The 72,089-nt window shown below is 43.1% G+C and overlaps 1 long non-coding RNA gene across 1 annotated transcript; it reads left to right on the forward strand.

Annotated features, from left to right (window-relative positions):
• Window positions 1-33,605: 33,605 nt before the first annotated feature.
• On the forward strand, window positions 33,606-48,100 carry LOC125429680. The gene is made up of 3 exons (XR_007244026.1): window positions 33,606-33,703; window positions 36,243-36,298; window positions 47,289-48,100. It is a non-coding gene; the product is annotated as an uncharacterized LOC125429680 (long non-coding RNA).
• Window positions 48,101-72,089: the final 23,989 nt, after the last annotated feature.

The following is a 72,089-nucleotide window of genomic DNA, read 5'->3' on the forward strand; positions in this document are numbered from 1 at the left end:
GAAGATGGATGGAAATATTTAGAATTTAGTTTATTTGCAGTGAGAACAGTAAGCAAACCCAGTGTTTTAGCAAGACTAGCAAAAGCATAATAACAAAGAGCTGTATTTTGCATGATGTGTTTAGAGTTACTTCTAAACTTGGCATTTGAGAAGTTATTTCTTAATTCTTCCTTCACTAGTTGTTTCAGTATCTTTCCACACTCAAGCAGAAGAAGCATGAGCTTGCTAAATAAACACGTGTAAAGATCTAGATATGTAGTATTCCCTTTAATTTGTAGTTCTGGATTAGCATACCCAGTTTCTGCTCTGAAGTTTATAAATCAGAAACCAGTGGCCTCAAAACAGCAACTATGTATTAACAAGGGCTCATTCCGCACACGCAGAATAATGCACTTTCAAGCTGCTTTCAGGGCTCTTTGAAGCTGTGCGGAATGGCAAAAACAGTTGTGAAAGCAGCTTGAAAGTGCATTATTTTGCGTGTGCGGAATGAGCCAAGGAGATACGGAGGTGCAAGCTGCTGGTTTCAGAACAAAATGCCTCTTGCAGGTTATAATTCTAGCTACCAAGCAGAACCAACCAAGCAGGACTCCACCCTATGAGACTAAATTAGCTCACAGAACTATCAAAGAGGAAGCAGATGCTTCATTGCAATGTAAATATACCACCCCTACTGATGAGGTTCACAACTGATAACCCAGAAGAATGGCTATTGTTGTGGTGGATTCTGCACAGCATATGTATAACAGGTTACAATCATTATAAAGCAACCCATTTTCCTTTTTCCCATTCGCATGTGTGCCCTCCACTCATTCAGGCAGCGATTGGAACCCATGGAAACAATCAAGGTTGCTTACGCTCCTTCGCATGGATATGCTTCTCTTTTTTAAAAAAACAAAACCTTCAACACATGCATAGCTGTGAAGACATGCAGAAATGAACCCCCACAGCCATGCCAAGTGTCTTGCAATCCGATCAGCTGCACCTGTGTAACTGCTCATGTGCAACACATAAAAGAAAAAGGGACCTCCCTGCAATGGCTGGGCAATAATGAACATGTTGCTGCAGATCGGTCATGCTCCATGCCATGGGGAAAAATGTGCTTGCGAGATTTTGTATCCTGTCGGGTGCTCAGAGAATCTGCCCACAACCTGCTGGGCAACCTGAATAGAATTGTGGGCAGGCAGATTCTCCCTGACAGTGGACAGGGTGGAACTTAAAGTGAATGGGTGGAAGGGAGGGAAATAACACATCTCCTGCCTGTGTTTTCACGCGCAAATGCCTCCAACTTGGGACTGTGTAAAAGGATCTCTGATTTAGCGATTTCCGAAAATCCTGGGTTGAGGGGAATATAGTGGGTCAAACTCATTTTGGGAATGGGACCTGTGCAAAGTCCCTCCAAAAAAAACTTCAACAGTTTATATCATGTCCTACGCCCATTATATTTAGAATCCACCTATGAGATACATCTTAAACAATCACTGCCTTGACTCCATTACTTAGATCCTCGCTGTATTATGGTGCCTTTTCCCCCTTGCCCTTTAATTTTTATTTATCATATTTTTATCATACCCTTTCTATAAGGAGCTCAGGAAGGCATACAGCTTTTTCCTCTCCTTAATTTAATTTTCATGACAACTCCATGAGACAGAGCAGGCTGAGAGAGAGAAAAAAATGACTGGCTCATCCAGGGAGCCTCATGGATCAGTAAGGATTATTGTTTCCTTCAGAGCCTTCCTTGCCTTCACTCTGGACAAACCAGTTCCTGCTCCAATAATTAGAACCTATTCCCCTTTTAATCTTCACCTTGGGACAGCCCAGCCCTATCCCTGTTGCTAAAACAGATTCACCTTGTAGAATGAATAAACAAACTATGCCTGAATCATCAGATGCAAAAACAGTGCCTCAGTATCTGCACTTAGCCATATAGTGCGGCTCAAAAGATGAAAAGTGCAGCATTTGAAAATAATGCTGCAACTGAAACAAATATAAGATGTAACAAAAGGTGTCAGTGACTGCTTGAATCAGCTGACCCTTGAAAAATGAACTGACTTGTAGTAATGCACTGCTGACCCAGCAGCACCGTGGTAGAACGTTGGGACGCCAACGGACCTACGGCCTTCTGGTCGCACCGCACCCCCACTCCTCATCCCCCTATGAGTCACGGGTCATGAACTGTCTGGCTCAGTCACCGGGCGCAGGGACAATGGTCTTGCCCCCAGGTGAGGATTAGGCTCAGACGCTTACGCTCCTCTCCGCACGTAGCCAGGTGAGATCATGCATCACATGATGATCTCCCGACCTCCCGAACTCCCCGGTCCTCCTTCCTACATGCCCCGATAGAATAACAATAAAGAGTGCCAGGAACCAGCACGCTGGAGACTCGCTAGGAACGGACCCCGGGCTCCCGCTGCTGGCGATCTCCACCAGATGTTATCTCCGCGTCTCGTCTCGTTCTTACGCTGACCACGTGGGTCGACTACAAGCTGGTGCCGAAACCCGGGAATCCTCGAACCTCCACCCTGCTCGTCGCCTGGGAGAAGGGCAGCGATACCGAAGTCCGCTGATCGGCATCCAGGGACCACCCGCGTTTAAGGTATCGCTTGTCCTCTGGTCGGCGCATCCAGTTTCGCAGCGCCCTAGGACACTCTCGTCAGTGAACACGGTGAGTATGGGAGCTTGCAAAAAAGCAGGGCTTATGACAAGCACGCTGGACGAACTGAAAGCTGCATTAGCGAAATGCGGGGTCCCGTAAAGAGAGGAAGAGCTGCGCAAATTGGTTGAGAAGATTGAGCTCAGTGTCCATGGTACCCAGAGGGGGGGGACATTGAATCTTAAGGACTGGGGAAAACATCGGGCGCACTCTTACGCTGCAGAGCGCTGGCTACCGATGTCACTGCTACTGACGTGGAGACAATGTTATGTCGCCATCAGCCTGCAGACCTATGGCTCCCGCTTAGGCAGCCCTCCTTTCGATCTTTCACCTTCAATTTCAACCCAGGAATTTTCTCTATCCACTAAATTGGACGCTGTCCTCCTTCACCCCCCCTTGCTCCTTCGCCCATTTCGAAACTCAGCGGCTCAGCCGCCTCTCTACTGTTCTTCATTTTCGAAGCCACTGCACCTCCGTCGCCGTAATGGCGCTGGTTTCAAACTTTCGCGAGAACGTATTAGCCCGCGATCTGCAGAAGAAAGAAACCCTGACGGAAGACGATACCGATATTCTTGCATTATGCCCGCCCATTTCACAGATACCGAGGGGAGGGTGGTGTCATTAAGCGGTTAATGCGGTACCGCCCTTTAAACTATAACATCCTCACTGAGCTCCATAAGCGATGCGAGGCGGTATTAGGAATCACTAGCCCTCACGTGAGGCATGCTGGAGGCAATCGCGAGGGAATCACCTAATGGTTCCGGACGACTGGAAAACCACCTTTCGCATGCTCCTGAGCCCTGCACAATTTGTGATCTGGGAAAGCGAAGTTCCGCCAGCAATGTATCAGTAGGGCAGCCTCGGCCTACAACAGCCGCCAGGAACTGAGGCCGCTACCGCCAACCCCAACGATCAGATTGTCCTGCCGCAGTACTTTTCCGGTTGCTCTGAGTGCTCCCTATAAGGCATTTATCAAAGTCCCCAATGCCGGCCAGCCAACCCAGAGTTTCTCCACCATCCGGCAAAACCCCAAGAGCCCTATGCCGAAGTTTGTGAACAGGCTCCAGGAAGCCAAGAGGCAGGTAGATAGCTTAAGAGGCTCCAAAACGAGGCTCCTCATCGCTACCATAAAGAGAGCGCTACTCCACGGAGTGCCGCAGGGCAATCACGGGCCTGGGCAAAATCCTGAACTGGCCGACATGCTTAAGGCTTGCCAGGACATCGGATCCTCCGCCCCCCAAGCTAGCCTCGCCGCAGCACTCTCCACCGTGGGAGGCAGCCTCAGGATGACTGCTTTAACTTCTGCGAGACCTGGACACTTCGAAGAGTGTAGGCAACCCGGTGGGGCCTACAACCCGGATGTGGAGGAGGGTCCTCCTCAGGGAGGAGAAGGCCACCTAAAACCCGTGCCCACGTTGCCAGAAAGAGCTTCCACTGGAGAAACGACTGCCGTCGGGAAACTCCCGCCCGGAAATCTCCCCAGCCCAGGACCAAGGAGGAGAATACTAGAGCAGACCCAAAACACCAAGGCCCCTGCCAAAACCACCCTCTCGTGGCATCTCGCCGCATGCAGCCCGCCTCCTTTAAGTTCCCCACGAGGTTCTTGTCGCCCCAACCCAGTATGACGGGCCCAACCCTACCGGGGACTATTGGGCTAGCAGGTGTTGCCAAAACCTCTGCCGCTGAACAGGGACTGTTCATCGCCCCCGAGTGATCAGCTCCAGCACCAGGACCCATCCATCTCCAAGTCTGGACAAACATCCCACAGGAGTTGCCTGCGGGCCAGCTGCGCTCAGTTGTTCTCTTGCCCCATCGCTGCCCGCCGCCGACCAATAGGCTACAAGCCCCAGCAGCCAACATGGCGCAGCCTACGCCACCGTCGCAGCGGTGGAGACGCCTATCGGGAGCTCCCGCCCATACCTGGAGCTTTCGCCATAGAAGGATGTATGTTCAGGGGCCTGGTGGACACCGGGCGCTGATGTTACCGTCATCAGAGCAGCCGAAAGTGGCCCGACCAGTGGCTTGACGAGGCTTGCCAGCACATCTGGGGGGGTGGAGACAGAAGCAGCGAGCCGGGCATCCGCCAGCTCACGATCAACAGCCCAGGACTGCGGCGGCAGCTCACAGTCCGCCCATCGCTTTTAGACATCCATGTCAATCTCTGGGGACCTCATGAGTCAGGTCAAAGCGACTTTGGTCTGGGATGGGTAAAGCCGTCCACGATCATTGATCTGTCGTGCCTTCCAAAATTACTTTCCATTTCCGGTAAAGAAAACTGTTTCCCTCTCCTTCCTCTTCTCCTTCGTTTGACCAGAGGCGGAGGGCCAATTGGCTGACTGGCCTCCTGGATTAATCTGGGCCCGTCCTGGTACCGCAGCACTGCCAGGACAGGCCCCAGGTTAAAAGGGCTGCCACCATTATGCCCTAATACCCAAACCTGTTTGGGTTATGGCTGCCCAGCCTGGCAACTTTATCAATTACCCGTTCAAAGCCGAAACGCTGGCTTCGCCCTTAAGGAGGCGGTCTGCGCAGGCGGCAATTCCCCAAGATAATTGACACAAAACTTTAGCACCATCCAGCTTCCTGCTAGCGCATCAAGGTCACGGTAAGTGCAAACTCACTTGCCAAAGAAACCCCCCCCCTTTTTTGTTTGTGTGCGAGGAATCTGCCTCTAATCGCCTGATTGCATCATTCTCCGATGCACCCATCCCCAAAAGGCTGCCTAAAGCCCCCTTTGTGTTGCTGATTAAGCATGCATACCCACAATCCCCCAGGACCCGCTTCGCCCTCCCCTCGAGGCTCGGACTCCTGCGCCCACCCTGGATGACGCTTCTGAAGCCATTCCCACCAGGGTAAGCCTACCTCCTGCCCTCCCTGTCAAACAATTAAAGAAGAGGCGGCCCTTGGGAGGATTGCATTAACAACCTTCACAGGCTGCAAAACAAGCCTTCTTATATTAAACTCTAAACTCTAAAGCCCCAACTCAAACAAAACCGATCCCGACTTCCCGCCATCCGCTCTAGAACTGAGCCTGGCGGGTTGACCCATAACCTGGGGAAAGGGGTGTGTTTCAGTCCCTCTTCCTACAGGTCCCTGTGGACTCCGATTCGCCATGACAGGCCAACCCATGGAATGGCCAGGCGGAAACCAACCCCATCCCGGAGATGGAACATCTCTCTAAAAGGATCCCGCCCAGCGATCTCCCAACAGGAACGGCCGTCGTAGCCAAGACCGAATGACCTGGGGAGACGCCAAGGCGACCACCAGCCCACCAGAGCTGCTGTAGCAAGCACCACCCCGAGACACCCGAGAACCTCTGTGCGCTCTCTTTGCGATCATCACCGCCGGCGGCCACCATCCTTTGCCTGCTCTGTTGCCTCCTGCCGATGGCGATCGGCCACCCCTGACGAGCTTTCGCAGACCAACATCTGGGAGCAGTTTTGCCGCACGCTGCCAACGCGTAATCTTTCTGCCTGGGCCAGTACCTAGGAGTCGGGGCTGGCTCCTGCCTGCTCCCGCCTGCAAAGCCGAGACTTCCTAGCGGGTCTGGGCTAAGCCCCTTCATGAATGCCTCATCCATCAGGTACTCTATGAGCGCCGACTGGGGACCCGCCGCCCAAACTCCTCGGCGGCGCTCTCCTTGTCACTTAAGACTGTCGCTAAACGCGATCTAACATAAGCCCGCGCATCACCGGGCGCAGCTAAACGAGGAACCGACCGGACCCATTCGTCGGCTCGGCCAATTGAACTGCACGCACATGGAGGACATTCCGTGTTCGGAAACATCCTGCTCCCCAGGGCTGGTTCTGGACCTCTTGGGGAAGAAACGTTTAACTACATTCCCGCATGCGACTCTCTGCGGAACTCTTTGTTGCCTCAGTAGCCTCACCAATACGTCCTACCCGGAAACCACCCGGAGCCCGACGCTGTACGGCAGCCAGCTTCTGCCTTTCAACCCCTCCTGTCGGACGGCGTTACGCCCTCTCGAAGCGAGTTCGCCTCCTGCATGGCTTCTGGTGGAGTCCCCGGTTCGCCTCTTACAATGCTAAGACTATTGGCGGCGGCGCAATTGCCCTTCGCGAAGTCCATCTTTCTACCTCCATTGCTCGGATGCTCTGGCCTCCGAGCAGCAGGAACTTTCGTCAGCGACCCTGAGACAATCAGCGCGCTATTGACTACTTATTGTTATTACATCACCAAGGTTGTGAGAATGTACATAATATGTGTTACGTTTTTAATCTTTCTGATAATTCCCAATTGATTCATATGAAAGTACGTGAGCTGCAAGAAGTTGTATCTAATCAAAATATGATGTTTGCTTTATTTGGTGGTCAGCCCTCTGGAGCTGGCTGCGGGAGGATGGTTGAGTGCTATTGTGCAGCTCTGCATTGGTTTAATTGTGTGCCTCGTTAACCGGATCTTGTTTCGCTCAATGTGTGTCTAATGACCCTGTAACGTGTAAGAAGCCCTCGAATTTCCCTTACGCAACCAAGTTTCTAATGTTACACAAAACGCTTCGGTCAACGGCAGGCGGTGAGACAAGCGCCCTTTTCAAATCACCCTTAGCATTTCGTCCCCTTCTAAAATGTAAAAAAGGATGGGATGTAGTAATGCACTGCTGACCCAGCAGCACCGTGATGGTAGAACGTTAAGGACGCTAAGCGGATTTCTGACCTTCTGAATGCGCATCGCACCCCTCATCCCCTATGAGTCACGGGTCATGAACTGTCTGGCTCAGTCACCGGGCGCAGGGACAATGGTCTTGCCCCCAGGTGAGGATTAGGCTCAGACGCTTACGCTCCTCTCCGCGACGTGGTGAGATCATGCATCACATGATGATCTCCAGAGCCTCCGCCTTCACGCTCTCCCGGAACTCCCCCCGGTCCTCCTTCCTACACGCCCCCGATAGAATAACAATAAAAGGTGCCAGGAACCAGCACGCGGGAGACTCGCTAGGAACACGGACCTCCGGGCTCCCGCTGCTGGCGATCTCCACCAGATGTTATCTCCGCGTCTCGTCTCGTTCTTACGCTGACCACGTGGGTCGACTACACTGACTCTTAGAAAGGAATTACAATATGCCAGATGTAGTGATGCAAAATTAACTTTTTGTGACCCTAAGGAACTGGCACCCCCTTCCTTCCTGGCTTACATTTTGGTATTTTTTCTACAGCTCAGATAGACTGGTAACTGCTAACAATCATGCTTTTATGATCAACATATTTAAAATAGGGGGCTCTGGAGCAATGTCGTTGGAAATGAGAACTGCCACAGTGTTGTGGCCCAACTTTGATACCAGATAATGATGGAGGACCACAAGACTGTTGTAACTGTACCGTCTGCCCTAGCCAGGTGTGTGCAGACTGCATGCCATCTAAGTAACTTTCACCATTTTGTGTGACAAATAAGCAGATCCATTTTCTAAATCTCTTTGTGATGGAAGGAAGTAATTTTTGCCCTCTGAAGCCTGTGGGGCTTTAATAATTTTACAACAGCTAGAAGATTACTTGAAGATCAATCTTTCCCAGAGTTGGTGATATTGCTCACGCAATGCATCAGCTGTAACACTTGAACATTCCGTTTCTGATTTAAACTACTGGGAGAAATGGTACCAGGTGTTTCAGCAAGACTATTCCTTATGAGTTTGTGATGGCAGGGATTATAGATCAGTCAGGAAGGCTCATTATGATGATTAGATTATCACGCCAAAGGACTGTGGAGCCCGAATTTCACATGTTCACGTATCTGTTACACTTTTTTGTGTGTGTGAGGAGTCTTTTTTTCATTTAGAATCAAGAGAATTTCTACTAAATTACACTAAAGGTCAGCTTCAAAATTAAAGCCATAATTTCATTGGACTGATCCTCTCCGGTGGACATAACCATGGTTTTTTTACTGCATCTGTATTATTGGATTTCTTAAATTACACTTCAGTGGTTTCCAAAAGCACACATAAGAAATTGTCAAATGCCAGCAACGACTCAAACAATAACCTAGAGATATTGAAGACGTGTTGATGCAATAGAAATTGAAAGCTGTAGCTGGCAAGATGCTTTTAGTGACATTCTACAGAGGAATTCAGTAGGGATTCAAGCACGAACACTGTTATTCATGCACATGATTTAACAGTGTTATTCTTAAGTAAGAACCAGAATCCTGTCACAGTCCTCAAACCAATTCAGGTAAGCAGCATTACTAAGTAAGCATAGGTCAACTAAGGAAGTATCCTGGACGGCCAGGCAGAGGCATTGAGTTACACCAGAGAGTTGAGTCTAGTCAGTGAGTCCATCAAGCCATTTCAGCATCTGGTTTAAGGGTCAGAATACACAAGTCAACAAGTCAAAGGAAGTGTTGCTTTGTTGCGTCCAGGCTGGTACACTCCGTGAACCTGCTTGATATAGGGTCTTCCATCACTTTAGAGTTTGAAGAAGAAGAGTTTGGATTTATATCCCCCCTTTCTCTCCTTCAAGGAGACTCAAAGTGGCTTACAATCTCCTTTCCCTTCCCCACCTCACAACAAACACCCTGTGAGGTGGGTGGGGCTGAGAAAGCTCCAAAGAACTGTGACTAGCCCAAGGTCACCCAGCTGGCATGTGTTGGACTGCACAATCTGATTTCCCAGATAAGCTCCCACAGTTCAAGTGGCAAGGTGGGGAATCAAATCTGGTTCTTCAAATTAGAGTGCACCTGCTCTTAACCACTACACCATGCTGGCTCTCACCTTGTGAAGCCTCATCCTGTGAAGACATTGCTTCCCACTGCTGCAAAAGGTGTTTTCTTTGAGCTAGTAGGCATTCACTCCTTTGTTTAACTTGCAAAAGCTCTTCGTATCGCTGCCTCTGTTGACATGTGGGCTTTGGTAAGCTAGGTGCAGGAGTCTCTTCAGACAGAGCATGGCTGGATGCACAGCCTGCTCCTGGAGGCACTTCTGGTTCTGAGTCCTGACTTGCCTGTTGTTCACCCTGTAGAGCCTGCAAAGGCCCTCTCTGTTCCAAGCCCAGCCCTTGTTTGTTCCCAACCTGATCTGGGCTTACTGGGCTCTGCTCATCCCCTAAGGACTCATCGGTCTCCAACTGGCTGTGAAGTAATTTGCTTCTTAATTGTTCAAACATGGAAACATCAGAAATACTGATGCCGCTTTTTATCATATATGGTGAATGTGTCCAAAGGCAAGAAAATATTAGATAGTGATGCATGGGGAAGTGCAAAAGATATTGAACGTAACGTTCATAATTAGATCATTGAAACAAATGGGCTTAGACCGGAGTAACTCTCCTGAGGATTGAACTGAGAATGCCCCCTCTCTGCCAAAAAACTGTTCTTCCAAATTTTCCTTTTTTCCCCACTGGAATAACTGGAAACAAAGGCTTTGGGAGACAGGGGTGTTCCAAATATTTCTGTTTTCTCCCAGCTTTCACATCTCTGGTTGCATTCAATGTTAGTTTCATAAAAGAACATTAACAGTTGATTCCTTAGTGGATGGTAGGGATCGTACCAATTTTTATGATACCTCTAATTCTAGTTGAAAGTTCTATTTCCTTTTTATTGTTTTTCCACATTTAAATAATAAAACAACATCCTTCGACCAAACTGTATTAAAATTTGATAGAAACACTGACGTGCACTTCTCCAGACTTAGGGCACAGGATGCAATTCTGGAAATTACCTCATAACAATGAATAGCCATTTAGGGATGTGTGTTTGTCAAAGCCAAACTGGAAAAAGAAAATGCTGGGGAAAAGAACTATCCAGCAATATGACAGTTTACAAATCGTGACCTACCCTGCTTCATAATACTTTTGTTTTTGTAGTTCCAGGAGAGCAGCAGATGCTTTTCCACCCAAACAAGGGGGCAAGCATCGAAATATTTCAACATTAAAACAAAAGACTATACTACAGAAGGCAAAAGCCTATACTACAGGGAAACTGACAAGTCTACTCAGGGATGAAGTTCCAAAGTTTTGGCACAACAAAGGAGACCCTTTCTTGGGTTGCCACTCATCTAGCCTCAGATGTTGAGGGCACCCAGAGCCAGGCCTCCACAGATTATAAGAGAAGACCAAAGTAGATTTGTGCGCTAGTCTCAAGATGAACAGGGCTTTCAAGATCAATTCTATGGCCTTGGATTGGAAAGAAAATCAGGAGCCACTGTAAATGAAATGAGAGTGAAGCTATATGATCCCTAGAACATAGTCAAAATTCTGCCTGCTGCATTCTGTTAAAAGAAGTTTCTGGACAATCGTCAAGAGCAGTCCCACATAAAGCACAATGTAGCAATCCAATCTAGATGTTATCAGGGAATGCACCACAGCAGCAAGAGCTTTCCTGCCCAGGAAGCACTGTAATTGCTGAAAGACACCACTGGCCAGAGCTGCCACCTATTTATCCAACAGGAGGCTCAGGTCCAGCAGGACTCTCAAGATATGAAACTGCTCCTTTGGGTGGGAGAAGTACAATCCCAAACAGATCACAAGTTATCCTATTTACTGGGTCAAACCTTCCATCCACCATTAGCACCCCTGTCTTGTAAGGAATAACTTTTAACATGCCTCCAGGTATCTGTTTATAATTTCTGCACCCTCCTTGGGATCTGCTAGAAATGTGAGATAGAGCTGAGTGACATCCATATACATCCATATACTAGTGGCAACTCAGTCCAAATCTCTGGATGACTTCTTCCAACAACTTTATGTAGATGTTAAAGAGCACTTGGGGGGGGGGGGTGTGACAAGATAGAAACTTATGGGATTCCATAGGCCACAGGTAAAGGGATGGAGTAGCTGTCCCCCAGTACCATGCTCTGAAACCTACCCTTGAGGTAGGACTGAAGCTCCTCTGAACACTGCCTCCCAGTGCCAACTCTGAAAGGCAGTCCAGAATGACAAAAATGGTATCAAAAAGTGTCAAGTCATCCAGGAGAGTTCTCTAATGCTATCTGGCTGCAGGGATCCCAAATCCCTGTCAAGTCTTGGTATTCCTGTAAGTATCCTGACTCTGGAATTTATTTATACATTTATTGTTACAGTGGAATTAATGAGTAGCAATATACAATACAGAGACAAGTTCAAATAATACATGAACCAAATGGAGAGAATCCACTCATCCCTAACTCATGCATTCTCTGAATCTCTGCAAATCGTGACAGAGAAAACTTTGATTAATTAGTGGTACAGTAGTCAATAAGCTACTGCCAGTCAGCTACAACTCCTTCTCTATTGAGTCTCACTCATCTGTCCTCCTACTTCCTGACTCATTTTCTCATAGCCTCAGGAAACTCCAGCTGATTAGGTAATGGTAGTCTTGTAACCTTCAGGCAACAATCAATCTTGTATTTAAATCTATTTAAATCTATGCACACTGGTATAAAACTTTTAGAATCTCTCTTCCCTCTGCAAAAAAACCCCCCACAATGCAATAGCATCCTTTCCCACGAAACTAATGATTTATTCACCTGCTAGAGAACTGAATCTCTAAAACTAGTATGTGAAAATCAGCTACAGCACTTCCCATCAGGAAAATAGATATCTGCTTTGTGAGCACTCTTAAAAATAAAGGTAGTCCCCCCATGCAAGCACCAAGTTGGTACTGACCCATTGGGTGACGTCACATCACAAGGTTTACTAGGCAAACTATGTTTGTCGGGTAGTTTGCTGTTGCTTTCTCCAGATGTTGATACTTGGATGAGATATAGACTAGGGGCACTCTTACTGTTACCAAAATATGGCCAGGCAAAGGATCAGCAGTTTGTCATTCCAGAGGCAATACCTGACACCCAGTTAAGTTTGCAGAGTATACAGCTTTAATTGTTATCCAAGAGAAATCAGACTTTTTTTTCAATTAAAGGGTTGCTGCATTCCTTAAATAAAAGCGACTGATTTCCATAGGTGGAAGAATTAGTTCACATGTCCAGTTAATGGAAAAAAAAATGTCTACTAGAAAAAATGCACTTTTGTGCAAAAGAGGCGGTCTTCTCAAGAGGATAAGTCAAGCCGCAATCCCACACCACTGATAGCTGAACTGGAAATAATTGCAGACAAGCTGGACATGATGCAATGTCTCTGCCAACTGAATGGGACTCTCCCCCATGTTGACATTCAATGTTTCTTATCTATCTATCTATCTATCTATCTATCTATCTATCTATCTATCTATCTATCTATCTATCTATCTATCTATCTATCTATCTATCTATCTATCTATATATATATATATATATATATATATATATATATATATATATATATATATATATATATATATATATATAAAGAGAGAGAGAGAGAGAGAGATGAGAGAGGGGGGGGAGCTCAGTTGGGCAGCAGAGATGGCTTGATCTAAAGCACATGCACCCATTCCCCTGATTAAACTGCTGCTATGTGGCTGGGGGAGCGACAAGGAGAACCAAGGCCTCCAAGGGGACTCACATCCCATGATAAGGCAGAAGCTGCAACTGTTAATCAGGCAAGACTATGACAAGTGAAGAGGAAGGGAAGCAAACGTTTTCTGAGGAGATTTTAAAGATGTCAAACTCTATGCAGTAGGAGATACAGACCCCCAGTTACTTTCCTTAGCCTCACCAATCTCCTCCTTTCCCCTGGCCAAGGCACCCTCCACTCTTCCACCTGCAGGACCTTTGAATGTCTTTCTTCCTACCTCCCCTCTCAAGGATTGTGCTTTGATGATGGCTGTGGTAGACTTTGAGTATGCAAGACTTCATGGGAGGGCTTAGGATGCATTCTGAACACTCTAAAGGGGAGGAGAGTTTGGGGATTGGTGAATGTGTTCTTCTTTCCCATCCTTTGCCATGTGCTTTGCTGAGGTGCTGCAAGCCATGAGCAACCTGGAGTCAAATGAGGTGAACAGAGAAAGGACAGGCTCTTTTCTTGCCACTGCCCCCCAACTGCCACTTTAAAACTGGGAACTGTGCAGATCTGCCACCTCATCTGATAGGTGTGGTCTTCCCCAAAGAGCCTGATTTTGTACCTTGGAGGAAAGGGGGGGGGGCAAGAACAGAAGACCTGTTCACATGTGTTATATGGCAAAAAGTCATTTTTGACATATGAATCAATTACCTCCCCAAAGTCTTCTCATTAACAGCTTTCTCAGCTCATGCAAACTGAGGGCCATAGCTTCTTTTATTGGGTTAATCCATCTCATGGTGGTTCTTCCTCTTTTCCTACTTTCTTCAATGTTTCCACACATTACTATTTATTCCATTGACTAAAGTAGATTAACTTCAGTGTAGTCATTTTAGCTTCTAGCAGCATAATTACCAGATAAATCTTTTCTTGGGCTGTATTTTATCAGGCTGTGAAGGCCCATGAGGTGTGTCTGGTGTTTCCCATATCAAAACTGTGTATGCAGCATTTTAAAAAATGTCCAGGAAAAGATGAGGATCAAAAACTTTCTGTTTGGGTTGGGTTTTTACGGGCACAGAGGGGTTGAGGAAATATTCAATAGATAAAATAATGTAAAGGTATAATTATTAATTAACAGTTCATAGAGGTCAGCATGAAAGAAAGAAAGAAAGAAAGAAAGAAAGAAAGAAAGAAAGAAAGAAAGAAAGAAAGAAAGAAAGAAAGAAAGAAAGAAAGAAAGAAAGAAAGAAAGAAAGAAAGAAAGAAAGAAAGAAAGAAAGAAAGAAAGAAAGAAAGAAAGACTGTTTCTGTACGGCCAAATAACAGTGCCCTAGGGGTGGAAAAAATGGCGTCCTTAGGGTGCTGTTCGCACAGAAGCCGCTTTTAAACCTCGCTCGTCAAGCAAGGTTTTTGAAAAGCAGCGTCTTCCCGCCGGCGCGGTGCAAACCGCACCGGTGTGAGGGCACCGCTTTTGGCCCCTCCAGTGTCTGCAAGGGTCGAAGGGCAGCATGGGCGCATCTTCCCAGCCACCTGGAGCTGCAGAGGAACACAAGGTAAGTCCCTTGCAGACACCCTGGGCAGCTCCATGTGGAGCCGCCCCTGCAAGCAGTGGCAGCATCGGGACTGCCCGCATGGGACCATGCGAACAGTCCCAATGCTCCACCGGCTTCATCAAAGCTGGTGGGAAGCTGCTGCCTCTGGCCATGTGGAAACAGCCCAAGAAAGAAAGAAAAGAGCATGTGTATAATATGTGAGGTTGCCTGAGGCTGGTGGGGCTGGTAAAAATATGGAAATAAGTCAAACTATCCACTCATGCCACTGCCATTCAGTTTCAAGGTGGTCGTGTACCACACTCCTGCTTATTTGGTGGCAAAATGAATGGAGCCAGAACTCTTGTTTTAATTTTACTCACTGTCTAACTGTGGGTCTCTTGTGCCTCTCACTCAGTGCTGAAGAGACAGCTTTACTTGACATTCACTAAGAAAAAGACTAGACTATGAACATTTTTGCTCATAAGTTGCTTGCTGAATGTTTTCACTCAGTCTTTTATTCTGCCTTCATGCAAGAACACACCAGTAGCCAGCACGTGGTAAAAATAATTAACTTCAAAAGAAATAGAAAGGCGGGGGGGGGGATCCCACTTTCCTTCATGTATACTTTTTCTTATTTTGCCTTTCTGCTCCAGAGCTCCAGCAAAGGTGTATAAAAGTTAAGCATTTTAAGAAGAAAGAATGAAGGAAGGGGAGGGGAGGGGGGCACACACTCTGTTTACCTGAAAGAAATGAATAATCTTTCTGTATTTTACCTTTCTGCACCAACTGGTCAATGCTGTATGAGTGAGGGGGATTTTTGAAAAAAAATATTGCTTTTCCAAAAAAACATATTTTCTTCCAGTTTTTTAAAAAATATATTCTGTACCAATGAACTGTCATAGAGGAGGAAGGAATTTTAAAATGACAAATACAACCGTGGCAGATCACTTCTGTGAAGCACAGAGGCAGAGAACAGCTCTGTATCAAACAGGAGATCGATATCAGTGTTGGGTCTGTCAGCTCTTTACAATTAGCAATTTGGACGAAACCATAGCAAGTACATTTCTCAGATCTGTAGAAGCTCTAAAACTTGCTGAATTAGTGATGGAAAGGACTGATTACTTTTATAATATCACCTTCCAGGAGAGCCCATTGAGTTGATGCATTACTCTTACAGTGCAGAAGTATTAAGAACAGAGCAGCCGACTGGATTCTGTCAATAGAAAAGCTAAGCTCCAGCATCTCTCCCTTGGGAGAAAAACAGAGGTTTTTTTGTGTGCAGATCTGGCCTCTTGCATTGTTTTTTGGCTACGCTCAGTGTGAATCCTTGAGATGCCAAGGAGTTCTCTGGAAACCAGCAAGGCTCAAAGCATTATGTTCCAGGCATTATGACTGGAGAACTGCAGGCAGCTGCTGAATTTTATTCATCCATATGGTTTCACCCTGCATGGGGGTGAAGACAAAACAACCTGCCTCTCAAGCTCTTGTCTCACTGGACCCTTTTTTTCTGAGATATTTATACAATGCTTTTCTCTCCAAAGTGACTTGCAAAATTGTTCTCTTCCATTTGATCTCACAACAGGTAAAGTAAGCTTGGTAAGAGAGTGTGTGGCTTAAGGTCACTCAGCAAACTTTTAGGGTGAAGAGGGGATTTGAACATGTCTCCCAAATCCTAATCCAACAATCTGAGCACGACACCACTGGTTGCAGTCAGTGAGCCAGGTAAACAAGTGAAATAGTTGTCCCTATCTTCTTTTCATTCCTAGCATTGTTGAAAGTGTTGAAAAGCAATCAGTCCACAATATTTCATTTTTCCAGTTTGGTAGAATTAATGAACTATGGAAGTCTTGACTGTAGGATAATGTCAAACTAGGATTTGGGAAACTGAGGGACAAATCCTTACTCTGCCATGGAAATTCACAGGGTGCCCTTGGCCCAGTCAGATACTTTGAGCCAAATCTACCTCACAGGGTTTTGGGGATAAAATGAAGGAGAGGAGAATGATGTAAACTTCTTTAGGCACTGGCTGGGGAGAAGGGCAGGAAATGAATGAATTAAATAAACAAACAAACCATGAATCAGCTATGACTGAAATAACAGACACATATGCAAGATTTGACATACCGACTCATCAAGAGGGGAAGACGTTAATTTCTTTCATATGGTGGAATAGCAAAGCACAGCAAAATAAAGGAAATTTGAAATGAGAAAATAATAGGACATAACGGATGCTGCAATCTAATGAGTATTCAAAACGGATCTTTGTGTACCAGTTATGTGTAGACAGTATGTCATAACTTCAAGAACTCTCTTTTACAGGCTAATGAAAATATGGGCGGATGCAAAACAAGGATATGCTGTGGTAACATTTGTCAAACAAATGACTGCATATATTTATGGCAGTTAATAGAAAGAATAGATTTAACTCGGTGCGAGAACTACTGTGAGCCCTGAACACTGGAATGTGTGAGGCCTTTTAGAAAAGAACACTGAAGAAAGAACTAGAGAATGACTGAACTGTTAGTCTGACTTTGCTGCATGGAAGATAACAGAGCAAAATAAAGCAATTAACTTGTGAGGATTTAGGAAAAATAGAGGGATTCCTATGAGCACATAAGCCTTTAGTAAGAATAATTATTCCAGACAAAACTAATTGCTTTAAAAAATAAACTAACTCATTTTGTAGAGAAGGGAAAACAGCCTAATGTACTTGGACTTCAGAAAGGTTGTCATCCTAATTTTAATTGATATCCCTGGAAACAATTTCAAAAATACAGCATGGAAGAAATTACCAAGGAGTACATAATTATCTAATTTACTAATTTGATACGAAATTCAAATGGACAGTTGCTTGTGAAAGAAACACATATGGAAGTAGCCCATGTGCCAAGTCCTGTAAATACACATGCATCTATTTGCATGTGTTTGCATATCTACATAGGCATGGAATGAGTGGAGGCCACAGTTGCCTTCTTGATTGTCTGAAGAGGATTCTTACTTAGTTGCTTCAAGTTTAACACTAGGGATGGGCGCCATTTTTCTCCAATATTTTTCAGGTTCAGCTTTAAAAAGCCCAATTTTTAAAAAAAAAAACTGAAAAAGTTGAATCCCCATTCCAGTTTTTTCAGATCTTTTAAAGCCAAACCTGAAAAATGAGTGCCAACCCGTGCACACAGCTCTCTTGGCTGACCCATCACCTGCTTGAGCTTGGGAGGCAGTGGGAGAGAATTGAGTGCAGAGATCAGCTGAGCCAACCCCTGCGCTCAGTTTGGCTGGTTGCTTCTGTTTATGGCCTGTGGGAGCTGTGCTGTGGGAAAAAAGCCAAAAACGCTGAAACACTTTTTGGCTTTTTTGGGCTTTGGCTATTTGGCTTCATCGATTTTCATTTCTAGCTATTTTTATTTCTAGCCCAAAATAAACCCCATAAAAGCCCAAATGGCCTTTTTTTTTCCTTTTTGGAATGGGAGTCTGTTGAGCTCATTTATATCTGGATTCACGGCCCATTTTAACATGCTGTACCCGCGTCATTCATATTGCTGACAAATAGATGTACCAATATTGAAGATAAATAGTATAAAATGATTAATAGTGTTTATAATATTCTAGTTATAATGAATTTCTGTGGTATATGGAATATGGCTGGATGTCACAACTCCAGAAATGGAAGACCTATGTGCTGTTAAAATCTTTGAGGACAGACTGTGATCAGAAGTATAAGAAAACACTCTGTGTTTTTTGCTGATATTTGGAGGCTCGTTCTCTGCACTGAAAACAAAGTCTGGTTCATTTCATGCATACTCCTTATCACAAGAAAGCCAGAGGGTTCATGTATTTATAAGAACTTTTTTTCAGCATACATTACACAGCACAGTTGGATCATTTGTCTTCTTTGATACCTGGCAACTGATCAGCTATAAATGGCATATTTATTTGAAATTCAGAAGTGGGGAAATTGTAAAAAAAAAGAAAAGAAAGAATTTGGCATATAAATGATTCTCAGAAAGCCAGTGAATCATCTTAAGGTAGGGGTCCCCAATCTTTTTGAGCCTGTGGGCACCTTTGCAATTTTCATACATGTGGTGGGTGCAGTGACAAAATGGGAGAAACTATGGGAGTTAAAACCATAAAATAACTGCCTCAGCTTTCCTCACAGTGAAGATCTTTTCTCTGAGGTGGCAACTTCTGGACAAAACCCCACCTGACCTAATCCACTTTCTAAAAGCACTTGGCAAGCACCAGAAGAGATTCTGGTGGGCACCATTATGAGAACTTTTGCTCCTAATATATGTCTGCTTCTCATTTTCTAATATACTGTGGGTTACAAGAGACTAAACTAAGGGTGATTCCCCACAGTACATTATGTAGGGTTCGACTTGCATCTGCCGGAATTTTTCTTCATGAAGTCGACTTGCTGTCGTTCTGCACAGTGGCCAAGCTTGTTCTTCCTTAGCCAAGCTCAGAGGGCGGGGTCAACTCTGCGTCATCCACCCCTCTGCCCCAATTGGTTCCCTTTCCCATGGCAGGAAATGTGAAATTCAAAAAACGCACCGTGATTGGTTAAAGGGAAACTAAGCCCTGATTAGGCAGAGACAGGAATGATGCGATTGCTGGAGGGGTGAGTCGAGTATAACAGACAGTCCGCACAAGCATGAGCTCGACATGAGTTCACCAAAAAGTACTCCCTCTGAGCAGGGATCAAGAAGATCCAGCTCAGGCAGGTCAAAGGAGAGTCGGACTTGTGTCGAAATCTGTGGCTGTGCAGACTACTCGGGCCAAACACAAGTCGAGCCCTGCTGGTAATGTACTGTGCGGAATCACTCTAATTGATGCTTCTTGAATTACTTATTCTCCCACTCCAAAGATACATCCAGGAAAGAAGGCAAAAACCCACTGAATATTCCTTGAGATGGCTATGAATCAAGATTGTTTGACTTGATGGGAGTAAGGTCTAAAAAGTAGAAATCAAACACAGGAGAATTATTTTGACCCAGGTGAAAGGCATTCTGAGTCCTTGACAGAGGCCCACTCTGCATAGCAAACGTATAATAGGTTGCAGTTGGGATAAAGCAACCCGTTTTCCTGTTTCCGTGATCACATACACCTGTGCAGGCTGCAATTGGAGCCCATGGAAACAATGCGGGTTGCTGTTGTGCCTTCGCACGGAGGCGCATCTATTTTTAAAAAAATTACCTCCCAGTGATGTGCAGCTACGCAGGCATGTACAAATGAACCACCACAGCCATGCTGATGTCTCTTTACAACAACAACATAGCCTTTATTGACATCATAAGGCTGATGTCTCATGATATCATGATATGACCATTTGCGTGGCTATGCAGATGTAAGCCGTGAAATTTTAAAAAGGAAAACGGAGCAAAATAAAGTGCCTTCTGCCTGGCCATTCACTTGCAAGCAGCTGCAACCCAGGATTTTTCAAAACTCGTGAATAACATGACTCTAAAAAAAACCTGGTTTGGGGAAAATAACATGGGGCAGATTCGCTTTAGGGGCAGGATCTGTTCTAAGTGCCCCCCAAGTGCCCCCATTCTAAACCCATGTTTATTGGCCCATGCAGAGTGGGTCAGAAAGAAACATTAAAATTATTACTTCATATTTAATGTTAATAATTTTTCATTTCCTTGAAAAGTGAATATGCCTTTCTGGTTTCAAAAGTGAAGCAGATCATAAGACAGATGTCATCCACATTTATGGTTTGATTCACTAGCAATTCACATCTTTTCACTCTCTTCCAGGCTTCCTACCCTGTGTAGGAAAGTTTCTTCCCCCCCCCCCCCCCCACAACATCCTCTTCCTTGAGTTACCTTCCTGAATGTAGGGATCATTGTTCAGGGAACAGCTGAGCACAGGAAATTGATGTTAGAGTTGCCAGGCTCGAGCTGGCAACCAGCAGCAAATCAGTTGTTGGTACATTGTGGGGTTGACCATTAACAATGGCATGACGTCACTTCTGGAAACTTTCTAGAAAAACTTTCTAGAAAATTTTCTAGGGGAATTTTCAAGGGGAATTTGCAGCAATTCACAGATAAGATTGATGTAGCTGACTGTATTTTTTCACTCACTATCTGCAAGAGTGCTGATGGGCAATGCATTCTGTGAAAGGAAACACTAATAAAAGGAAACACTTCTTCACGCAACGTGTGATTGGTGTTTGGAATATGCTGCCACAGGAGGTGGTGATGGCCACTAACCTGGATAGCTTTAAAAGGGGCTTGGACAGATTTATGGAGGAGAAGTCGATTTATGGCTACCAATCTTGATCCTCTTTGATCTGAGATTGCAAATGCCTTAACAGACTGTAGGTGCTCTCGGGATAAAGCCGCAGAAGGCCATTGCTTTCGCATCCTGCATGTGAGCTCCCAATGGCACCTGGTGGGCCACTGCGAGTAGCAGAGAGCTGGACTAGATGGACCCTGGTCTGATCCAGCTGGCTTGTTCTTATATTCTTATGTTCTTATGAAAGATCTTTCACCCACAGTGGGCATTTGGCAACCCTGCCAATGATGATCAAGCCTTGTTTTGGGGGAAAAAACCATACTCTTTATTGCAATATTAGAATAGGTTTGTATTTCTTTAAATAAAACAAGCAGTGGCTAATAATAGTTCTGGGGAAAAGATTACATTGACAAAATGGCTGTTTTGCTTTTGTAATTTCATAAAACGCCTGGAGCAAAGAGTGTTGTTCGGTGGGCCCTTAAGGGAAAAAAAGGATACAAAGTGAATAGACACCCAATATCTATAGTACTATTGATTTTTGTTGCAACTTCTAAATTATGTACAGGATTCTATTGAATTACACCACTGGGAGGATCTATGGTTTGCCACAAGAATGTTGCTATGATTTTTCATGTTGGATTAATGCATAAGAAGGTGGGGAAAAAAGCCTTTGGGGCTATCTTCAAATAGAGGAACTGACAACAGTGAAGAACTATCTTCTCTTTCTTGATCAATATAAAGCATTTATAGTCAATGCATATATCAACAAATTGGGTAATACTAGCTAGTGGATGTAAGGCTGGCTGCCTCTATCAAATTTAATGCTGAACAGACATTTCTTAATGGTTGTCCCAGCAGCTTTGAGCAACTTGAAAAGTGCCATCTACACTATATCAGTGTAATCTACAGAAATCCTGTTTTCCATTATAAGTCTAAAAATGCAGATTTTGGAAATGACATAATTCCTTGAAACATCTTATTTTTGTTCCCTTCTTGAAAGGGTTTTCTTCTTCTTCTCTTCCTCCTCCTCCTCCTCCAACATCTAGCCTTATACAAAAGTCCAGAAAACTCAAAAGCTTGCATATAGTATTGTGATATTTTGGTTGTTCCTCTAAAAGGTAGCATGACTATAATTTTGTTTTGTGCTGACCTGCTACACACAACCTTTATTAGTATATTAATTACTCTAAATCTTCAGAAGACCTATCCAACATGTTTCAGATAGATGTTAAGCAATACTGGAGACATGATAAAGCTCATAGAATACCCTAGGCCAAATGCAGTCCAGAAAGTTCCCAGTATCACATTAAAGATTCTGTCCAGAAAGTTCCCAGTATCACATTAAAGATTGATCTCAGATTGCAAATGCCTTAGCAGACCAGGTGCTCAGGAGCAGCAGCAGCAGAAGGCCATTGCTTTCACCTCCTGCATGTGAGCTCCCAAAGGCACCTGGTGGGCCACTGCGAGTAGCAGAATGCTGCACTAGATGGACTCTGGTCTGATCCAGCAGGCTAGTTCTTATGTTCTTATGTCTGCAAGAAATTATCAAAAGCATTGGAGCTCAATGAATCCCATCCCAGCAAAATATGAAGTTTTCCATGAAACTATGAGTGATGGTATCAAAAGCCATTAAAAACTCCCAAAAACCTACAGGGATACTTCCCTTTTAGTGAAAAATCATCCCACAGGGCAAGCAGGATAGTTTCTATCCCATAACGCAAATGAAAAGCCAGGTTGAAAATAAGGCATGTAATTTATCCCATAACTTTCCCCAACTCCATTATTGCATTTAAACACTCTTGCTATTATACTAGGGCCATTTCCGCATGGCCACAATGCAGAGCTTGCAGGTTTGTACATGACGCCGAGCCAATCCCAGGGACCGTCCGCATCGAGAGCGGTCCTGGATTCTTGGCGGGAAGACGGCGCCGCGGAGCGCCATCACCCGGTCGGCCTACCGTCTCTGCGGCCGTCCAGCACATCGCCGAGGCCAGGGGACACGCCCCCCTGCCCTGCACGACCGCTCCAGCATCGCAGGACAGGGGGGCATGTCCCCAGGCCTCGGCGACGCACCGGATGGCCACAGAAACGGTAGGTCGACCGGTCACAGGGGGAGGGATGGCGCCTTCCAGCTCGGAAAGCGAGGTCGGATAACGACGGCTTCGTGCTGCTCGGGAGGCGTGAGGGCTGTGCGGCTGCGCAGCAGCTGCGCCCACCCCTTGCGAACAGCTCCCTGGGGACGGCGTTTTTGCCATCCCCAGGGTGCTGTTTATGGCCCGTGCAGAAAGGGCCTAGGTTCCCTGGGGAAAATCCCTCTGAATTTGGAGTTGTGAGGATTCTTGGCTGTTAGGTACCAGATTTCTTTTGGAGGTACACTTGTATGAGGTGTCACAGTACACATATACAGAGAGAGAGAGAGAGAGAGAGAGAGAGAGAGAGAGAGAGAGAGAGAGAGCTATATCCATCCATGAAAGAGAAAATAAAACATTTTTCTTAGTAATTGTACTAAATTGCTGCAAAGGGAGATGGGCCTGCTCATAAGAAAGAATGATAAAAAAGACATGTGCATGCATTTGAAAAACAAATCTAGCAAAACATCTATTAATATTTTTCCCAAGGAAAAATGGCATTACTGAAGAGGCCCCGAAGACAGATGACATATATCTTTCTCTCTTTTCATGAAATATACTCTTACATAAAAAACTGATGTGATTTCTTGCTATATCTAATAAGTTTTTCTTTTCTTTTCTTTTGATGTCTCTTTGCTCCTTAATGTGCCTTAAATGTGCAATACAGATATAATGAAAAACATACATTTATTCAATGTGGCAGCTACTGCATATTCCACAAAGGCATAATCCTATAAAGTTTAATTTCACACTGTTTTGTAACCCTGTTTCTTTGTATTTGCTGCATGTTTAGCTGGTCTCAGAAACAGGATTTAATATTTTAACAGAACATCTTTCTTTACCTGCATTACCCACCCAATTTCTTTTCCCCCTAGACCTTATCTCTTTCTAACTGTAAACTTACAAACAAGACCTTGTTACAATGGAAGGCCAAAACGTTTGTCTCTTAGTTATTACTTTAGGGATATCCCCTTTTCCTTTAAGTTGTTCAGCTTTCAGTATTATTTTAATGCATCTCTCCCAATTAATAACAACTGTTGCTATATGGTTCTAACTTGCCATCAAGAAGTATTCTTTAAATTGAGAACATGTCCCAACCAAGTCCTACGTTCCATGAAAACTACTCATCCCAACCTTTCCCTGCTTGGTGGGCTTGATGGGAGCTGGCCCCCCCAAAATAGACTGGAAAGCCAAAAACACTTCCCATCAGCTACAGTGATCTGGTAAATACTGAGCATGCTGTGACAGACTATGTAGGTAAATAAGATTTTAATGTGTAGCTAAGAACAAAGTGCAGCCCAGAAACGAAAAGAAAAGAAAAATCTTTATAAGATCAGGAAAGCACTTTGAGTGGGTAAGCTGACCTGTGTGCTGATTGGTGGAGCAATCAACTAATAGTGAAAGGGAGGAGCTATCTCTCTGAAAAGAGAAGAGATGAGAGATATTTTTTGATTTGGATTCCTGTGTGTGAACATCAAATCCCTTAGCTGTGTATGGGGAAAATCTATTCTGAGGGCGTTTCAGTCAGAGGGTGAATCTGATCTGAAATATATTGTGTGTCACAGCATATGCTGTGAGCAGAGATAAACAGAAAATACAACTGAAAGTTTATTTTTGTCAAGGTTGAGGTGAAATAGTAGACTGAGACTTTCCACAATGACCATAGGGTGAAGGAAATATATCTTCTGGGAGATGTATCTTATGAGAGAAGAATAATTCCTAAGCCAATTATACCCAAAAGATTCCCCGTCTGACGTATTAGTGTTCTGCTTAAGTTACCTCACGAGGGAGATTTCTGTAAAGTGGGTGTCTAACAGCGGATATGCTGTGTGTACTGAAAGAAAGGATACCAGCCTGCAAAAACACCTCAGTAATTCAATACAAGTTTGTACCATCGTTGGAAAAGAACCTCTCTTACAACATCTAAGAAACTTAGAGATCAAAAAGATTTTCAAAACCTCTAAGCCTCTAACAGTAACAGTATAGTTTACTCCTGCCTGATTTCCATCATTGAAATATCTCCTAATTTCATCTTTGTGTTCAATAAATCTTTGCTTTTATATGTTAAACCTGCCTTAGTTCACCAATGTCTTAAAAATGGGATTGTGTTTCAAATAGGGTCGCTTCACCTTTCAGGAATTCCTTGGGCAGAGCAGATAAGTCTCTGAAATACTTGCTATAGTGTGGAATAAAATTAGAACTTAAACTAAAAACCCTCACATGCTATATGAAAGGCAGCTCAGCCTCAGTAAAGGGGAGAAAACAGGGAAGGAGAAGGGTTTTGGGATGCCACAAATGCACTATTAGCAGCCATTGACTCGTTTTCTATGTGATGATGTGGCTGAAATCTTTCTGAGCAACCTTTTCATAGGATGAAATATAATAGAAATAATTATTAAAAATAGAATAAAAATATAAAGGCCTTTAATGATATGCAAAGAGCTGGGGTCAGGTCTCTGTGACTCGAGACCATAATCAAAATGTCATCTGACTGACTTGTATTTTCTACCTCCCAGGAAATTGACTCTGCTTGTGTTGCAATTTAAGATTAATTTGAATGCTTCTATCACAAAATATGACATTTGGTTAATGTCAGATATCACCTTCACCGTCATCTGATATTTTTCCCCCTCAAGACTCATGTTATGTTAATGACTTAACCAGAGCAGCCACTGAAATTCTATGCCTAATTTTGCTCAAAACAAGCAGTTGCCTTAAAATTGCAAGAGAAGAGGTAATAAGAACATTTAATAGTATATATTACTTTGTTAATGAATTTGTTTGTACAGAGCTGTCTGAAACAAAGGTACACTTTTGTAAGAACTGAGCCAGCCGAAGCTAAATGCAGCAAAGATGGAGGTCTTGTGACTGGGTAGGGGAGGCTTGGGGAGGGGAATAGCCATCTTCCAACTGTCGATGGAGTGCAGTTAACACCTCTGCTGAACATCAAGAGTTTGGGTGTGATACTTGATGCCTCCTTATCTATGAAGGCTCAAGTCACACAAGTGGCCAAACTAGCATTTTGCCATCCTTGCCTGGTCATCTTACTGGTCTCCTATTTGTCGTGCCCTAACCTACAGTGGTCCACACTACAGTCATTTCAAGATTAGACTGTTGTAACTCAGTCTACACTGGGCTGCCCTTGAGATCAATCCGGACACTCCAACTGGTTCAAAATGCAGCTGCACAGGTCCTCACTGGGACCCCAAGGTGGCAGCATACCCAATCAGTGCTCTGACAATTGCATTGGCCACCAGTGGAGTACTGAGTCAGGTTCAAGATTCTGGTTTTAACCTTTAAAGCCCTGAGTGGCCTGGGACCTTTGTATCTGCAGGACCGTCTCTCCAAATTCTCCCCAGGACAGCACTTTGCTCCATGCATAACAACTTGTTAGTGGTCCCTGGCCTGAAAAGTATCTGGCTGTCCTTGACCAGGGCCAGAACATTTATGGCTCTGTCCCCAGCCTGGAGGAACACTCTGTCAAATGAGACTCAGGCCCTGCAGGACCTATCTAAGTTCCTCAAGGCCTACAAGATGGAACTATTCTGCCAGGTCTATAGTTGTAGACAGTGATGACAGTACCAACATAGATGGTCTCCCTGTCCCTTTTCCTTCCCTCCCTATTTTTCTTTCATCCCCCTTACTTAGAGTTAATTGTGTAGCACCATGGGCAAGTATGAATAGAACTGACTTTTATTTTAACCCCTGAATATCTATTGTAAGCCACCCTGAGCCCCCCGCAAGGAAGAGTGGCCTATAAATCAAATTATTCAAATTCATAAAATTAAATTGTCTCCAATGGCCTGACTCTTTCTATTTACACAGAAATAAGTCTCACTAAATCCAACAAGATTACTCACCAGCATGTGTGCATAGGATTGCAACCCAAATTCCACTAAAATCAATAGCAATCAATTGGGACTCTTTAGTTTGGAGAGGAGGCGGCTGAGGGGGGATATGATTGAAGTCTACAAAATTATGCATGGGGTAGAAAATGTTGACAGAGAGAAATTTTTCTCTCTTTCTCACAATACTAGAACCAGGGGGCATTCATTGAAAATGCTGGGGGGAAGAATTAGGACTAATAAAAGGAAACACTTCTTCACGCAACGTGTGATTGGTGTTTGGAATATGCTGCCACAGGAGGTGGTGATGGCCACTAACCTGGATAGCTTTCAAAGGGGCTTGGACAGATTTATGGAGGAGAAGTCGATTTATGGCTACCAATCTTGATCCTCCTTGATCTGAGATTGCAAATGCCTTAACAGACCAGGTGATCGGGAGCAACAGCCGCAGAAGGCCATTGCATTCACATCCTACATGTGAGCTCCCAAAGGCACCTGGTGGGCCACTGCGAGTAGCAGAGAGCTGGACTAGATGGACTTTGGTCTGATCCAGCTGGCTTGTTCTTATGTTCTTATGTTCTTAGCACAACGCCAACTAATTTTATTTTTCTGGTCAGCAGGACTGAGCTGTATAGTATTGCTTGCTAGATTGTGCCAAAAGGTTTAGCTTTGCAGTAGGCTCTGAACAAATTGACTGCTTTATGCCATCCAGAATTAACTTATCGACAGAATAATGGTCAATGATTTGGAGCAGAGATAGAGCTTTTTCCAAACCACATGTTAACACATGGTGGGATAGAGGAGGCAGCAGGATTATGCACATTATTTCCACTCTCCATGTGTTTCTTTGGACATCAGAACTGAGCCTTCGCAAACATGTTTAAAGTGCTCTCTTAGGCCCCTTCCGCACATGCAGAATAATCCACTTTCAATCCACTTTCAATGCACTTTGCAACTGAATTAAACTGTGAGAAATAGCAAAATCTGCTTGCAAACAATTATGAAAGTGAATTGAAAGTGCATTATTCTGCATGTGCAGAAGGGGCCAGAGATTCTGCTTTCTCAAATTTCCTGATCATATAATAAGTGTTCTGGGGACAGATATAGGGTCACAGGTATGGGATCTGTTTCGCCTTCAGCTAAAAAGTGCTCCTGGCTGACGTGCACACAATCAATTGAAGCTTGGAACAGATCAGAGTCAACATCAATTTGAGAAAGGGTTGTGTGTGTACAATTGGGAACTCTGAAAGAATCCTAAATGTGACAGATGAATGAGCCTATACAATTGAATTGTACATGGGGCTCTTTCAGTACAGTCAGGTAGGGGTTTACACTGAGAAAAAAAATTAATAATAACTTCAAATCTGGGATTCAGGGTAAAGACCTTACCAGTTCAGGATCCAAATCCATGTGGTTTTGGAATTCAGGATCATTGTTTTCAATGTGAATTTATATGAGAGTCTGTTTAAAGATGTCATCAAATTTGCACAGAACATGTTCTTCTCTCTAATCTAAAGAGTGGATAAAGGGAGTCAATTTTACAGACCCCTGAAGTAGATATCTTTAGTTCTTGCCACTGATTCCTAAAATGGTGGTAAAAGCAGTCCTGCTTTGTGCTTTAAGGGTCTTATATTTAAAAACAATAACCAGATATCTTACCACTTCACTGTTATGTCTGTCTAATTGAGTCCCTCTTGGACTCCTTGCCTATTTAGGGTACCTCCCATCCCTTCTCCCTCCAAAACCCAAATCTTCACATGCAGTTGGTTGTTCTTATTCCTCTCCCCAGTATTCCATGAAGTCTTTCAAATGGGATGAATGAAGAAAAAAGTTGGGAAGAACCTTTTCATTTTTATCACACAAGGTAATATCCACTTAACTTGTTTGCTTTTCCTTTTTCCTCCTTTGTGTGAGTATGTAAAGCAAGGGCTGTCTTATTGCACTGGATGAATTTAATCCTATCAAGTCGCTCAAGGAAAGAGCCAAACAACACCTCGTGTTTAACACACAGCTGCTACCGAAGATGGCAAATAGGTATTTGTTTATTAAAACATTTTATGCTATTTTCAGCAGAGATTACTTCAAAGCAGTTTAAAGTGGTATAAAAATCACAAAAAAGTCCCTCATGCTTTATGATAAAAATACACAACCAGACAAAAACAAGTGGCACACACTAAGGAAATTTGCCAGTTTGCCAGTGCTCTAAAGAGTCCTGAGAAGCAGGGAGAAACCCCAGAAGTCTTAGCATCTAGGGGCTTCTGAGCTCCACTCAACTTTCCAGTCTTGTCCTGTTCAACTGCCTGGGATGTGCAAAATACTCCCACAAGCATCACCCAGCATAGGAATCCAGAACTCCCTAACAACACTAGTCTTGGGTAAATCTCAATGTTTGGCACAGGAAAAGCTGCTTAGTGCCTTTGATGCCTCTCCACTGCATGTGTAAACATAATCTGAGCCAGGAAACTCAAATAATCATGCAGTCAGGATGGAGAAGCACAAAGTGATTCTCACACAACTTTTTATGTATTTATGTAAAGGGAGCCTGCATAAAGGGCAGGATTTAGTGCCCTGTATTATACAGCTGTACTGTAGGGCTTATTCACTACCGTCAGCTATCTCAAATGTCATTGTATAATCTGTTGAGTATATGTAGCAACATTCACTGATTATCAGATGTTGCTTTTTCAGCAGACACCTGAAGCTACTTCAATTAAATGCCTTTAATCTCATGCTCACTTCCTTCCATAAGCTTTATCTCCAAATGGTAGAATCCCAAAAAGCGGCCTGTTTATCTTTTTCTCCTCCAGTGTTTGTTACAATGTTCAGCATGATACATGATGTGTTAACCTACTGTGGCCCTTCTTTCTCTTTCAAAGAGACATCCAGGCTTATTTTCCCCTTTCTTTTATCTATGTACATCTTGTCAGTTTCAATGGATTCAAAAGCTCTTTTGTAAAATATTTGAAGATAAAATGAAACGGTTCAGGGATTGTGAAAAATAAGGGGAAAAACTATTTTTTAACGTAAACCATTATTATTTTGAAAAAAGAAACTAACCCTTTTTAAAGAGAAAAATACAGTTCAGAGACTGTGTTTTCCAATGCACCATATGTGTGAGGATAGGGGTCATTACATGCAAAATGTCAATAGAAAGGCCTCAGGAATTCACTGAATACATCTGAGACTGTTTGAAAATTTTGTGTTTATCTATAGTGTACAAAAGCATAATACATAATGTTACATATATCTTCCAGATTCAAAGGTATTTGCTACCTGGAGATTTAAAATGTGTTCTTTGTTATTCCAGTGTGGAATATTTGGGGTAGACTTTTAACTATGCAGATGTAGGGTTGAGTGGAACCCGGTGGCTTTGTCTAGCTGTGACTCACCAGATAGATTGAGCTTGAAATTCAAGTTGCTATCATTGAACACCACTAAATGGGGGAAAGAATTATGTGCCTTTGCTAGAGGGCATGATGAGACAATACCAGAAGTGCCAGGGCTACTGCTGTAGGACAGGACAATGTACAGCTACTAAGGAGAGCACAGAATGCACCACTGGCAGATATTTGGTTCTGCTATATTCTAAGTAGTTGCTTGCTTACTGCTCCTGCAGCAAGCTTCAGTGTCCCATTGCCACCTGCAAAGCCCTCTAATAAAGGCACCACACTATTCATCTCTCACTAATAATGTGTAAGGTCTGTGTAGGACTCTTAAATTAGATAATCTGGAGCTTGGCAGTATGATGTCATCAATATGTCAATGACGCCCAACTGTATTTCATTAACTCAGAAATCAGAAGCTGCCATCTCTGGCCTGAATATTTGTCTGGAGGACATGGTTAAGTCAAGTGGCCAAGGGAGAACAAGCTGAGGCTGAATTCAGAGAAGATGGAGTTGATGCTGGTAGGGGCGTGCATCAAGGAAATTTTCATTATTAGGCATTGGCAGAGAATATTTTCCTTTTTGCTTATTTCCAGGTGGGATTGAAATCCATATAGTTTTAGCATTCAGAACCATTAGTTTCAATTGTGAAGGTCCCTTTATAAAGACACCACCAAATTTACACACAGCACAGTCCTCCGCATAATCTAAAGATCCCCCAAGAGGTTCAGTTTTATAGACCTCCAAAGTAAATGGCTCTTGGCACAATGTCCTAAAATGTGTCCAAGCTGCAGTAAACCAAGGAAACTCTGACTGGCCACAGCACTGTAAACAACTGTGTGCTTTTTCCTACTCTTTCAGAAGAGTAGGAACTGACAACAAAAAATTCTGACTTTTCCACTGAAAACTCTACATTTGTCACCCTTCCTTGTTGCCTGTTTGCTTCCTTTCACAAAGTAAAAGTGGCTTCATTTCCAGAGGCCACCCCCTTCCTGTTGGTCTGTCATTATATGGATGTTCTTAAACAAATGGCAGGGACGTCTATTGGGAACAATGGGAGCAGCCTGAAGGAGATTTCATGGGAGGGATCTGGTGGGGATGTTGTTTCAGGTAGAGGCACCATATTTGCCACCAACCTGCTGGTGACTTTCTTTGCAGGAACCACCCAAGTTTGTTGAAGTTTGAGTGGGGGGACCATTTCTATGGGACCCAAATGAAGGAAAACTTGGTGCCCATAGAATTGGACCCCACCCACCCAAACTTCACCAAACTTGGGTAGTTCCTGTGAGGAAAGTCACCAGCAGCGGAGTGGAAAATTTGGTGCCCCTACCTGAAACAGCATCTCCAGCAGAACTGCCCCCCCCCCCAAAAAAGTCCAGCACAATGCAATTGGAGCACAGCAGGCCCCAAGTAAGTCTGTGGTGGGAAAAATTAATTTTTCCCCAAATTCTCCTGACTGGGCTCCATTTGAGCTTGTAGTGAATTGGCGAGGTTTCCATCCATGCAGCATTTTTCAACATAGAGGTTCCAGGGTGACTTCAATAGACTCATTTGAATTTGACTTCAAGAGACTCATTTGAGTCTGGTGATGTTTAATTCAAGCGGTCCAATGCTGTGGGTCCCCACAGGGAATACTCCATTGCCCATTCAAAACAATTGGAAAAAAATCCTGGTGGGAGAAGAGGCAGTGATATGGGAGTCCCAGGGCTAAGCTAAATTACATGTTCATTTAAAAGTTGTCTCCAGGTCCACCATTTAATCAGAGTCACACATCAGCTACAACAATGTCCCTTTTGCTGATGGGGGTGGCATGGATGGAGGAGAGGGGTCTTGTTAGGCTAAAATAATCCCTCCCCCAAAAATATAATTTGGGTTCATGTTATTTCATCTTTAAAATTATTGGTAAAGTTGAAAAACCCAAATACTTTTATTAGAAAACCTGAAAATATTAAGGTTTGCTGACCCCGCCCTCCCCCCCCCCAAAAAAAACCTCAGCTCCATTTGAGGGAATTTTGGGGTGTTTTCATCCTTCAAGGTAGAGGCCCCAAACTTGCAGGGAGGCTTCGAGAGACTCTCCTGATAAGAGCACCCAGTCTGGTGAAGTTTGGTTCAGGATGTCTAATTCTATGGGTTCCAAAAGGGGTTACCTCCATCTCCCATTAGAAACAATAAGAAACCATAGGAAAAATGGAAAGTAGCAATTGCTACAATGGAAAGCTAATATGAAGACATATGTCTCACCACAACTGATTGATTAATTCATCTCAGACAATCACACACCAATGTCTTTTATTTGTTTTAATCTGAACTATTTTCAAATATTTTTTGGGGAAAGGAGGACAGGTTGTCTGCAAAGAAGCCCTCTTTACTTTATGAAATAAAACATTGGATCACAACAAAGAAGTAAGGTACATGCATAGTTTTTTGCAGAAATATAAACATTTTTTCATTTTGTCAGTTACTGTAAAAATGTATTTTTAAAAATGGATGCAGATAGGATTTATTTTTAAATGCTGATAGCTGTTGATCTCCTCCCAGGAACTATTGGGGAAATGAGCAATTGCCCCTGGAAGCACTTTCTGTGGGTTTCTTGTAAAACCTCTTTGTCCATTTTGCTTGAAACTGAGATTTGAGACAGAACTGTGCTATGTGCACATTTGGTGCCATTATTTTCAGCTATTCAAGCCCCTCAAATTGGTTCTCCATTGAAAATAATGGTCTCGAAATCCCAGAACACCCCACCTACCCAAAACACACATGGATTTGAATCCAAAACCAATTATGCCCTGCCCCAAAATCAGCAATCATGGTAAAGGTTCTTCCACTGAATACTGTATTTGAAACTCAAAATGGGGGGGGGGGGTTCAGAACACACCCTACCTATAACTCTTTTCCACATAAAGATCAAAGTAGAATTGTACCTTCATCTGCCACATACACTATTGCCCAGTAGGCACCAGGACCCAAGCGGAGCATTCTAAAACAAAGGCGGTCCAGCATGTGGCAGATGAAGTTATAATTCTACTTTGATCTTTATGTGGGAAAGAGTATAGAGCTATATCCATTTTTCTTCCAGCCTGAATTGCCTTTGGACCTCTAGGCAAGTTTCACTTGACCTAGTCTTCAGAGAGTAATTTGTCACTGTAAATGTGAAAAGAATCATTAAGCTCAAAGTAAGAGAACATTTTTATTTTTAAAAAGAAGCTTTGAAGCTACATCATTGACCTTGCAGAACTGAAATGGTTTAGGAAGAATAGAGAACTTCTCATGTTTTTGATCCCCAATGCAGTGCCCATGAATTCCATGGTTCCTACCAGCGCGTTTTCTGTTATGTACTTACTATTTTCTTTCCAAAAGTACTGTTCTCCAAAACAAAGGCCTTTTATTCATTCACATCCTGGAGCACAGCTAGGATTGAAGCACTTGGCAGCCACGCAGCTCTCCCCCCCCCCCCAACTTCCTGATTCTATCCCTGCCAGAATCCCTGCTCTTTTTTGTGGGCAGGAACAGACTAGAAGTATAAGAAGGCCTATGGAAGACAGAACGAACAGCAGAGTTCTTCACAGGAACCGGTAAGGAAGAGTAACTATCACGCTTTAAGAGGTTTTGAAAATGGCAGGGTTAGTGTGAAAAAGCCTAATGAGAGTACATGTAAGAAAATCAGCCATGGGGGGAATGAAATCTGAATATAAAGGGGATGTATAATGGGCCAAAAAGCCAATCCTTGCATTTTCTCATATCATTGGAATTTTGTTGAAGAAAACAGCAGGAAGCTCATTACATAAGGTGGGGAGATCCTGTACTGTTAAAGCTCCTTACATGCTAGATTGTATATCTAGCCCAATGTAAGATCAATAGTTAAATATAACACACACATTTTTAATTGTATTGAAAATAGAGGAGGGGGAGGAGAAAACAGCTGAAGGGGAGCTTAGGAAACTACACAAATTGGAACTGCACATATTGGAAGCTTTAACAAAAACCTACTTGAGCAGGTGCCATTACCTGAAAAAGCAGAAACACCCACCACCACGCACAAAGAGACACAATTTTCAGCCAAATTAGAGCTGCAGTAACACACCATAAGAACATAAGAACATAAGAACATAAGAACAAGCCAGCTGGATCAGACCAAAGTCCATCTAGTCCAGCTCTCTGCTACTCGCAGTGGCCCACCAGGTGCCTTTGGGAGCTCACATGCCTTTGGGAGCTCACATGCCTTTGGGAGCTCACAAAGGCTCACATGCCTTTGGGAGCTCACATTACTTCTTGTCAATTTCCTCCTGCAAAAGCAACTTCCCTTTTCAATTTCACTTGCTCCTAGCTGCAGACACCGTGTGTCTTTGCCTTACTGTTAAATTGCTAATTCAAGATGAAATTGACAAAGCTGATACAATCAATCTAGCTTGTACCATGTTATATCACTAATGCAATATGGAAAAGAGGGGGGGGGATTAAAGTCATATCAAAAATGGAGGATGAGGAGAAAATGGCCAAAAGGGGATTTGGGGCAACTAAATGGGGCATGGATTAAGATCAGGTGTTTGGCAGGGCAGAGAAATAAAGACCATTTCAACATGATCATACATTTAAGGGAAAGTGACTTGGAAATGGGTTAAAAAGCACATTGTAGTAAAAGTGCTCAGGAAAAAAATGCAGAATTAAAAGAGAAAAGTAGCCTTGGCGGCAAGATACATTGTAAAAAAAAACTCATGAGGAAAAGGCCATTATTTGTTCTGGCAAAATGCATCAGTCCACACGTCAGTCTCCTAAAATTCATAGTTCCCATTAATTAACAAGCCATGATTGGGATTTGTGATCTCTGAAATTGCTAACACTGCATTACTCATCATTTCCCAGGTGGCAGTTAAACTCAGCAGACTGACTCCTTTAAACATGATGCGTTTTTCAATGGAATTCTCAGTCTGCTTTCTTCTTTTTCAAAAATTGCAGGCAGAGCAAATCTGAGTAAAAACACAGTAAGAAACAATGACTCTAGGCATTCAGTTTGGAATGGAACACATGATTCCCTTTTAACTATCTGTCACAGCATGTCCTGTAGCAGTAGGGAACTGTCCAGCTTCTAAAATGGAAACTCCAAACACAATCCTAGCACCATGCAACAATATAAGGAAAGGTCACTGCACCTGGTAGCAAATTCTGCAGAAAGACATAATCTCTTCTGAGGGCTTCTTGTCGCTTTTTCACAGGCAGGGCCTGAGGCTATCAGCTTCAGCTGTGTTTTCCACACTACCTCAACCCAACTCTGTTACAACAAACACTAATCTGGATGCTACAGGTCTGATACCTTATGTACAGTGATTAAGAGTTTTGTTAATAATTACTACCCCACTATGTTTCATAAGGTGAAGCACCTGCACTGTTTTATATGTTTTATATGTTGTTGAATCTTTATCCAGTTGCACATTAGTTACCATATGTACACAATATACCTCTACGAATGGTTTATGTCTTATCAATTGTCTTTACAATTTGGTACATTTGCATATACCAGTGGTGGTGAACCTATGGCACGCGTGCCAGAGGTGGCACTCAGAGCCCTCTATGTGGGCACACGCGGACAGAGTTCGTCATGAGGGGGAGCAGAAAATCACCTCCCCATACTCACACATATCTAGGCTGGCCTTGATTCTGAGTAAACCCTCCCATGGTCATGATTCACCCATTTGAAGCGTTGCACGGTTGCTTCACCAAGCTTAATACGTGCTTCAGGACAAACTGTTTTTCCTAAACTAAAACCTCAGTATTCAGGTTAAATTGCCATGTTGGCACTTTGTGATAATGTGCCAAGTGCCCAAATTGCAATTTGCAATTTGGGCACTTGGTTTGGGTTGCAATTTGGGCACTTGGTCTCAAAAAGGTTCGCCATCACTGGCATATACCAATAAGTTATTTTGCTTTGCGTTTGTATATACAGTCTGTGTTTTCCAGGCTTGGCTGGCCTTAGATTTTTAGACTGTGTTTTGACTGTATATATTTGCTACTCAGATGACTTTCTGACAGTCAGAAAAAGGACTGACCGTCAGCCTTTGAAACAGGAATGTTTGATAAGCATCACCAAAGTAATAAACGGATTTTTATTCTTTTAAGGCTGCCACCTAATGAACCAAAATGGGACACTTGGCACTATAAACTCCAAGCAGTGGGTGAGTGGGAAGAGTAATCTCTCAAACAATGTGTCCTCTTTTCAATGTGTCCTCTGACCTCGAAATCCTTCCCCCACAGGACTTTAGTGAGAATGTAAAATGGGAGAAGGGGAAATGGCAGCTGCAATCACTCAGGAAAACTATATAAGTCACTTCAAGTTCATTGCTAGAAAGAAAGTTCAGCTAGTTACAGTAACTTAGTGATCTACCAGATTTCTGATTCAAATCTCATCTCAGCTACGAACTCTCTCTATAGCCTGGGCATAGCCAGTCAGCTTTCATCCCCCATCAGCTTTATGGGAATAACAGTTCTAGCCTAGCCTATGTTACAGGATTACTGTGTGCATGTAAAATGCTGTCAAGTCACAGCCAACTTTTGGTGATCCCAGCGAGGGGCTTTCAAGGAAAGTGAGAAGCAAAGTGGTTTGCCATTACCTTCCTCTGCAGAGTCTTTCTTGGAGGACTCCCTTCCAAGTATTGGCCCTGCTCAGCTTCCCGTATATGATGAGATTGGGCTAAACCATGCTGCCTTCTCTCCCAGAGCCACTGTAGAGGTTTCTAAAACTATATGTGTGGAATACTTTCAACACTCCATGTCCTATTCAATAGCAAAGTATTAACAAAATAAGTATTACATTAGAAATATTAGTTTGGATGTCCCAAGCTTGTCTGATCTTATTAGATGTTGGAAGCTAAGCAGAGTCAGCCCTAGTTAGTACTTGGTCAGGAGACCATCAAGGAAGTCCAAGGTTGCAGTACAGAGGTAAGCAATGGCAAACCACCTCCAGTGGTCTTTTGCCTTGGAAGTTTAAGGGGTCACCATAAGTTGCCAGTAGTTTGATGCCACTTTCCACCTCGACATAATAATATATGTACATGTTTAGAAACGCTCTCATTTTGCATTATTTCTTCTAAATCTTCCCCAATGGTCAGCTAGTCAATTCTGAACCTCAGTTCTTGTACGCTCATTTTTAGATGCCCTGGGCCAATGTCTGCACTGTATAATGCATTGCATGCTTTATTGGGGAAGAACGACTGTCATTCATAAACCCTCCCTTTAAGATGTATATAAATTGATTTACAAGATAGTCCTAAGACACTGTAAATTAAAGCCAACAAGTAAAAATGGTCAAGGCAAGCATGACGGCTAAGCCAGCATAATGACACAAGCAATTGTGGTACAGATATATTTCAGGCAGCAGGAAATGCATGGGTGGTTAGGGAAAGGTTTGGAGGGCTAAATGGTTTAAAGTCAAGCACAGCGACATGACTGGGGCTTTGATTTAACTGGCTCTGGGACCCACATGCTGTTTCCAAAGCATAATCCAAATAATGGTGAAAAATTATTTCACGTTTCTTCCAGATGGCAATGATGCAAAATGGCACTTGTTTATTTACATATCTTTCATTGCAAAAGATATCCAAGTAAGCCTTTGAAACTGTGATATGTATAGGCCATCTGGGCATTCTACAGTGAAATAAATCAATACAAGTATCACTGAATGAGACAAATGGGATGAGAATTGGTACAGCACACTTGTTCACACCAATAAAAATAGACTGGGAAGATTATTTAATGAATACAAATGCATGGCTTGTGCTGAATTTATTGTTGGCTGCCATTCATAGGTGGAAAGAGGGGGCTGGCTTCCTGTTAGACTTACCAGATGTTGAGGGTTTTTTTTTTAAAGCCAACAAGTAAAAATGGTCAAGCCAGATTTTACCTCTGGGATGTGAATTGAGGCATATAGCCGTGCTGTTATTATTAGCTATAATCTTCTTGATGGCTCTATTTGATGAGAAGAATTATGGTCTGTATATATTCAAAAACAGAGCCATCATAAAAATGGTTACACATTATAAGAACATAAGAACATAAGAGCTAACCTGCTGGATCAGACCAGAGTCCATCTAGTCCAGCACTTTGCTACTCGCAGTGGCCCACCAGGTGCCTTTGGGAGCTCACATGCAGGATGTGAAAGCAATGGCCTTCTCCTACTGCTGCTGCTCCTGAGCACCTGGTCTGCTAAGGCATTTGCAATCTGAGATCAAGGAGGATCAAGATTGGTAGCCATAGATCGACTTCTCCTCCATAAATCTGTCAAAGCCCTTTTTAAAGCTATTCAGATTAGTGGCCATCACCACCTCCTGTGGCAGCATATTCCAAACACCAATCATGCGTTGCGTGAAGAAGTGTTTCCTTTTATTAGTCCTAATTCTTCCCCCCAGTCACTCTAGTCACTCTTTTTTCCTGTTTGATATACCATCCCCTTTCCACTTACTCCACATTCTTGCAAAGTGGTGGACTGTGCCATGATGAAACTCACACAAGCAGAGTGGTCACTTTGCAGTGCTCTAACTACCCCCTTTCTTGCCCATGCCCTTCTCTGGTAGAGGAGAAAGAAAAATCCCACTGTTTACCATGATACCATCCGCTCAAAGCTTGAGCTCTGTGCATGGCTGGCTTTGGCTTCCTCCCTCAATGCCATTCCAATTGAAGCAAGTGGGTTGAGTACAGTATAGCTCTGCTTAAGATTGCACTCTCAATATCTCAGGTCCATTTGCATCAACAAATCATAAATGCTACAAGTGGCATGTCCCACTATCTGTATCTCTTGCACAGTAGCCTAGATCATGGGGACATGGGGACCTGAAAACTGGGCCTTGGAGTTACCCTGGGTAGGTAGTCTCCCTTTAATTTGGGGGATTTGCTGCAGAGATTGCTGGGGGGGGGAGGGGGTGTAACTTGGATCAATAACTTGTATACACCAGGATAATCCTGGGTGAAAACTCTCAAATCAAAAGACAGTTGTACAATTAACAAACTGTGTTTTATTCATAATAATTATTGAAAACAGGGAAAATGTTTTAGGCAATGAACACACAAATGCAAAGCATATAAGGGCTCATTAAAAATAATAAGGGTGGAAGTTCAATAAGGTTTCAAGGGATGGTTAATAGTTACCAGTCTTGATTAGCCAGCTCCATTGTCCAGCTAGGCATACCTTAGGACCAGGGGAAAAGTTCAGCTGCCAACTGCCTTCCCAGGCTTGATACACAAGATGAATCCCAAAATCTTCTGAAAGGCATTCTCTTTTTTTTCTGGAACAGGTTGCATATCAAACCTGAGTAGAATTGGAAGATTCATCTGAAAAATAACGTTTTAGGAATAGACCATGGCAGATTTAACGGGCAATAGGAGGACTGATGACCCAAGTTTCCAGCTGCACATTGAGACCCAAGTTTCCAGCTGCACAAGTTTCCAGTCTACCATTCCTAACCACTACACCATGCTGAGAGCCAACAGCAAAAATTAACAAGATTATCCAGACTTGAACACATGGCTTGCATTTGTACAGGCAAAACATAGAGAGGGCACTGGTTAGTGCTAGTAATTCTTGCCCACAAGCATTCAACAACTGTGTGCATGAAACTGTATGTTTGGAGGCTGAGTCCTTGCACAGTATTCCCCTTCATATGAACAGAGCCTACCTTCATACAGTCAATATAGGTATACATTGTGCCAATATTAGACTGAACATGGATAGGTGTGGATCACAGGGCAAGTGAGTGCAACTTTGCTCCCCCCTCCCCAAGTGTTTTCCCTATATAAACATAAAGCACTATTGTTATACTACTTTCAGATGGGTCTTATGGCTGATACTTTAACCTACATCTATTCACAGCCATATATCAAGCCTTTAGTGTGACCTTGGCTGCCCTTTGATTTGGGAGATTTGCAAGTGGATCCTGACAAGTCATTCGCACTCCTCCTAGTGACTCATCTTTAAAAACCGAACAGCAGCCATATGCAAGGGTGAGGATGAACAAGATAATAGATTGTAAAGCCAACTGCATGCTATGACGTTAAATAAATGATTAGCAATAAGAAGAACATAAACATTGTTCATCTGTTGGTCATAATGAGGTTTTTTTCCCCAATAGAAGTAAAACAGTTTCATCTCTGTACAGGAGAGAAGAGGGCAGTGTTCAGAAAGTAAAAACACTACAAATTGTCATATCAGGGAGAAAAATAATAGCACATTGAATAAAACACTGTCAGTTTTATTTCGCTTCAAAACTTTTTGGAAGTTATGACTGTACAGAAAAGATCTACCAATTAAGAACCACTCCTGAACTTCTAATCGCTCAGAAAAAAAACTGTCCAAGTATACAATTAGTGCACAGAGAACTGAAGCCAGCCTGGGTGCTTTTGACAAGGTCAGACACAAATGTCTATCCATGAACTGAACCCTAAAGGCAAAATATTTTCTCAAGGGGACCAATTAGAAAGCTAATGTGTTTACCAACATAGCTGTCTCTCTCTTTCTCTCAAATCAAACTATACCTTCCTTGGTTTTTAATTTTCTGCCATCTTATCTCATTCTTTCATAGGCTTTCTTAACCTCCTAATTAGAGCAGATATTCAAGCCAGTTTACCAACTGCAGTGGCTAACTCAGTCTTCTAATGAGCTTCAGACTTGTTGAAAATGAACAGCAGGTGGTAGATTTGAGCTTGGACTGGAACTCAGAGAGCACACTATCTCCATCTGTAATTTCCACTCGTTAAACAGTACTTAGCTATTTAAAATTTGTATATCTCATTTTCAAGGTAACTGGTACTGACAACATTATGGTAACCTCATAAGAACATAAAAGGAAACCTGCTGGATCAGACATGTGGCCCATTCAACCCAGCATTCTATCCAATACAGTGGCCAACAAGTTGCACTAGACTCTAGAGCAGTGGTGGTGAACCTATGACATGCGTGCCAGAGGCGGCACTCAGAACCCTCTCTGTGGGCATGTGCGCACAGAGTTCGTCATGGGGGGAACGGGAAATCGCCCTCCCACACACACATCTAGGCTGGCCTTGCTTCTGAGTAAACCCTCCTAGGGTCGTGATTCACTCATTCAAAGCTTTGCACGGTTGCTTCACCAAGCTTACTCCCGAGTAACGCATGCCTCGGAGGAAATCTTTTTTTCTAAACTAAAACCTCAGTATTCAGGTTAAATTGCCACATTGGCACTTTGTGATAAATAAGTGGGTTTTGGGTTGCAATTTGGGCACTCGGCCTCAAAAAGGTTCGCCATCTCTGCTCTAGAGGATCAGCAAACAGAAAATAGTGTCCAAGAAAATAGTGTCCTGATGTTGCCACCTAGTGCTGATATTCAGAGGTTTGCTGCTTCTGAATGTGGAAGTTTCCTTTAGTAACCTTGGCTAGCAGCCATCAGCATCCTCCTTGAATCTATTTGTTGTATATTCCTATTTGTCAATAAAATTCAAAGCAGTTGACAACTAGAGTTTGTATCCAATGTTTATCATACTCTAGCCCTGTTCCAGCCCAATACAGTCATGTCTCCCAGCCATGATGTGGGATCCTCTGTCTGGGACAATTATCTCTTGCCTGCTTTTTAGTTTTACTTTAGTTGCTTGCTTTTTAGTTTTATTTTAGTTTTGCCAGGTCCCTCACCACAAAGCAGTCATCCTTGTGTTTCTTGTCATCTTGGGACTCTTTGGCCTTAACCAGGGTCTTGCAAATGTGGGGCCAAGACTTCTGAACATTCCCCAACCAGTCCTACAAGTGCTTTGGCCCCTCCGCTTCCCTCTCAAAGAATGGTAACAGTTTCCCCTCTTGATCATAGGCCACTTCAAAGGGGGACTGTCCAGTACTCTGATGCACAGCATTATTGTAGGCATTTTCTGCAAAAGACCAGTTGTCTTGATGATAGTTGCCTTGATGATAGTTGATATAGCATCTCAACTACACTTCCAGCATTTGGTTCACACTCTCTGACTGGCAATTGGTTTGGTAGGTGGAGCTTCAGTCTTGCTCAACACCTAACAGTTTCTTTTAAAAAAATTGCCAAACTTGGAGACAAATTACACTCCTCTGAAATTATTTTGCCTGGAATTGTAGCCTATAAACATGAATCACGAACAACTTGGCCTGCTTTTGTATTGTGGGGAGTTGCTTCAGGGCACAAAGTGGACATGTTTCCTCAGGACCAATCTTCTGGAGTAGTGAGTTAGTGTTGATGCTTGGGGGTACCTCACCAAATGTATTTGATGTGAAGAGTGTCCTTTCCTCAGACCAGGTCATGTTCCAGGCTTCAGACTGTGTGTTTCAGGCTACATTATTGCAGCATGCTCTTGATGGGGCTCCTTAAGGGTAAACTGGAAGCTCCAATTAATATGGAATGTGGGGAGGCCTCTCTTTCAGCATGTGCTGGTCACTGAACTCACACTATACTAATTTCTGAACAGTTTCACTGGTTGCCTATTTGGTTCTGGATTACAGGTATTTCCTTTCATTAACTGGGACACACATCCTCAGATCCTCTCATGTAAACCTGTTCAAATAGCATCACCTGCTATTGTTCACTATGCCATTTATTTTGGCACATGCACATTTAGCAGGCAAGCCTGGGAACTAACATCCGTAGGCCTCGTATATAATCTGAATGCAGCAACCCAACCATCGTTAGCTCTTGATTTTTAAGAGTTTTTTTTCCTCATGCCATTTTTAAGCTGGACTGGCTAGTCTTCCTGTGCATTCCATTTATTCTTATTTTGGCATCTGAAATATCTTGTCCTCTTTTAAAAATTAATCTCAGAAGTTCTACTTGGGCATTCATGCATAGAAATAAGATATTTTGCCCAGTTGTGACTCCTGCTTAACCTCCTGGCCTCCCTAATTGTCTTCAGACTTCCCTGCAGGCATATGTCGGTGTCTGTCTTAAACCTTATCATTTTTCCTCCTCAGAAAGGTTCTATCATACCAGAAGCTTGCTACTTCAACCAACACAGTTGATCTGAGACTAGTGATAGCCAGCATTGAGGCAATCAGCCACAGCCCTGGTAAAGGTGCTAATTTTCCCATTGAGTACTAATTTGTCCCAGATTTTTTTAAACAGGGGGACAGCTTTTTAAATTGTGGCATGTGTGTTTCCATTGAAATAACAAGAACTTGCCTAGGGCAGTATCCTTCTGCATTACTATCTATTCTTATGAGTGCATCCTTGAGTTCATTCTAAAGCTCCCTGTGATATTTCAATGCCTTCTCTTTGGCTGACTTCCAACTGACCCCTTCATTTCTTTCCCAGTTCACTAAGCCCTCACTGCCAGCTTCTCAAATCTCCCAGCTCTCCTTTCCTCCTTAATTTTTCTGTCACAGAATATACCTGCATGGGTATCCAGCCTTTTCTCTTTCACGTTCTTCAGCTTTCTGCTCTTATGCATCTTATCATATTCCCATGTGCATTAGCACTTTCCTCCATCTCAAATTCCCAGTCCTTCAGCATTGCTTTTAAGCAACATTTAAGGTGCTTCAACACAGAAGCTTTTTCAAACATTTTATTTCTTTTTATGTCTTTTTGGATTTATAGGTCACCTTCCCCTTATGGGCTCAGGGTGGCTTACAGTAGTAGACAATATTAAAATACAGACAGTTACAATTCCTGGTGTGATAACTCATGATTGTTAAATCAAATTAGTTAAGGGGGAAGGAAGAAGAAGAAGAAGGAGGAGGAGGAGGAGGAGGAGGAGGAGGAGGGTTGGATTTATATCCCCCCTTTCTTTCCTATAGGAGACTCAAAGGGGCTTACAAACTTCTTACCCTTCCCCCCTCACAACAAATACCCTGTGAGGTAGGTAGGACTGAGAGAGCTCAGAAGAACTGTGACTAGCCCAAGGTCACCCAGCTAGCATGTGTTAGAGTGTACAGGCTAATCTGAATTCCCCAGATAAGCCTCCACAGCTCAGGCAGCAGAGCGGGGAATCAAATCTGGTTCCTCAAGATTAGAGTATACCTGCTGTTAACCATTACGCCACTCCTGCCCTGCAAGGGACAGGGAGCAGGGGGACCAGCTCTGTTATAAGTATCATTGCTGTCCTCAATCATAGGTTGGGTGGAATAGTTCTGTTTTACAGGCCCTGCAGGACCATGACAAGTTCCACAGGGCCCTGGTCTCCACCAGGCTGGAATCAGAGCTGAGAAAAATGAAATATAAAAAAACTGATTCTGCACTGTTTCCCTCTGTCTGCATGTGCAAGGTGCCACTTGCCCAAGCAGAATAGTAACAAGAATATAAATGTCTGTTCCTGCCATTCTTCCCCTTGGGCGTGCACACACACTCCCCGATCAAAGACAGAAACATTAAACACTGTCATGGTACTGCTGCCACCAAAACTGAGTCAATATTTAGGCAACCAAGTGGAGTCAGGCTTTGTACACATGACATATGTGTAGGATCAATATACACTGAGGTGGAGTGCATTGCAAAATGTTCTATGTACAACCTTAGTTTATACATGCACATCCTCAAGACCACTTCTCTTTAAATGTTGTAAAGCCCATGGTCCTGCATCCTGATTCCATTTTGTATATAAATTGCCATCTAGAAAATGAACATGTGGAATCAATAAGAGTTCATCAGAACATTTTCCTTCTTTTCCCCTATGAAATTACAACATATATATTTGCCATTAATGGAGACCCTTGATTTGCATTAATGGACATTTGAGTTACAACACGGAGGCCCCTTCTGCACATGTAGAATAATGCACTTTCAACCCACTTTCACAATTGTTTTAAAAATGGATTTTGCTATTCCGCACGGTAAAATCCAGCTGTAAAAGTGCATTGAAAGTGGATTGAAAGTGTATTATTCTGTATGTGAGGAAGGGGCCTAAGAAAGCAGTCATAAGCACAGTTACATTATAAGAGAGTTGGTTCAGATGGATGGCTTAATGAAAATACCAGGCTACATGTGTGTGTGAATTCAGTGTTGCTGACTTCTGAGTGCTTGATGCATCCATCCCTTTAATTACTGCTCCCCACCAGTCCCCAGAACAGATAATTTTCCAGGCACCCAGTGATAATAATAATTTACTGCACGAAGCCCAGGTGCCACAAACTTGATAGGCCGGACTTACAATATAAGGACAGGGCACCAGTGAACATCAAGTATTTTAAAGGTTACAGTCATCACCCAGTCTTAAGAGCACTGAGAGTTACAGAAGGCAAAACTCTGGGAACTGTCCTCTTACATAGGGACAGCAAAATAGGGTCTTGAATTCAAACATCCTTCTCTCTTCTGAAGCCTCAATGGAACAAGGAAGGCAGAAAAGTTCAGAAAACATCCTGTTTCTTCTTCCCCAACAAGTCACCAGAAAAGTTAGGGCAGTTCACTGCTTGCCAGGTTAAGCCTCAGGGACTCATTTGGAAAACAAAATTGCTCCTCCAATAATACAGAGAAAGACAATGATTCAGTGAGGAGCCCCTGGAACTGTTCTTACCTGTCCCACCCTTTTACAGAGACAGCCTTCAGTGAAGAAAATAAAAGAGAAGACACACAGGTTGTCCTAGTTCTTCTTCATTTATTGCATGCCTCATTAGTTCCTTTATTTTTGATGTCAGTTATGAATGGTTCAATCAATATTTTAGCCCATGGCTTGGTTATATAATGAGCTAGAATTTTATTCTTATTTTTCTTTCCTAATGAAGCATCAGAACCTACAGAAGCATGACTGTATTTAAAGAATAGACAGTTTCCAAACAGCAAATTATAACCTGAGTACTTTGCCTCCAAGGGAGTAATGGAAGTAAGAGTCCATGGGAGTAATGGAAGTAAGAGTCTAAAATAATTGAAATGACTGAAGTCTGACTTGCATGTATCAGTCATGGTATGGATTTAGATAAACTGAACTGATCTGCTGAATGGCTAATTTAACCCACTATCTCAGGACAGACATCAGCAGAATCACTATGTTTCATTCCACAAATAACTTGACTGTACTATATCTGCTCTCTAAAATTCTGTTCTACTCCCAAAACGTTTCTGGATCATATCCTGATTCCTCTTGGAATACTCAAACACCAGCTGATTCAGCTCATAATCTTCTCACCCACTGTGAACAAGGAGCTTGTTTTTCATCAAACAGTTCAGCTGTTCGTGAGCAGCTTGGCCCTTGTAATGTATCTGGGTTCCAAAATAAAGACCAGAAGAATGAGGACTAGTTCAAACAGGTTTAGTCTAAGAAGCTACTCCAACAGGTTCAACTCTCAGCTAACTGAACATATGGCTTTGAGGATGGTCTTCAAATTAACACACTTTCAACATGGAATATGTTGAAATTGTGAGTTCTATTACAAACAACCCTGATAAGAAAGTTTCTTTTGATGTGTTCCAACAGACTCAGGACAGCATAATCGGCAGCATTACCTATATGCACATTTTGTCACAGCATGATTTTCTTTCCTCAAACCCACACCTGCCATTCCACAGATCAAATCTTGAACTGAAGAGTAAGGAAATCAACCAGTCATTCAGTGATTATGAATCAGCCCTTTTAAAAAAACATTACCATGCGGCATTCATCTGAGTTTGTGCTATTAACCTTATTTCACATGTATAGTATCCCCCACATCATTTAATTATCTGATCCAATCATTCATGATCCTTGGGGGGGCATCAATTTAACCTACTATACAAATACAAAAATGGTCATGAGGCAGAAGAAAATGAAATTTTACTACCAAAACTACTGTACAGCCACAACAATGTTAAGGATCTGTTAAGAATAAAGTAGAAGCAATTATACATGAGGCTCAATCCTTCGAATAGTCATGGCTATCAAAAACAGTATGTTCTACTGAACATATTCACTGTGAAGCTTTCAGCACCTTTAAATCTCAGAATTATCATGAAGAATGTATTAAGCCTAAGTCACCTCTCTATGCTTAAAGAGCTTGCATTCTTCCCATGCATCTATGTATGGGAAATTATGAACCCCAGAAACTGTGGCATGGATTGATTTGCCATGGATTGACAAAGAAATAATTGATCCATTAAAAATGTAAAAGACTTTGTTCACAGTGGCTTTCTAAAAGTCAACAAAACTAGCGTTGGATTATGGTAATACTTTATTGTATGATTGTGCCACTCAAGTTTGCATTTTATTGAATCTGATTATTTTTTGCATCAGAAGTATAAGAGAAAGAAGCATCATGTCACAGAGAGAAGCAGAGAGAACTGCAAGTGCAGAGCTTCCACGAGGACAGAGAAGTAAATATGCCTTGAGAAAGTAGACCTGGACACTGCTACATGTCATGTTCTGGTTTCTGAAAAAAGTTCCAAACATGCCAGCAGTCATTCAAAACAGAATCCACAATGTAGCTTCCATGTTTCATACCACTGAACACAGGTAGAAAAGTCCAACACTAGCCATTTCTGTGATACTGTTAGTGAATTAGTTTTCAAGTGAGCATCAATCAACTGATAAATCTCCATCTGTCCACCTACAAATCGCAAGATCATTACTGAGAAAAAATAACCAGAGGCTTGTCTTCCATCAAAACAGCTTGTCACTGAATTTTCTCTCTTTTCTCAATTTGAGAATTTTCCTACCTTCCTTTTCAACAGCTATGGAGAAAAGGAATCCTTGCCTGAAATGATTAAGAGCTAATCAGAACCAGTTACTGAACATTTATCAACATTTATTACACATCAGAGTTGATGGGACGCAACCAGTTTTCATGAATTCACTCTGGCTTAACATGTGTCACAGATTGGCGTAAGCAGCAGTACTTCCCTTTATTAAAATATCTGATAAATGTCATGGATTTTTACCCACATAATTTTGATTATGTTTTCCCAAAGCAGGACAACTAACTGCTGATAAAATAGGTAGTGGTACCATACTGGAACAAAACCACAAACTAATCAACCCTCTAAAATTACTTCAAATTTTTCTCAAAGCGTATATTGTAATAATGGAAAGACCACAAACAGACAGAAGACAGAGGCCGTTTCCGCACGGGCACAATATGACGTCGTCGCAACGGAAAAAGAAGCGTCAGAGCGAGAGCGTTAATGCAGCGCAGCCGGAGAACTCAGCGCAGTCAGCGCCGTCGCTGTAGCTAAACCGGCGCGAAGGCGGTGTATTCAGAAAGCGCTTAAAACCACTCTTTTTTCCCCATGTGGCATCGGCGCCGCTTTCGTGCGAACAGCCGCCAGGGCTGTAGTCAAAAATGGCGTCCGGGCCTGCATGGCCGCAAGTGCGCAGGCGCAACATCGAGCGCCCGCTTCCGCAGCGCTTCCGTGCGAACCGTCACATTTCTGCGGGGCTGCGGACGCCCGCAGCTCCGCCTGTCTGTGTGAACGCTTTTTTTGGGATGCGTCGCAATTTGCGACGTCATCGCGTCGCTGCTTTTGGCCGTGCGGAAACGGCCTGAATGTCCAAAAATAGAATAGTAAATAGAAATATTAATTTACTTATCTATTTACTAACAATCGCCAGAATAGAAATAGCAAAGATATGGAAAACAAATGAAACACCACAGTTAGAAAACTGGGAAAGAAATATATCTAATATAATGGCCCTAGACAACATACATAGAAATTGAGAGGACACCCTGAGAAGTTTTATAAAACATGAAATCTGTTTCTAAATTTTTTTTTTAAAATGAGTCATACAATAGTGAAAATGTTTATAGGATGTTTTGAAGTTTATATTCTGATGTATTGATTTTGTTTAACTGGAATAATTAAATTTATGAAAGAACTGTTAAACTGAGAAAGTTTTTAAAATGTAATTGAGTACTATATTGTTAATTGTTATTTGTTATTTAAGTCTGATATTTTACTGTTATTTGATATATTTTGAAATTAACAAATAAAGTTATATTAAAAATAAAAAACAGCTTGCCTAAGGCAACCAGAAAAACAGCAGACAGACAGACAGAAGGTAGACCTGAGTTTTCAAAGTGAATTGTAATGAATGCTGGTTATTTTCATCTTTTGGAGGTACTGATCAATTCTCTTAGGATGGTATCAGAGAATACATATCCGACCAATGCTATTTGGGCATCCAAACCCTTCAAGTAAGCTTAACTTTTTATGTGGATCTATCATCAACTGAGAACTGGTTGTTAGTTACTGAAGTTCATTCATCCTGGTAAGACTCCTGGATATGACTTATGGGCGCAAGACATTTGAGTTGCCACTCGTTGATATTCCCTCTAGCCATGTTTTGGCTGTTCTTTTCCTCACTACAGAAAGATAGCCCAATTACTTGCCGGAGCTTCTTCTGTGCAGATTTTCCAGTGTGAACCTTCTCAATTTGTAGTTCTGGCTCTAAACATCTGGTGAATCCACACTGTAAAAGTAGTCAACATACAAAAGAAGACCGTTTCTACAAGGAATAATATGGTTGCTGCTACTTGGATGCTGCTACTTTTATGGTTGCTCACTCCCATATTATTCCTCCTGGGAGCATATTAAAATATGTTCAAAGTGGGGCTGTGTTGTAAGTTCTTACAACAACACCTTCCTCACCTGCATGTAAAAAAGGGGTGCAACAGACAATGTTTCAGCTTGCGTTCACTTTACTTGTACTCCCCCAACCCTACACAAAGCACTTTGCTGGAGAAGATCCCAAAGACATGACCTTGAAAAGAATGATCACAGCTTGCATATCAGCCATAACTGATAAACTGTGCACCATCTCATGAAGGAGATTATTCTGCTCAAGGCTGAGACCCAGGAGTCAATGCAGAAGCAAAAGCCAAAACTGTGTCATAGATGTTGTACAGTAAAGACTATGGATGAACAGAGGCCATAAATACTATTGCAAAAAGGTGGAGCTAAAGGATTTTCCCCTTCAAGAGCAGTCTACCAGTATTCAGCCATACTGGTTATGGCAGCAAGTACTGAGATGGGGGGCGGGGAGGCGGGGGGGGGAGCTGAAAAGGTCTTTTGGGCAGAGATGTCTGGTTCAACTGCAGGTTCTGGGGTATTTAGGGTCCAAATATGAGTCTGAAGGCTGATTTGTTGTCCAGGTTGAGCAGGCTGATTCAGACTCTTGAGGTTCCTCCTGTACATCAATGAGGCTCCTGAAAGTGCCCCAACTGTCTCCTTTGAATGTGGCAATAGGTGCTCAGATCCCTTCTCCTCTGAAACTTTGACTTCTTCATCTGATGAGAAGTCTGCTTTCTGGTTCATAGCATAGCCATAAGCCAGGGCAACACCACACATAAAAAGGGCAACCTTCTCCAGACTTCTTCTGACTCCTCAACCCACAAGCACTTTTGTAATTGACCAGCAACACCCTAGTTTTTCTGAACTGAGCTTCAGTTTATTGGTTTTCATGTGACTTACTATCTTGTTCAGGTCTTCCACAGACCCATGTGTCTCTGCTGTTAGGGAGAAATATGACTGGGTGTCGTTTGTATATTGACAATGATCTCTTCAGATCATTCCCCCACAAGGGTCCCCAATGTGGCACTCATGGGCATAACGACACCTGACAGTACCTTTTCTGCCAAACTCTTTTGTGGCTGTTCCTTCCTCTTACTCCTCCAGGGTTTTCAGAGACCAGGGGTGGGGGGACAGTCATTTCTACACAACACAACAATATCCACTGCACTACTAAAGGTGAGTTGTGTATATACAAGAAAATGTTTTAATGTGCATTTTAAAAGGCTTCCTGTTAAACCTTTTGCCTGAAATGTTGAAGAGTTATGATGAGAGCTATGCATAATATCACTGTCTGATAATTTGTGGTTAGATCTGCCTCCTGTGGCAGCATTTTTTGGTTGGCTCTGCCTCCTGTGGTAATTATTTTGTACTTGGATCTGTTTCCTATATAGTGGCCATTTTGTGGTTGCATCCACTGTCATATATAAAAATTCTAAAGGTACTCACGGGCTCAAAATGGTTGGGAACCTGTTCCCTAAACCATCTCTCCCAGAAGTATCAAATTAATGGTAGATAGTATGAGGAACAAGATCAGCTCCTGTGGGACCTCAAAGCATAAATGTCACAGAGCCAAGCAGAGGTCCTTTAAGCCTTCTGTTGCTAATTTCATGACAGTTTACCTTCTGTGAAGCTTTAACTGCATGAGATATGTTTAAACATCTTATTGAATGTGAAGGGAATCAGTTGAAGAAGGCTCCTCTTACGTAAGCTTTATAGATGGAGAGCCATATACAATTGTCTACAGCTATTGACTAAATTAATGATCAGATATTTGACCCTCACCTACCACTTCTAATTTGTTGCACTCACTAAACTGTTTTGCTTCTACAGACCATACTAGATGAAACAGTAGAAGATCCATAATCAGATTTCTTGCTTTAAAAAAATTAATATAAACAAGGATGGGATGGAATGGGTCAAAAGCTATACTGAGGCACAGGATGAACTGATCTCACAATCACAACCTGCACCACATCTAGTACTTTAATTATGGAACATATAGGAACCTGATTAAACCCTCCTCTCCAGTTTCCAGCCCCGGGAATATTCCACCAGTTTTATGTTTGAAAAGTTGCTCACAAATTGCAAGCAGCAAACATTTTATGTTCCTGTACTGCTTTCCCCATTCCCAGTCTTCATCCATCATTTTTTGTTTTTTTATTGACAAAACCTACAAAATAAAACAGGTTGTTTTGATCCTGCTTGGGATTGGAGGCCCTGCAGTTTGTCTCTCTGTTCAAGCCTTGCCATTATTGTCTGGCTGTCTCACTATTCATTCGTAGAGTCTGTGTTTGGAAAGCCACTGTGATTTGAGTATTAGACTAGGACAGGGGTAGGGAACCTGCGGCTCTCCAGATGTTCAGGAACTACAATTCCCATCAGCCTCTGTCAGCATGGCCAATTGGCCATGCTGGTAGGGGCTGATGGGAATTGTAGTTCCTGAACATCTGGAGAGCCGCAGGTTCCCTACCCCTGGACTAGGACCCCGAAAACATAAGTTCAGCCCCATGCAGCCATGAGGCTCACTGGCTTACCATGTGCAAGGCACACTTCTTCAGTCTAATTTACTATGCCTGACTGTTGTGAGGATAAAACAGAGGAAGAGAGAACCATGTTTGTTGCCTTAAATTCCTTTAGGAAGGGCAAAGTGCTGGTGGGTGGAAAGCTCTTGGGGCCTGAAGCAAATGTTGCCATTGTTTGAGTGGTCAACACTGAAACTTGTGTCTTAAGTAGTAGTACAGTTCAGTCCAGGGAGTGGCAGCAGGACCTAGCCATAGCTACTGGTTGGTCACCCTGTTTCCTGCTGGGAACAGGGATATTCGAACACCTGACACCTTGGCTGCATTTCCACTTGTCAGTGGTGATCAAGCAGTCAATTAACTGATGAACTGTTCAGTTGTTCACAACCAGTTCATCAGATTTTCAGGAACAGACTTTTTGTAGCCATCAGAAGCAGACTCCAGCTGTTGAAGAATCAGCCGAAACTTGTATTGTGATGTCCTGCTCTGTACCCAGCAAAGGTTGAGTTTGGGATGGGGAATCAAGAGCTCCCTTTTGCAACTTCATTGTGTAGCTCTTTTGCTGAACTGGCAGGGTGGGTAAGAAACCAACTCACAGTGGATCCCCTTCAGTTCAGAGTCAAGTTCTGATCAACAGGGAGCTGAAAACCTTTTCAGCAGCTGTTCCAGTTGTTTGATGCAATTCGATGATAGACCTGATCAGCTCAAAGTCTGAATACCAAACAAGGTTAGCATTTGCTGAACAGGTTTACTCAGAAATGTTCAGTTTTCCTTAACTGGTAATGGAATGCCTATTATAACTTAAGATAGATGGGAGCTGTGTTGACATTTGGGAAGGAGTTGATGTGAAGCTACCCTTCTCAGACTGCAAGAGATGGATTCGCAGGGAGAAGGTAAAAGAAGGTTAAGCAAGGCCCCTCTCAGGCCAAAGGGTGGAGGCCAGGATGGCTTTGGGGAGTAAGCCTCCAGGGTTTTGACTCCACCTCTCCTTCATACGAACAGATGAAGAGTTTGACTTTATACCCTGCCCCTTCTCTCCTGTAAGGAGATTCAAAGGGGCTAATAAACTCCTTTCCCCATGCCTGTGGATAGATTAATTGTAGCCCAGTACCTTTATCTCCTGGTTGAGGCCCGGTGGCGTAGAGCAATCACCTTAGCTAGGTGTAATGCCCTGCCTTCTTCCTTTAGCCTTGGACGTCACCTTGGAATCCGACATAAAGAAAGGAAATGTCCGTGTGGTATGGGTTCTGTGGAAACAGTATCTCATATGCTGTTGAATTGTCCGTTTTATGAGATAGGTAGGAAGAAGCACATAATCCCCTTCCTGCATGGAAGTGAAGGCATTATAGATAAACAGAAGGTTATATATCTTTTAAACAGCCACAACTACAAGCTGTTGGAAGCGGTGGCTAAATTTTTAAATGGTGTTATTTTAACTCGTCAGAAGTTGTAAAGTTGTAAAGGCTGTTGTTGCCTTGCTAGGTTGATCTTGAACAATTTGTATGCCATTAAAGGTATTCGAAATCGAACTCCTTTCCCATCCTCCCCCCACAACAGGTGGGGCTGAGAGAGTTCTGAGAGAACTGTGACTAGTCCAAGGTCACCCAGCTGGAATGTAGGAGTGGGGAAACAAATCCAGTTCACCAGATAAGACTCCATTGCTCATGTGGAGGAGCGGGGAATCAAACCTGGTTCACCAGTTTAGAGTCCACCTGCCGTTAACCACTACACCATATAATATAAGTTATATAAGTTGCTTCAAATAATGCATCACCTGCCAATGATGGCCCTGTGACAAATGTAACTTGGCAAGCTATTAAATTATAAGGGTGAATCAGTTATGACGACCTGGTCACCTGCTGTACCAAATGCCACCAGTGTGCAGACCCACAGCTATTCAATGCTCATTCTGAATTGTGGGCAAATCACTGAACCAATCATATGAGGTATGTGGCTTGATAACAGGCACTGTGAACAAAGTAAATAAGATTTACAAATTCCTATTTTGTGAATATCAAATCATTCTCAGTTCACTAAGACTTTGGACTTCTGCGGCTCCTTTTTAAAAAATGGAGTGCCCTGCCTATCCCATCTAATTTGATCCTAAGAGTAAATATATTGGGTGTGAAGGTTCAGGTGGGAATTTATGGTCAGTAATGAAGAATTCAGTTCTCCCTGAATGTTGCTATGGATGTATTTCTGAACAAACAAATTACTTTTGAACAAAAGGTGCCAATTTTGGAAATAAACAATTTCCCCCCCTCAGGTGATGAAATAAAAATATCTTCCTCGCTTATGAGTCTGGTCTCAAATGGTGTCATCTCCCATGAGCTGCCTTCCAACCAAGAAAACATTTCCTGCCTTTCTTTTGCTGCAGTGAACAACATAAAAGTGTCGCTTGCCCAGCTGCAAATATCTGACAGGCATTCAGACAGTGCTTCAGAGAAAGACGGTTTTAAAGTGCAGTCTAGGTTTGTATCTTCGACATATACATGTGGAAATTTGCCATGTGCTGACAATTCAGGTTCCCCAAATAGCTGTAGCTCAGTGCCCTCCCACAAGGAATAAAGGCTCGAAACAAAAGGTTCCCTGGAGGATCGTGCCAAGTCAGTGTCAGGACAGAAGTGAGAAATGTGTCTGGATGTGAATTAACTAGAGTCTGTGAAACATGACCAAACTCAGGAGGGAGCTGTAAGAGGTGTCTCGGCTTCCCACGGACCCCAGAGAGTTCTTGTTTAGGCTGTCAAGCACAGTTAAGTAGACTTAAAATAGGTACAGTGAAGTTCAGCATTCTGGTCATGGTTACTGCAACCTGGGTTTTCCTTGCTCAGCTTTCAATCTCTGAGAATACTAGAATAGAAAGTCAACCATGGCCTCGGTTGCCCTGCAGTCTTGCCATTCACGCTATGCAGTAAAGCTAGACTCTCACTGTACACTACTAGTGGGGAAGAAGAATGGGCAACAGGGCCAGGAGAGAATGGCAGCTCTCCTATATAGACTTTTGTAGTCCAATTTCTATCTTGCTATTTCCCGCTTAGTGTGGACTAGTTGTATTTCCCTTCTCTTTTATCCTGACAACAATCTTGTAGAGTTGACTGAGAGATATTGACTAGCCCAAGGGCATTACTTGCCAATGAGTTGAATGAAAGAATCAGATTTGCACCCTATTCTTCCTCATTCTGGTCTGATATTCTGAGAACTGTAAAGGTAAGTATACCGTTTGGATTGAAGATGGCAACCTTATTTTCTGTATTTTTACTATCTCATGCTGTGGCTATGGTTTAATAATAAGTCCAAGTTTTGACATGTTGCCTCTGACCCTGTTATAAAAAGAGAACCTCACAATTCTAATGGAGAAATAAGGAATGGACCTCCTTCCCCCAATACAGGTAGAAGTGAATGATTGAGTCAGGAAAACTCACATTTGTCTGACTGTGAAATTTCCCTAATTCTGTCAGACCAAGATTCTATCTCACTAGTTCAGGTAAATTTTATATTCATATAAATGATTTCACGTGATAAATGTGGAAGAAGAGGGTTTAAAAAAAATACCCCGCTTTTCTGCATCATAAGGGGTTTCAAAGCAGCTTATGCTTGCATTCCCACCACCACCACAACAGGCTGTTTGTAAGGTAAGTGGGCTGAGAGAGTTCTGAGAGAACTGTGATATGCCCAAGGTCACCCAGCAGGCTTCATGTGGAGGAGGACGAATCAAACCCCGTTCTCCAGATAAGACTCTGCCACTATGCTGGGTGTAGACCTCCAGTATTAATGATGGCCTATTGCCCAGTTCCATCCTTGCACTCTTCAGGGGTGTGTGGGGCCCCACAGGTACTAGCACAAAGGTGATGAAATTAGCATTTCTGAATGAAAATTGGATTTGAGTGATTATCTGCAAGCTGAATACTAGTTTTCACAAACTAGTCATAGTTAAAATAAGCCATGACTTTTGCAATATCCCTGAATCAAGCCATGACCATCTTTGTTTCCTGCCTCTCTTCTATCCAAGGAGCTCTCCGTGAAAGGAAATGAACAGATCCCAGGAGGCAACCAAGGGAGCAATTCTGAACAATCCTGAGATTAATTCTATGGAACTGATTCCCAGGAAAGTGTCCATAGGGTTGCAACGTGTGCATAGTTGAGAAGACTATAAATTTCAATCATATTCAAAAGTGTTTAAGCATTTTATATCAGAAAAAATTTCCTTCAGCATTCGGCCTCATTCCAAGTTACCCATGCTGAAAGGGATTTATTCTTATCGGTTTTATGATTCCTGGTGCAGTCTTACTGTGGACGATTTAAAAAAAAACTACATTAGGCATTTTTTATCTGTCCTCTCTACTTTACTGCCTCAGTCTAAGGCCCAAATCCAAACCACTGAAATAACATGGCTGTAATTCCCACTGGGTGGGAATTATTGTGAATATTGTGATGTTCAGCCTCCACCACCCTGGGCAGCGCACCCTCTTCTACAGTGCTAATCCCCAGTTCTGACTTAGAGTGGGTTGAAGGCCTTTGAACCATGCTCTAGAGCAGTGTTTCCCAAACTTTTTTTTCCCATGGGCTGGTTATTTTAATACCTCTCCTCTGTGACCCACTAAAAAATTTATGGCCTATTTATTAGTAAAATAAAACAAATTTGAATGTCCCTGGGCTCCAGTTGTTCCTCGCCGCCGGCTCCTTCACTCTGCTCTCCTTATCTGACGTGCTGGTCGTCACTCACTCTAACCACCTCTCCACCTCCTTCTTCACCCACCCCATGCTTTCCCTTGTATGCCCTTCTATCCCTTTTCCCCGGTGTTCATACCAGGCCCATGCCCAATCACCAACTTTGCCCTGGCCCTCGGGCAGGCAAGGCCGGTTTTAACATGGCCATGCCCCCACCACGCAGCTGCCAGTGCTGGCTTGGCAGGGATGAGCCCAGCCCCACACCAGGCCTCATCTGCATGCAGCGGTGTCAGGGAGACTCCCCAGGGCCACTTCCGCCCCCATCTCCCTCATGGCACCAGCATCTGCCACTATCTGTGACTCTGTCCCCAGCCACTTTCTGGGTGGTCAGTTGGCCAAGGAGGAGCACCAAAGCTGCTGTATTGCCCCAGCTGGTCCGGCTCCAGGTGGGTGGTGCCCTCTGAGCAAGGGCAGGGGTGGGGTGCTCAGCCCCAGCCCTGGACATTAAGTGACCCAGCATTTTGCTTTTGTGAGCCGGTGCCAGGTCATGACCCACCATGTGCAAAACACTGCTCTAGAGGCTTTCTTTCCTCAGTGTGCTGCCCTAGCCTTCTTATTCTCCCTTATCTGGAATGGGTCTCACAGTAGCAGCTTACTCCCATCTCCACCCCTGCTGGTTGAGTCTTCCTCTTTATGTTGACCTATCATCCCAATCCCCACCTCCCTTCTCTAGCCTCAGGATCCACCAATCCCTGCCTCTTTGCCTCATCCACACCCCATCCCCTACAATCACTTACCACCACTTTCCCGTGTTTGCTGCTTGCTCTAACTCTCACCCAGCTAAGCTGGGGGCTCCCTGACACTCCTGGGAAGAGCCTGCCATGAGACGTGGCCCTGCTTCCCCCTCTACTCTTGAAACCTGCACATTGGGATAACCCCTGGATCCCTTCCAGACCCAATTTGGGCAGCCTTGCCCACCATCCTGCAAACCCCAGGACTGACCAGCTGGCAGTCAGGAGTCACAGCTGGGCCATGGGATGACGATGTCACTCTCCTGCCCTTACCAGTACCCAGTAAATCTGGGAGGGCACATAAACCAGACTCCCCTTGGTTGGGAGGCTGCTGGATTCACAGTGTGCTAGCAAGGGGGAGGGAAGTCCGGACATGGGCTCACAGCTGCACAGATACCTAAATGCTTATTTCATTTCTTTGGATCCCAGACTACATGTCCAGGAGAGCTCATGATAAAATAAACATGCACAGCAGTCCCAGCTCTTGATGTTTCAAATAAAAATATGAAGCAAAGTCAAGGCCAACAGCAAATGTAGAAATACCCTTGAGTGTTATTCCGTACTGCTTCCTTTGTTGAAGTTGAAAGCCCTGTTACCCTTGAAATAACAGACTCCCTAAGAAAACAGCTCTTGCCATGACTGGCTTGAGGTTTCATACATGTTGAATGATTTGTCCCTCCCTCCTGCAATAACCCTGTCAGAAATCCATCCGTAAGCTGTCAGCATAGAGTTTTTATCTAAGCAGCCTTTCTTACATGGCATGTGAATATCAGCAAATGTTTGTTTAGAGGTCTCTTCCATAATCCATTATTCTGGCATTTTTTTACAAAGGTTGCATTTTTCACAAACAAAGATAGTATTAGCAACCATGATAATCTTGGAAATGTCATGGAAATGTCATCAGGTGTTAGTTGCTGGCCGGGCACCAGCAGCTGGTATCATCTGGCACCTATCAAGAGAGGATCACCACTGTCCAGAAATGGCAAGGACAGGACTGCGCCAGTCTGATGTAGCTTCTTTTTAAAACTGAGAGTTGAAACACACCTCTTGGTACACCCTGCACATCAGCAGCGTTCTTTAGACAGCCTTCTCCATGTCAAAGCTTCTGCCAGAACTGTCCATTTCTCAACAATCAGGGTTTAGGCTTTTTCCGTGGTAGAATCAGACTTTTGTCATAGCTTACTGCCTACAGGAAGGCATGTGAAATAGAGTTTTTAAATATATATTTAAATTATATATATTTCTTGGATTTTTATCTCACTCTACCTGACAAAGTGGGCTTACAGCGGCTTCCAACACTGTATCAATAAAAACATGTACAATGTATTATGACGTTCTTAAAACCCCAACCAAGGGCGGGACAACTTAAAACTTAAAACATTCCCACCAAACCCCATATCGCACAGTCAAGCCAAAACAGAAGGGCAGGGGAAGAGAGGGGAAAGGCTGCCACTCAAGATGGATCAAACCCCACCACTGCCCTAGACTAAAGGTTTTTCTTTGGTGGAAGGTGAACTGTTTTTGTGGATATGGCTTGGTTTTATCAAAAGTGTGGTTTTAATTTTCTGTGTTGTTTTCATCATGTTGATGGACTGTTATGGTGTTTCGTGTGTTGGCAACTCATCACTGCTTTGTTTGCTGCCTTGAGATTACTGTAAGTAAATGTGATGGGTTCTAAATGTTTTAGATACATAAATAAAAACTCTCCTATCTCTGTGCAGATTATCTCAGGTACCCAGATGATTATAAAAGGCCCACTACAGGAATCTTCCATATCCCAATGAAAGAAAATCCCAGCAATGGGGGAAGAAACACAGGGCGATGAACCTACGTGCCTTCTGGATCTATCTGCGCTGATTGCTTTGCTTCCACAAAAAGTAGAGCTAGTGCAAATGAAATGGGTGGGAGAAACATCCACTGCCCCCCTCCCCATTTCAACCATTATGCTTTTTTTTTCATTCCCAATAAGGGCTTAGTCCCTGAAAATATGATCAGAATGGTGTAAATCTCTGCACTGTTCCTTATTTTAAGCATGTTTGGAAGACATGCACATTCATTTTGTACACCATATCCATTGTAATGGCTTTCAGAATGCCACAAAGACTTGAGGTGTTTGAAGACTGTTATCGGTTTCTCTGCTGTACTTGGTTCTGTTTTGCTCCTTGCAGAATTTCTGAATGTTGTCCATTATCCTTCTGTAATGTCACACAAGTGATTATGCATGCTCCTTTATTCTATATTTGACACAACACTGGGAATAGTCTAAGTTAAAGGTGAACTTTGCCATTGACAGGAGGCAGACTATAAAAAGCTGTATTGAATTAATGGACTTCAGAGAGCCACAATCTAAGCCATGTAAAAGGGCATGAGGAAGATGAATTTGGAGTTATCTTAACTATGCCGCCAGCACAGGCAAACTAACTCAAGTGCCATTTACTGTCACAGAATTCCCAAGTGGTTTTGAACACTTTCAAAGAAGAGATGCAGGAAACATCCCATTTTTAGAAAGCCACATTTGTCATGTTCTGTTTCAAACACTTGCACATTTCAGACACTTCCTATCTCAGTTCAGAGGCTGCATTTTAAGAAGCCAAACTTTTCAGGATGTCTTATATGAAGTAAGAATCAACAGTTGAGCAGTTCTCCTGTGCTATTGGTCAGGTACCCTTCAAACAATAACCTGCACATGTGATTAAAAATATTCACACAAATTTGAATAATTTCAGCAACAGAGATCTCTTCTGGTGCAAGGAACTTCTTTTTTGGGAAAACATATTATTAAAAAAGAGAAGAGAAGAGTTTGGATTTATACCTCACCTTTTTCTCCTGTAAGGAGTCTCAAAGTGGAGTACAAACTCCTTCCCCTTCCCACAAACAGACACCTTGTAAGGTAGGTGGGGCTTAGAGAGTTCTTAGAGAACTGTGACTGACCCAAGGTCACCCAGCAGCCTTCACGTGGAGGAGTGGGGAAACAAATCCAGTTCACCGGATAAAAGTCTGCCACTCATGTGGAGGAACAGGGAATCAAACTTGGTTCTTCAGAATAGAGTCTACCTTCTCTTAACCACTACACCATGCTGGCTCTCAATGTGTGTTTATGGTTCTTCTGAAGTAGTGATCCTTCAAACTTTTTTTGCCATGTTGATCAAAGATTTTCCTGTAATGAATAAAGTGAAGTTAAAACTTATTGAACTTGTGCATTTCTAATGCTACCAATTCAAATATATTTAAACATACTTAGTGCTGAATCCAAAGTACCATGAGTAGAATGGAGTGAAACCCATAAAACAGATCAGAAACTCAAAATTCTTCTCCTGAAAAATCAGGGACCCATACTGTTTGCCTCCTTCTGTCAGGAACTGCTGTTATGCCATAGATCTTTGGGCTTCATAGAAGGTTTAGAAAATTTGCCAAAGTACTGATTTTCTGTTTATTTCTTTGAAGCCCCACCTAATTTCCCGGGTCTAGGGGGGACCTGGGAAATTACAGGCCAGTCAGTTTGACATCTGTTCCTGGTAAATTAGTAGAATCTATCATTAAAGATAAAATTATAAAACATGTAGAAAAGCAAGACCTGCTGAGGAAGAGTCAGCATGGCTTTTGTAGAGGCAAGTCCTGTCTTACAAACTTACTAGAGTTCTTTTTGAGGGGTGTAAAACAGACATGTGGATATGGGGAACCAGTGGACATTGTCTACTTGGATTTCCAAAAGGCTTTTACAAAGTTCCTCACCAGAGACTGTTGAGAAAACTCAGCAATGAAGGAATAAGAGGGGAAGTCCTCCTATGGATTAAAAACTGGTTGAGGAACAGGAAACAAAGGGTGGGTATAAATGGGAAGTTCTCACAATGGAGAGATGTAGGGAGTGGTGTCCCCCAAGGATCCGTTTTGGGACCAGTGCTCTTTAACTTATTCATAAAATGACCTGGGAGAGTAGGGGTGGAGTAGTGTGGTGTGCCAAGTTTGCAGATGATACCCAAATTATGTAGGGTGGTAAGAACCACAGAAAGGATTGCATGAAAGAGCTCCAAAGCCGGACCTTGATAAATTAGGTGAGTGGGCTAAGAAATGGCAAATGCAGTTCCAATGTAGCTAAATGTAAGAGTGATGCACATAGGGGCCAAAAAATCCAAACTTCACATACACGCTTACAGGGGTCAGTGCTATCAGTCACAGACCAGGAAAGGGATTTGGGGGTCTTAGTTGATAGTTCCATGGGAATGTCAACTCAATGCATGGCAGCTGTGAAAAAGGCATGCTGGGGATCATTAGGAAAGGAATTGATAATAAAACTGCAAAGATTGTCAAGCTGCCCTTGCTTATATAAAGCAGAAAAGTGGATGAATTAGACAGCACTCTGGAGTACTTGGTGTTCAGTTCCCTTGAGTAGCACACATCTCAAAAAGGATATCGAAGAGATAGAAAAAGTGCAGAGAAGGGCAACGAGGATGATTGAAGGATTGGAGCACCTTCCCTATGAGGAGAGGCTGCAGCGTTTGGGACTCTTTAGTTTGGAGAGGAGACGTCTGAGGGGGGATATGATTGAAGTCTATAAAATTATGCATGGGGTAGAAAATGTTGACAGAGAGAAATTTTTCTCTCTTTCTCACAATACTAGAACCAGGGGGCATCCATTGAAAATGCTGGGGGGAAGAATTAGGACTAATAAAAGGAAACACTTCTTCACGCAACGTGTCATTGGTGTTTGGAATATGCTGCCACAGGAGGTGGTGATGGCCACTAACCTGGATAGCTTTAAAAAGGGCTTGGACAGATTTATGGAGGAGAAGTCAATCTATGGCTACCAATCTTGATCCTCCTTGATCTCATATTGCAAATGCCTTAGCAGACCAGGTGCTCAGGAGCAGCAGCAGAAGGCCATTGCTTTCACACCCTGCATGTGAGCTCCCAAAGGCACCTGGTGGGCCACTGCGAGTAGCAGAATGCTGGACTAGATGGACTCTGGTCTGATCCAGCAGGCTAGTTCTTATGTTCTTAGCAAGAAAGACTGGAACAGACGACATGGGAGTAGTTATTTTAAGGAATTAGATATCTGATAAAAATATGGGATTGGATTCAGCCACTCTGGACCAGCTCACAGCCATTTCAGTTTCAGGAGCCTTCCACACCAAAGGAAATTTCCTGAACTAGAAGAATGTCACCCACTATGCAAAATGCACAGTAGCATCAAACCCATGAAGTGGTTCCATATTGAGAAGTACTATAGTATTGTACTGGTGGATTGTACCCAATTCAGCCTGAATTATCCATGGACATTAATGTAAAGTGGCTATCAAGCAGACCTCCTTAAATACCATGAACTAAAATTTCATCTGGTGAAAATCTTCATTGTTCCAGCGATGCTATATATCATGCAGAAGCATTTTGATGGATATATTTTGTGATGGATCATGAAGGTCTGAAAAAGATGTACTCTATTCTATGGAACAGGTGGCTCCAGGGGTTGAATTTCAACAGTGAAGCACCAAGTATCTATGCTGACAGGATTGGAAAACTAATAGTGGGAAGTTGGGTGGGAGAGAGAGAGAGAGAGAGAGAGAGAGAGAGAGAGAGAGAGAGAGAAAATCACCTCTTGGAAAACTTTAGCTGTGAACAGAATGAAACCAAATACAGAAGCTCGATGCAAAGATATAGTATGTCTTAGAAAGACTATATAACAAGGGGAGAAAAGGAAGAACCCCCAAATGTGGTCACTGTTACCCAATCAATGTTTGTAAGCTACAACAATGGCATAAATGCAATGGTAGGCAATATTCAGATTGGCAGTTATCTGCCAACACTGGTGTATTCATAGGGTTGTATTATTTTCATTCCTTGATAATGTTTTTGATTTTAAAAAAATGATTTAAAATTAGATTTTTAGCATTCCTATACCCTTTTCTGCATATGGAACCGAAGAGATGTGTGGAAAAATCTGCCCCATTTTCCAGGACCTTCTGTATGTTGAGTGCTCCACCAGGTCCTACTGCTTGCTATCCCCCATTCTTCCAATTCTCTGTTTGCTTCAGAGAATCCTAGTTAAGTGCCCCTTTTGTAAAAAAAACCAGTATACCCTGCACTGTTAAACATCGATCTTTGTTTTTAAAAAATCATTTATATTGCCCAGGACAGCTATTAGCAAGACTCTCCATTTTGCAAATTTGCTCCTGCCATTTTGTTTCCTGCAGCAGGAACGGCTTGTACAATATGGGCTTGTATGTTTTCATTTTACCCATGTTAGCAGGTCTGAGCCTGACTTCATAGGGAAGAGTGAGATAAAAATTGAATAAAATAACAATAATGACAATAATTTTCTTTTTTTAAATAAAGACTTTCTGCTTGGTATCTCTGTGGGCCTTACGTGTCTGCCCATGAACCTAGTGAGTCTTATAGTCACTTTTTAAATGGCTGCTGCTGACTGCACAGGAACAAAAAAAAAAGCAGCAGACTCTGATGTCAGTCATTTAAAAGAATGTATTCAATTGTGCAGGTGCAGAGGAGATGAACTACAAATAATCCCATCCTTCATATAAGCCAGTTTAAGTACCGGATTGACTATAACGTTGCCTTTCCTCTGGTAAATGAGTTTCTGAATTGGACCAAAGCTGCTATAAGCTGCGACAATCAAGCTGTACTGCACAGATGCAAAGCTGCTTGACACAATACTGCACTGATTATGAACTTGGCCAGGGAACATCAGTTCAGTTTTGCTGGGAGATCTCTGTGCCTACAATCAAGAAACTTCACATAGCTCATATTGACTTGATAAACATGTTTAGGGCAAACTCCTCAGCAGGCCTATTTAAGACAAATGTACGCATGCACCCTCACTGATATCTGTAAATGCTACCATCCCAAAATCTGGATTTACCATAAGTTATGTTCCGCAGCTCTTCCCCCATTGGTTGTACAATTAACATTTATAAATCAAAAAGATATGATTTATGGTACATAGATGCCAGTTTAGTGGTGATTTCCACTGCCTTGTGGTCCTGGCTCTGATCATTTGATGACCACATGAGCCTGCCCCCATACCAGCAATCCTCTCTTGTAAGCAAACACAATGACTCAGTAAAGGAAATGACAAATTAATTTTGCAAGGGATGAAAGAGAAGAATGAGCAATAGACTGGAGGGCTGTGTGGTATTGATCGGCCTCATTATATACAAAAACAGAGCCCATGTCTTTGAGGATGTTTTGCAAAGAGTCTGACTCCACTTTATAATAAACTACTTAACTGCTGTTAAACAAAGTGCAGTGAAATAAGCCTCAAGCTTCACGTGGCGATGAATGGGAATTGGTTTACAAAGATAATCTTTGTTTCAGGGCACCATCTGATTTACTGCTGGTCACCATGCCAGACACTTATCCAAGAGAACAAGATGCCTGAAGGTGAAGAATTGACTTGCGGAGCCTGCATTGACACACCAAAAAGGAATTCAGCACCTGCTTGGCTATTCAGTCTCTCCCTCCTGCTTTTTAAAAACACGTTAGATCTTTTCTACTTTGTTGTGAAGGGAAAAAGTGGGAACGATACAGGCGCCAGATGGAAGGGGGGCAGGATGATAATTATCAGCAGGTGTGCTGCTAGTCAGCTCAGTGCTTCTGTCTTGGAGCTGCCACACCTAAGTTAGCAGCCTCACTCTTCTATTTCAATTTACCCCATTCCCTGTGCATTTCATATCTTGATGTAGTCTCATCTCCCGCAATCCATACAAATATAAGCCACTTGTCCAGAACAAAGAGCTCTCCAAGCCTTGTCAAGCTGAAACAAAATGAGAAAGGGGTAGAATCACTAAGCTGACAAGCTGAGGTTGCTTGTACTGTCTTTCTTTGGCACTGTTCTTCCAGCCTCTGCAGGGATCTGTTCTACACAGAATCAGTTGCAGATACTGAAGAAGCAACTGCTGTCAACCTTCATTGACTGATGGATGGAAGTATTTTTACTCCACCTTTCCATCCTAATAGGATGATCAAGGCAGCTGGCAATCCATTTTTTTAAAAAAAAAATCTAAATATCGGGGGGGGGGGGGATCATCTTTAATCACCCAACATCAAACCAGAATGCAAAATCAGCAAATCAAATCATGATTGAAATGTGTCCGAGAAGAGAAGGGATAAGTCATTACTTTGCCATTGAGAAAACATGCTGAAATGGGTGTTTCACAATCTGGCATCAGCAAGTTAAGAATGGACAAAATCAATCTCCAGAGTGGAATTCCAAAGACCACAGTTGAAATGATTTTGTTTCCTGTGCTCGTCCAATGCATCTCAGACAATGTTAAACACAAAACAGAACATCTGAGGATGTCCTGGATGTGCAGGTTAATTCACAAGGGAAGAAGTTTGCTTTAAGATAGCAAAGTCTCTGTCACGATCCATGAGTTTTCTTTCACATTAGGAGTCACCAAGATTTTGCCTGGAGTGTGCAAATATTGGAGCCCTCTGAACAAGTGCATTCTATCAGTCATGTGTAACAGAACACTTCTATGAATATCACTCATATTTAGGGTCACATCAAGAACTCATAGGAAGAAGACAAAGAAGATGAGGAATGGCATGAAACCCTATGAAACTTCATGCAATTCTGCAGGGCTTGTAAGACAGAGCTGTTCCACCAGCTACAGGTTTCATCATTCAACTGGTCTTCCTCTCCCTTACATCTCCTTTTAATGGGTTTTGAATTTCTGTTCCTACTAGATGTTTTATGAGAGCCAGTGTGGCATAGTGGTTAAGATCAGGTGGATTCTAATCTGGAGAACCAGGTTTGATTCCCCTCCACCTGAGTGGCAGAGGTTTATCTTGTGAACCAAATGTATTTCTGCACTCCTACATACCTGCTGGGTGATCTTGGGCTAGTCACAGTTCTTTGAAACTGTCTCAGCCCCACCTACCTCACAAGGTGTGGGGAGAGGAAGGGAAAGGAGCTTGTAAACCACCTTGAGTCTCCTTACAAGAGAGAAAGGTGGGATTTAAAACTCTTCCTCCTCCTTTTCTTCTTCTTCATCTATATTTAAGGTGATCGGACAAACTGCCACCTATGATTTTAATTGTAATATAATTTATGTTTTATTATTTATAATATGTTGGAAGCTTTCCAGAGCCTGTGAAGAGAAGGGCAGCATACAAGTTAAATAAATGAATGAAATAAGAAGACAAACACAACTGCTGTAAGAAGCCTTCTGGAAATTAGTTGATTTATATTCCACACTTTAGGAATGCAAAAATACAAAAAAAAATGTCCCATTCTGTTCTCTCAACCAAGCAGTGAGAGAGTGCTGAAAGACAGTAGCAGTTCCAAAATCTCTTAGTAAGCCTCATGGTTACATTTCGAATTCAGCCTTCCAAACCCAACATTCAGTTCACTGCATCATGATGTGACTTGTACCTTGCTAAACACTTGTTGGTAGTCATGCTTCTGAAATTTCCTCCTTCCACTTCCAACTTTCTACCCAAATGTAGAAATTCTGAATGACCAAGTCATGTTTCCAAAGCTGGAACTGTGATATCCAGAATTTGCCATTGTTTCGAATTTAACATCTGTATGTTGGACAAAGCGCTAAGCATTTGCTGTATGCTGTGACTTTCCATTCCTTCAGTTAATTTACATCTTTTCTTTTCTGGCTACATCACTGACGAGCTCCTTTGCATATCAGTCATATGTGCAATCACATCAACATTTTTTCAGTGTTTTATCAATGTGCAGAAATTCATTGTTTTTATAAAGGTGGAAGGTGCAGCAAATTCCACTCATTAAAGTTCGGAAACTGACTGTAGAAATCTTTCCAGTTAAACTGGAATGCGCAAAAGACAGTTTGGGGTGCAGAACTCATGAACTGAATATGTTTGCAGTTAAAGGGATGAAGAGGAGGAGGAGGAGAAGGAGGAGGAGGAGGAGTTTGGATTTATATCCCCCCTTTCTCTCCTGTAGGAGAGACTCAAAGGGGCTTACAATCTCCTTGCCCTTCCCCCCTCACAACAAACACCCTGTGAGGTAGGTGGGGCTGAGAGAGCTCCGAGAAGCTGTGACTAGCCCAAGGTCACCCAGCTGGCGTGTGTGGGAGTGTACAGACTAATCTGAATTCCCCAGATAAGCCTCCACAGCTCAGGCGGCAGAGCTGGGAATCAAACTCGGTTCCTCCAGATTAGATACACGAGCTCTTAACCTCCTACGCCACTGCTGCTCCTTCTGGATGGATCAAGTAACAGACAAAATATCTTGAAATCCTGGAAAAATGCTGCCAGTCAGAATCGATCGTACTGGATTAGATGGAGGCTTGAGACCCAATTGTGTGGTAGTTTTCATGTAAAGGCAAACAGGGGTGCCTGGTTTACACTGGGAAAATAGTTATAGGAGCGGGGCTGGCACTAGCAGCCTGAAGGGAAGTCCATCCAACAATTTGTGACTGGCAGTTCACTGAGTAAAGAGGTTACATGTCCACTTCCTTGGAGATAAGGCCATCAGAGAGTGTGAATGATTTCACTTCTGCCCCTTTAGAGGCTTCAGACTGGAAAGGGAGGGAATTGAATCTTCACCCTGTTCCAACTCCTCCCATCAAAACTCTCCTGTCCTTCTCTGTCCTCTTTGTCTCTGTACTGGTGGAGCTTACATAGCTCTTCACCATTGGCATTCTATTATAAAATGGCACCACTACCCTCACAGTTTTTACCCCTCTCACAGTTGCCGCCACCTCCAGCAACCTGAGGTGGCGGGTACCAGGTGAGCCTTTTTTTCCCCCTTGATCCAAGGAATAAAAGTTTACAGACAGAATTGGGAGGCAAGTGTGCTTTTGGCTGGTGGGAGTGTGGGAAGAAGTGGGTGGATGCTGAAACAGCAGCCCAAGGCAGCAGGCAAGCATCCAAGAAGCATACTGGCCAGGGAAGAGGCGACTGTGGGCACATGGGGAGAGGGAATATCTTCCCAACCGCCCCATGTTTCTCCCAGCAGGAGTGGTGCCTCCTCTGGGCAGTCCTTTCATACCAGAGAAGGCATTGCTGCAGAGTCCAATCTTCTAAGGAGGTTTTTGGCAGGCAGTGCAGAGTTGCCCCAGCCCCAGGCTGTAATTTCCCATGTATTCTGCTTCCAGTGGAGGCTTTTGTGCTCCAAGAAACATCCTCGAGGTGGGCGGGGAGGTTGATCTGGGCTACCTAGAAAATTACTTGGAGTGTCTTTCTCCAGGTGTGCCCACCTGCCCACCAGGATGTAGATCAGGAGAGCTCTGTGCTACTCTCACCCCTGTTCAAGCAGCGTAGGGAGCCTTCAGGGAGATCCTGTGGCCTGGCAGATGCTGGAGCTGGTGAGTCATGAGTGAAGGTCTCCTGTGAGGCTGTGACCCAGTCCGGCTGCTGCTCGCCTCACCAAGTGGGCCTCCCACTGCAACCTGTGTGGGAGCCAGAGGGGGACCTTGCAGCCTGCTCATTGGCTTCTTTTCCTTTCTGGGCAGACCCAGTAAGGCTGCCCATAGCCATCTGTTCGCTGCACTGCCAAGGCACCCCTGCACATAATTTGACAGGCAAAAGGCTCCACATACTCCTTCAAGGCCAGAAGGCAAGGCAGGCTGCCAAGAGGCTCAGGTTACCTGTTTGTAAAGAGGGTCTTCAGAGTTCCACAAACCTTTGGAGAAGGACAGAAGGATTGGAGCAGGAAGAAGTGTCAGGTGAATGAACAAGCAGTGGGGAGAAGGGCAGAAGAAGTAACTGTTGGCCAACAAGGGAACTGAACTGCTGCTTGTTCCTGCGGGGAGTGTGGGGGGACCAGCCCAGTTTGTTCCCATGTGACACTTTAAAGTGGCACCTTGGTCATCTGCCCCCCCCTCGTCCCTCCCAGATATGCCAGTGCTCCTCACAGTTCCAACAAGTTCCTCCCCTTTTTGTCAGGTTTGTGGCCAGCCAATGCATTCTGGCTGTTACCTCCCATCTTTGAAAAAGGCTTAAGAATGATCTGCACTCTTGTAGCCAACTTGATCTGATCTCTTCCCTGACCCAATCAGGAAGCTATTGGGCACGGCTTTGGTTCCTGGTCTGCCAGGGTTTGAAGCCACCATGTTGACTGCTCATCATCTGATTCTACTACCCTGAGGAATCCCAGTCATGCAGCTGCACCAACCATCAGCTTGCCTGTGGAGCCACAAGTAATCTCCTTATATCCTTCTCCTCCTTGATGAGTAACTCTTGCCCCATCTTTGCAGTGGTTGTTGGAACAGTGCCAGAACCCCCAACCAGCTTCAGCTCCAAACAATGGTACTATGGTTTTGATCTAAATAAAATCTCCATGTGCCATGTGCCATGAAGATATCATGAAAGAAACCTTAGAGATCCTAACATAGAATTTGCAGTGTATCTAGTTAGTTCCTCAGAATAAGCCAGCTTCTTGTTTAGAAGTGAAATTCTAGGACGTGAAAGAAAAATAACAAGGGATGGAAGAAGGAACCAGCTGCAACACTTGAAACTGCAAACAGTTACTGCCATGGGTGTATATATGTGTTACATTATTATTATCCAGCCCTCCTCTTAAGAAGCTCAGGTTGTCTCCTAATTTTACTCTTGCAATAATCCTATGAGGAAAATTAGGCTGACAGGATGATGGGGCTAAGGTCACCCAGCAAGTTTCATAGTTGAATAAGCATTTGAGCCCAATGTTCTCCAGTGCGACATCCTAACCATAATTACTACCCTTACCATTTATGAACACACCATATGGAAGAGTCAACAGGGAAAGGCAATAAGCCATAAGGGTCATCTTATTCAGATACTTTTGCATAATAAGGCTTCATTTTCATTTTTTCCCCTCCTTTTCAAACTCTCTGTTCTTAGACCAAGGTCTTGAAAAATAAAATCATAAAACTTAAATAAGACCCATACCTAAAAACACCTCTCTTCAACTCTTCTCCGCGGCCTCTAAAAAAGGAGCAACAGCATAAGTGCATTGAGGGTCTAAGAGGAAATGAACCTTTTGCTCTAAAGTTGCTTGAAAAACATGGAACATTTATTAAAAACTTGGCATAATCCATTTTAGCCTAAGTTGTGACACATGACAGCACTGCAAAAGGATATGTACCAAAGAGCCCACTGACTGCAATGGGCAGGGGCATAACCAGTACATGAGCTTAAGGGTCAAAACAGGGAGAGCACAAATGATGAATTAGGATCCATGGTGGCTTTATATTAAACAACAACTAGCATTCCTAGGCGTACACACACACACACACACACACACACACACACACACACACACATATATCATATTGCTATTAAACAAATACAGGTGTCTGTGCTTTTCTTCTCTGTTATTCCAGAAATTGGAGGGGGGGGGGGTTAATCTTGAAAGAGCACAAGAGTAAACTATTGATGAAGGAGAAATCAAGTTTTTAAAATAAAATAAAAGGATGGACAGATGCGCTCCTAAATAGTTTGGTTTTGAACATTCAACAAATTTCTGCCTTCTTGACTTCCTCAGGCAGGCTGTTCCACAAGGTGGGAGGCACCGCAGAGAACGCCGATGAATGGGCAATTACTGATCCTATTTATTTGGTGAATGTTGTAACATGTTCCTTTCCCAGCCAATACATATTGGGGGGTTTAGTAGGTATTAATAATGTACCATGCTGGTGAAGAGCCTGACTTAAACTATGTCAACACAATTGATCTCTGTGCTGGGAATAAGTAGGACATTCATTGAATTCACTTTATTTCAGGTTATTTCTGTTCTGTACTAAAGAGGCAGTAGCAAATGTTCATCTGTCGAGGGTAATGCAAAATGGCACAATTTAAGGGGGTGGGGAAATTTTCTGAAAAATCCCTTTCTGCTGGTAATGTCTCCCCACCCCCACCCCTTTACTGGCACTGTCATAATTTTCCCTGGGTCTTCTTTTTATTTCATAATGCAATCAGCACAGAGTTTGGAATTAAGCAGAGAATGTGACCCTGTCACAGAACCCACATAGCCAATCACTGAGGGCAAACTGTGGTCACTGATGATGAACTATATTTTGTGAAGGCAGAGTTTTTTGGACAGATCACATGGAAGATCCTAAGTAACCAGGAATGTTTATTTGTTTGTTTAGCATATGAGGGCAAATAATGTGCATTCAAGGTGAGGCTTCCAAAATAGGTGCATGTTTTTTGCCGCTTTTGCAACAATCCCCAGAAAATCGTTGACACAGCTGAAAATGTTTGAAAAAGCCTTTCCTACCTTGCAATGTTGCAGCTCTTCTCTATGGTCAACAGTTTGTTTCTGAACAGCTATATTGGGCAAAGATCCTAAGTGGAAATATCATTTACATCTGACAAGGTCCCATTAAAGATCAATACTGTTCCAATAACTGCAGGCCATTTTCCTAACTCTTAGGCTTCACATTTAAAGGTGTGCGGCCACTTAGCTGATGAGTTGAGGATGTTATGTAAATTAAACATATTACCATAGTGCCACCTGGTGGACAATAGCCTTCCCGAAAGAACTGAATGATGCTAGATGGACAGAGGATGGTGGATAGTTTAGGAAACTGTAGGGAGAAAATATCACTGTCCATAAGGATATTTGCGGCTCTATGC

Source organism: Sphaerodactylus townsendi, linkage group LG03 (assembly GCF_021028975.2).
Source record: "Sphaerodactylus townsendi isolate TG3544 linkage group LG03, MPM_Stown_v2.3, whole genome shotgun sequence".
Taxonomy (NCBI): Eukaryota; Metazoa; Chordata; class Lepidosauria; order Squamata; family Sphaerodactylidae; genus Sphaerodactylus; species Sphaerodactylus townsendi.